At 44.1% G+C, this 72,089-nt stretch overlaps 1 protein-coding gene and 1 pseudogene across 1 annotated transcript; both read left to right on the top strand.

The window, feature by feature from the left end:
* The first annotated feature begins 15,531 nt into the window (after positions 1–15,531).
* Positions 15,532–59,503, top strand: LOC148519701 (protein kinase C delta type-like). The gene is made up of 9 exons (XM_088476195.1): positions 15,532–15,844; positions 31,200–31,297; positions 36,409–36,579; positions 37,349–37,440; positions 39,529–39,591; positions 47,021–47,150; positions 49,245–49,400; positions 50,085–50,213; positions 59,449–59,503. Exons 1-9 carry the CDS (start codon positions 15,532–15,534, stop codon positions 59,491–59,493), a joined length of 1,197 nt encoding a protein of 398 aa, XP_088332321.1. The 3' UTR covers positions 59,494–59,503.
* A 3,285-nt stretch (positions 59,504–62,788) lies between these two features.
* Positions 62,789–65,724, top strand: LOC148519700 (uncharacterized; annotated as a pseudogene).
* Positions 65,725–72,089: the final 6,365 nt, after the last annotated feature.

Genomic DNA, 72,089 nt, shown 5'->3' with positions numbered 1-72,089 from the left:
TTCCATATGGACCCACCAGCCCAACGGGATGCAGTCGGCAAACCGGCGTGCGGCATGCCAACGGTTCAAATACCGGCGCAGAAATCCCGTTAGGTCGGGATTCCGGCGCCAATATCGCGACCATCGGCATTCCGAAGGTAAGTATCGGGGTGTTAGGGGGAGGTTAGCGTTAGCTACCGGGGTTAGGGTTAGTCACTATGGGGAGAGTTAGGGTTAGGCACCAGGGAGGGAGTGTTAGGATTAGGGTGCAGGGAGGGAGTGTTATAATTAGGGTGGGAGGAGGGGGAGGTTAGGTTTAGACACTAGGGGGCAAAGTTAGGTTTAGGCACCAGGGAGGGGATCTTAGTTTAAGGGTGCGGGAAGGGGGAGGTTAGCTTTAGGCACTAGGAAGGGGGGGTTAGTTTTAGGCACTAGGGTTAGTTTTAGGCACCGGGGAGGGAGGGTTAGGGTAGGGGTTAGAAAAATACTTACCTTTCGTTTCTATGGGTGTCGGGATTCTGGCTGTCGGAATGCTGCTGTCGGTATTCTGAACAGCGGCATCCCGACAGCCGGGATTTCACACCCAACCCCAGCCAAACAGTAGCTCAATAAAAATACTCAAATGCAAACTGTGACAAGCTGTGATAAGCTAGTGTGAGCCATCATAAAGATGGCCTTGATGCAACTAGGTCCACAATAGCATAACTCCTCTGCCAGGGGCTGGCTGGCAACCTTTTGCCTTGGGAGCATGTACAAGACAGTGGACCTGATTTACCGATAATCACTCCACTCTGCAAACATTCATTATTGCGTGCAACTATGCTAATACTCTTATGCAGGCCTTCAGTAGTGCCCCAGTAGTGATCCCCCTATGCAGTGCCCCCAGTAGTGGTCCCCCCTGTGCAGTGCCTCTTGTGCCCCCCAGTAGTAAGCCCCTTATATAGTGCCCCCAGCAGTAGTAGTCCCCCTATGCAGTGCCCCCTGTAATGGTACCCCCTATGCAGTGCCCCTTATATAGTGCCCCCAGTAGTAGTTCCCGCCATGCAGTGCCCACAATAGTGGTACCCCTTATGCAGTGCCCTTTAAATAGTGGCCCAGTTGTAGTCTCCCCGTAAGCAGTGCCCCCAGTATTGCCCCTCATATAGAGCCCCCAGTAGTGGTCCCCCCCTTATAGCGCCCCTAGTAGTAGTCCCCCCCTTGTAGTGCCCCTAGTAGTAGCCCCTAGTAGTAATCCCACCTTTGTAGTGCCCCCAGTAGTGGTCCCTCCCAGAGGACACACACGTAATAAAAAAAAAAAAAAACACTTACCTGAATCACCGATCCTGCTCCGCCACTGCCATCCGCTCCTCTGTCCGTCCTCCCAGTCATGACGTCTCTCCCATTACCCACTGCGGGAGCCAGAAGATGGAGCTCATGAGTGAGCTCCAGCCCAGCTCCGGCAGTGGGCGCAGACTCTCATTAGCTGCTAATTAAAGCATACACTGCTGCTGGTGCCGGCAGCAGTGTGTTTGTCACTCACTGTGTAGTGCTGACCGAACTCCGTCCGGTCAGCACTACATGCGCGGTGCAGCTGTGTCATAGAGATACAGACTGCCCGCGGCCCGGGACAGTATATGGCACTGCGGCCCGGGGGCACATGGTAACCTGCCCCTCGGCCCAGCTCGCCTCTGCCCTCTACATAGAACCAATAACAATAGCTTAACCCTTCTGTATAGAACCAATAACAATAGCATAACCCCTGTGCATAGAACGAAAAACAATAGCATAACCCTTCTGCATAGAAGAAATAATAGCATAACCCCTCTGCCTAGAACCAATTAGCAAAACCCATCTGCATAGAACCAATAACAATAATAGCATAACCCCTCTGCATAGAATCAATAACAATAGCATAACCCTTCTGCATAAAACCAATAACAATAGCATAACCCCTCTGCATAGAACCAATAACAATAATAGCATAACCCCTCTGCATAGAATCAATAACAATAGCATAACCCCTCTGCATAGAATCAATAACAATAGCATAACCCCTCTGCATAGAACCAATTAACATAACCCCTCTTCGTAGAACCAATAATAATAGTATAACCCCACTATATAGAAGAACCAATAACAATAGCATAACCCCTCTGCATAGAACCAATAACAATAATAGCATAACCCAGTGGTTCCCAAACTGTGCGCCGTGGCACCCTGGGGTGCCTTGGGAGACATGCAGAGGTGCCTCAGGTTGGTGGTCCAGCACAAAATCAAATTATGTATCGTCGGTGTAATGTAAATATGTGGACAAACAGAAGCTCAAACCTGTCCACCACCACATAACTCGAGCCTAAGTATGACAGGTAAGCACAATTTAATTCTCTTTACTACATTTTTTCTGAATTCTTAATAACAAACTTTTGGCTTAGGGGTGCCATGAAAACAATGCTGATACTCTAGAGCGCTGTGATTCAAAAAAGTTTGGGAACCTCTGGCATAACCCCTCTGCATAGAACCAATACCAATAATAGCATAACCCCTCTGCATAGAACCAATACCAATAATAGCATAACCCCTCTGAATAGAACCAATAACAAAAATAGCATAACCCCTCTGCATAGAACTAATAACAATAATAGCATAACCCCTCTGCTTAAAACCAATAACAATAGCATAACCCCATCTGCATAGAACCAATAACAATAGCATAACCCCTCTGCATAGAACAAATGACAATAATAGCACTGGTTGGAGCATTGCTAAGTACTATAGATATCAAAATATTGTTTCACTTTACTGTCTAATGCTAATGACTTTCTATACAACAGAGGGGGATGAGACAAATCAAGTTTCTTCTTCTTACATGTCCCCCTGAGATGGCTGTTATTTATTACTGTTATAAGCAATTACAGAAAGGTTTATGTCCACCCAATAGTTTTTTTTTTTGCCATAATTGAGATATATTAAATTTATATGTTTTATACAATGCATCTAATTATTACCACTGGTTGAACAATAGCAATAATTATGTTCCTAGTCCTCACCTGTTAAGTCTATGGCATTCAGATCTTTAATATGTATTTATAGAATCTATGCCGAGATTTCACCAAACCATCAGATGCCGAAGCTTTTCTATATTAGGAATTTGCGGCCAATTCTGCTGATAACGCTAAAGTAGAAGAAACCTGAAGATGCTTTGTTTTGGAAAGTAGGACTTTTGATCTACTCTTTATCAATGCTAGTGCTTTACTACTTGCGATTATCCATCAGAAGATTTCATGTCTAAGCTGGCCACACACTAGACCAACTTTCATCCAACCAGCCAACTAGTTGGATGGTTGGATGTAAATTGGTCTAGTGTGTGGCCAGCTTAATACGGTTTGATATTTCTAGCATATTTATTGTATGCTTGACTTATTGTTCTTATTTCCATTAAACTTTTACTTACCCATAACACTATGAATCACAAACAACCACCACAATTTGTTCTCTCAAACACAATGAGGATGATAACATTTTTGCATTTAACTTTTTGCACATGAAGCCGTCCGTTTATCTTAACGTGGTTATCTTCTAATGTCAAATTTTTATCACTTGCTCAAGGGCCTGAGAGCCTATACCAGCTCCTATTGTTTTTCTTGTATTACAAAATATGTTTCCCGGTTGTCTCTTTCTCCTATTGATTCTATTAGTGATGATGTACAGTCAGGTGCATAAATATTGGGACATTGACAGAATTTTCATATTTTGACCTCTATTCACCACAATGGCTTTGAAATGAAACAAACAAGATGTGCTTTAACTGCAGACTTTCAGATTTAATTTGAGAGTAATTACATCCAAATCAGGTGAACGGTGTAGGAATTACAACGGTTTCTATATGTGACTCCCACTTTTTAAGGGGCCAAAAGTAATGGGACTATCAACTCAAAAGCTATTTCATGGACAGGTGTGGGCTATTCCCTCGTTATTTCATTATCAATTAAGCAGGTAAAAGGTCTGGAGTTGATTCTAGGTGTGACATTTGCATTTGCAATCAGTTGCTGTCGACTCTCAATAGGAGATCCACAGAGCTGTCACTATTAGTGAAGCAAGCCATCATTAGGCTGAAAAATCAAAACAAACCCATCAGAGAGATAGCAAAAACATTAGGTGTGGCCAAATCAACTGTTTGGAACATTCTTAAAAAGAAAGAACACACCGGAGAGCTCAGCAACACCAAAAGACCCGGAAGACCACGGAAAACAACTGTGGTGGATGACAGAAGAATTATTTCCCTGGTGAAAAAAAACCCCTTCACAACAGTTGGCCAAATCAAGAACACTCTCCAGGAGGTAGGTGTATATGTGTCAAAGTCAACAATCAAGAGAAGACTTCACAAGAGTGAATATAGAGGGTTCACCACAAGATGTAAACCATTGGTGAGCCACAAAAACAGGAAGACCAGATTAGAGTTTGCCAAACAACATCTAAAAAAGCCATTACAGTTCTGGAACAACATCCTATGGACAGATGAGACAAAGATCAACTTGTACCAGAGTGATGGGAAGAGAAGAGTATGGAGAAGGAAAGGAACTGCTCATGATCCAAAACATACCACCTCATCAGTGAAGCATGGTGGTGGTAGTGTCATGGCCTGGGCATTTATGGCTGCCTATGGAACTGGTTCCCTTGTATTTATTGATGATGTGACTGCTGACAAAAGCAGCAGAATGAATTCTGAAGTGTTTCGGGCAATATTAAATGCTCATATTCAGTCAAATGCTTAAGAACTCATTGGACGGCGCTTCACAGTGCAGATGGACAATGGGACAATGACCCAAAGCATACTGCAAAAGCAACCAAAGAGTTTTTTAAGGCTAAAAAGTGGAATATTATGCAATGGCCAAGTCAATCCCCTGACCTGAATCCGATTGAGCATGCATTTCACTTGATAAAGACAAAACTGAAGGGAAAATGCCCCAAGAACAAGCAGGAACTGAAGACATTTGCAGTAGAGACCTGGCAGAGCATCACCAGGAATGAAACCCAGCGTCTGGTGGTGTCTATGCGTTCCAGACTTCAGGCTGTAATTGCCTGCAAAGGATTTGCAACAAAGTATTAAAAAGTGAAAGTTAGATTTAGGATTGTTTAATTTGTCCCATTACTTTTGGCCCCTTAAAAAGTGGGGGGCACATATAGAAACCGTTGTAATTCCTACACCGTTCACCTGATTTGGATGTAATTACCCTCAAATTAAATCTGAAAGTCTGCAGTTAAAGCACATATTGTTTGTTTCATTTCAAAGCCATTGTGGTGGTGAATAGAGGCCAAAATATGAAAAATCTGCCAATGTCCCAATATTTATGCACCTGACTGTATGTTTTGGTATACCAATGTGATTATTATGCTATTGATTCCTACTTATCTATACACTCCAGAATGTTGCTAGTTAGCATTGTAAGTCGCACAAGAAATAATTACTCTTCAGACTTTGATTGTGTTTCCAAAGCACAAAAAGATATTATTCACCAAAAAGCAGATAGTTACAAGCTGTGATCTAAATACAATTAACGCAAACAAATTATACAATCACAAGGTAGAGTCGTTACATATACATGTGCAGATTCCGGCATTAAAGATGAAGCCTCCGTCAACAGCAAAGAAATTATGACTGCCATCTAGTTTCAGAGAGCTTGCATATATACCTTTACAGAGATAGGCAATACAATAGAACAGGTTGGCATGATTCCATTGGTTCTTCTTCCTGGTTCTTCTGTTACAGTACAGTTCATAGGTCAGTTTGTATGATCACAGTCCAGCCTCCAACAGCTCTTTGTGTCCATTTTCCCGCTGAATAACAAGTCTAAACTGGCTGCATTAGAGAGTGCATTTTAAATCCTAACTCTCTATGATCCATAATTTGCAGACACATGTTGCGATTTCCTCACCAATGGAACCGGAAATCTGCAAATACACAGTAGTTTAGAATTATACCAAACACGGTCTGCTTATCATGTACTAAACCTCAGATATCAAATAACATGTAGTAATGAATAAAACCTTAAATATTAACCTTCATACTAGTGAACTTTTTAAGGAAGTGTGCAGTGTGTAAGTATTGGGATATTAAGAAAAGACGCTAATTAGCGTTGTGTGACTACGTGTTTGTGGAGTACACCGTGGTACGTGTTCTGCAGGGTTGGTCATAGTATATGTTTTAGTAAATGTATGTATTTATATGATGAGGACTTTTAATATTGTTCTATTGTGTGGAAATCGCACGACGCTGAATAATAGTATCGCCGTATGTACTTATGTGTGAGATTCGCTAAAATGGCGCTGAACGGCCATCGCAAAATGGCATCTTGCGGCCATTCACAAAATGGCGTCGTGCAGATTTTAATTTTAGCAGATTCAGTCTCAGCCAATTATCCGGCTTTGACAATGCTATAACGGAACTTTTTCGGCAGTCATGATTGTGTATGTAATTAGCTGCTATACCTGGTTTTTACATCACTTTACCTCAGACTACCTTTAACTTTTACATATGACGCAACTTAAGATTGGTTCCCTGAATGTATGGGGCATACATTCCCCAATTAAGAGAAAGCGGATTTTCACATACTTAAATAAACTAAAGATAGATATAATATGTTTGCAGGAAACACACCTGTTAGAGCTTATAATTTCTAAACTTAATATGCATGGCTGGAAGGTGATGTCCTCAGCTTCATATTCATCTAAGTCTCCCGGAGTAATACTCTTAGCACATCAATGTCTCCAGACACTGGTTAATAGTTCTTATAGTAATCCAGCTGGTCACCTCCTGATTATAGGCCTGCGTATAAATGACACACCTTATAACATATGTAAAGTATATGCTCCTAAATTATATAATAACGCATTATTTTCCAAGGTTTGCTTTCTAAATGATATATACACGCATCTTCCTCTTCAATAATAAGTGCGGACTTTAACTTGGTTTCTTCTTATATCTAAATCTTCAATCCACAGCAAAGAAGGTTTCTCGTCCACCTAAACAGGGTGTACCCTATCTCGGAGTACCCGCTTTTCCTGTCTCAGGCTGGCAGGCCGCAGGTGTGCATGCTGATTGCTGGAGGCGGAGCCCAGAGCCATGAGGTGCGACTCACTACTCCTATCACCACAACGGTCCATGGTGCAGCAGCCCTCCTGCGACCATTACTTAAAGTCCTGAATAAGCCTCTGCTCATGCGCAGAAGATCATTCTGGTTATGTGACTGTCACAAGCCGCCGCACTGCGAACACTGTGCGAGGTGTACACAGGGCAAGTGTTCACTGAATCTCCGCCTACCTCCTGTCCATCATTCTGTGGATCACTCCAGATTGGCTCCTGCATCTATATCCTGCTGGCGTTAATGTTGCTCCGATGCCGGTGATAGAGTTTTCGTGTTTACGGTTCTGGCTTTGTCTCCTGTCTTCCAGTTGATCTCCAGTTTTCTTGCCTCCAATAGTATATTGTTGTTCTGCCGATTGTATCATCCAGGCGGCACAGTCCTGCATATTATTTACCTGTCGGTTGTGTCATCTAGGCAGCATGGTACGCAAGTTTGTCCCTTTGCCGTTTGTGTCATCCAGGCGGCACAGGCCGCACTGCAGCGTCAGCTGCTTGTGTCAACCCGGCGGCACAGGCCGCACTACGGCGTCAGCTATCTATGTCAACTTGGTGGCACTACTGCGTCAGTTACTTGTGTCAACCCGGCGGCACAGGCCGCACTACAGCGTCAGCTGCTTGTGTCAACCCGGCGGCACAGGCCGCACTATGTCGTCAGCTATCTATGTCAACTTGGTGGCACTACTGCGTCAGTTACTTGTGTCAACCCGGCGGCACAGGTCGCACTCCAGCAACATTAATGCGCAGTCCCACGGGCTGCATCCAGCCAAGTTATACCAGCCCTCAAAGCTGCTGCACGGAACAGAGGCCACTTCAAATTCTACAGCCCACTGGCTGCATCTAGCCAAGTTTTCCCAGCCCTCAAGGTTGCCGCACGGCCCAGATGCCACCTATTATTCTACAGCCCACGGGCTGAAAGTTATACCAGCCCTCAAGGCTGCTGCACGGCCCAGAGGCCACTTCATATTCTACAGCCCACTGGCTGCATCCAGCCAAGTTATACCAGCCCTCAAGGCTGCTGCACGGCCCAGAGGCCGCTTCATATTCTCCAGCCCACGGGCTGCATCCAGCCAAGTTATACCAGCCCTCAAGGCTGCTGCACGGCCCAATGGCCACAACCAGCCAAGTGATACCAGCCCTCAAGGCTGTGGCATGGCTCAAATGCCACTTCATCATCTACGATCTAAGGCCTTCAGGCCCAACAAGCCAAGTCTTCCTAAAGCTCTCAAAGCTGTTGTATGGCCGCATCTAGCCTAGAATTCCAGCTCTCAAGGCTGTAGCTGGATTATACTCAAAAGAGTTACGCATGTGCCCTAACAGTTACACCTCCGAGCCGGCCCGGCGTTAACCACTAGCCACTGTCCAGGTGCTCCACCCCCGCAAACTGCCGCCAGCTGTTCCTTCGCTGCCCGCTCACTGTTTGCTGCTGCTGTTTGCTGCTGTTCTATCAGAGCTGTCAGCTGAGCTCCGATCGTGTAAGCAGCACAGTGGTAGTAGCAGCTGCCAGGGTCTATGCCCAGCTGGCAGCAGGTGCCCCGGCCGTGCCTGCACCAAACCTCCACCAGCCCTAGGCAGGCTTGAATGCCTCTAGGCATTCCAAAAGCCCATGGCATTTGGTTAGTTTGTCTATGCCTAGGGCCGTCTCTGTGCTCAGCCCAAAAGGCCTATCTAGCTCCACCTATGGACAAATGTATTTCCACTCAGGGATGTGTCCTGCTGTGGCAGGTGAAAAGTGTAGTACTAAGAGCAGCATGGGCAAGGTACATGGGTATGGAGGGGCAGTAGAATGCTAGTAGCTGATCTTAGTAGTATTTTGGTGTAATAGTGTAAAAGGGGGCACCAGAAGGGTCATTACAGTGCCAGCAATGCATCCTGCAGGGTAAGGTGAACCCTAGCATTGGTGGGAGGAGGGTAAAGGGGGTGCAGGAGGGAGCTAACAGTTAGCCTCAGTATATTAGGCTGTAATAGTGCAACATGGGCACAAGAAGGATAATAGTCACAGGTGCCACCACTGCCTCCTGCTGGGTGAGGTTACCACTGGTATGTGGGGGGAGGGTTAGGTCTAGAATTGGGTACTGCAAAGGACCTCTAACATCACACCCACATGACCCGCTACCAAAGAGGGAGGGGTAATGCTCAGAACGGGGACCTGAAGTGTTCGCTCGCCACTCTTCGGGCACGGTGGCTCGCTATGCTCGCCACAAAAATATATTCCCCCTCTATGCCCACGTGGATGGTAACACTGGAGCAGTCCGGCCCTTCTCCAGAGGTCACGTGGTTGTGACTTCACACAGGTTCATTCTGCAACTTGGAAATAGCAGCAACCATGGGGGCAGGTGGGAGTAGGCTGACTTTCAGTGGTAATTACAGCTGACAGCAAGGACTCCTGCAATATGAGGTGACCCTGGCAATGGGGAGGAGAGGCAGTCACACACATATATACACAAACTGTTTAGGGTCGTATCTATAATGCATACATGCCTACCCTCCCGGTTTTCGCGGGAGGCTCCCAATTTTTCGGGTAACCCCCCGCACCCCCGGAAGGGTAGGCATTTCTCCCGCATTCTGCCCACTTCCTAGTGAAGTGGGCAGAATGAGAATACCCGCGGCGATCGCGGGTCTCCGTGTAGGGGCGGGGCTTAAAACATGATTCTACATGAATCATCTCATTTGGCCCCGCCCCTATGCAAATTCTACCCTATCGCCGCAATTTTACCGCAAGGGGGCAGGGCTTAATGATGCTAATCATCAGGCCCCACCCCCATCACCCCCTTCCTGCTTCTCTTACCCGGGCTTCTCCCGGGAAGAGATCTGAAAAGGTAGGCAACTCTGTTATAATGGTGTGTGTGGTGCACAAACGTCTCCGGGTCTAGCGGGGCCCTGCACCGCATTCCCTGCACCCATGCTTTGTATTACTTACCTCTTCGAAGTCCTGCATCAGGTCTCCCAGCGCTGTTCAAACGACGGAAAATGGCCGCCAAGACTGACGTCTCTGCACTGACACAACAACGGGAGCCTCCCGCGGTTGGCAAGCATGGCCTACACTGAATGACTAATCGTTCAGTGTAGGCACTGCAGGGGATGGGGAATGACGGTACGATTATGATGTTATAGTCGTACTGTCTTTCCTGGGTTGCGTAGTGGATACGCACCTGTAGATAAAAAACCCAAAATAGCTATAGATAAAACATAAAGGTAACACGTGATGGAGGATTGGGGGTTCCATGTATATATAACAGCCTTCTCAGCAGCAATCTGTTTTATATATATCTCAGACTGGTTTTTAAACAAAGACAATTACACTGGTAATGAATTAGATTCCGCACTAACAAAACCCTTTTCTCCAAGTGCTTTACTCCATGCTTCTTGTTCCCTTATTCCTTCCTCTATTCTATCTGATCCCTTATTTGCAGACACTTACAAAGACTGGTTATTTATAAACCGCAAACTGAAAAGACGGCAACATAGTTCCATTTACACCACTTTTTAGGGAAACCTGCTTTTTTGAACGAGCCTTAAGCAATGTTTTGTCTCTGACGTGCAGAGATAGGGGCATCATGGGAATCAAAGATTTATTTGACCCAGGTGGACATATTGAGATCATTTGCTGTATAAAGACCCCCATACATCTGTGACGGATCACCGCGATGTAACGATCCTGCAACCCAGCATTGCACGATTTCTGAAAATCAACATGGTGGATATCACAGATATGCCGATCATGATCAAAAAATTATCGTGAACAGCAAACCGGTGAAATCTAACATGTAGAATTTCTCTGATCCTTCGATGGATCGTGCAACATCGATGGCCGATGGTTGGCATTACCGACCGGCGTATGCGATTCAATCACAGGATCGCGCAATCCGCCGGCAGATGTACAGTATGGGGCCTTTAAATACTAACTTTGGCACATCACACAAACAGTACTGTATGTACTTGCAGATACGTAATGTTATTTCTTCCTCACCACCAACAATGTCAGTAGCACATTTACCTGACCCTATAACAACACTCCTTACTTTCCTTCATCAAAATTCATATCAGACTGCATATCTTTACAAGGAACTTATTACAACAGATCAAGAAAAGCTGTGGATTCTTAGGGGTAAATTTACTAAGATTCGAGATGGTCACGATTTTCAAAGTGATTTATCTTTCTGGTACTCGGGTGATTTAATCCCTTTTTTTTGTAAATTTACCAACCGGCGATTTGAGGCTAAACGAGTTTGCCGATGGTGAAGCAGAGGGAGATATCTCTCCCGAGTAACTCATTTTGCAGGAGATTTTCTCTCTGCAAATCTCTCCCGAGCTAGCAGCCAGCACATATCAGTGAGATATGTGTTTGCTGCTTGTGTGTTAAAAGTTGTAAAAAATAAATAAATGCTTTTAAAATAAATGGCGTGAGGTCCCCCCTAAAACACTAACCAGTTCTGGGTTTGCAAGCCTGCCCTGGTTCTTAATTTACAGGAAAAAAAAATGTGTAGGGTTCCACTGTAAATTATGAACCAGCAACAGGCAGCAGGGACAGAGCTGGTTTTAAATATACAGAGAAAAAAAATTACGTGAGGTACCCCGTATATTTAAAACCAGCTGATGCCACAGCCAGGGGTGCCCTTTCGCCGAACCCCCAGCCACAGCATCAGCCCTGACCGTTAGTCAGCCCAGACCAGGGATCCCTGGGGAGTTGGGGACACCCCCAATAAAGGCGTCACCCTCTCCAGGGCACCCCTGGCCTAGGCTGATAGCCCGGGGCTATCCAACCACCCATTGGGTGGTGGGTGGCGGGTTGATAGTGTTAGTTGATAGTGATAGTGAAAAATTAGATTTTTCATCATTGTCTTTACAGAGGAACTACAGGTCCCAGCAAGCCTCCCCCGCATGCTGGTATTTAGAGAACAACAAGTACCAGCATGCGGGGCATTAAGGGCCCACTGGTATCTGTAGTTCACCTGTAAAGAAATGGTTAATAAAACACACAACACACCGTGAAAATAAAGCTTTATTGCATCCATAAACACTTACACATACTCACCTGTTTCCAGATGTTCATGTCCCTTTGTCAACGTAAAGTATCTGTACGAATTACCTGTAAAAAAAGATCCAATACTCACCTTTATGTCCCTCGATGTTCTCCGCAGAATTCCAATACGTGGGGCGGATACAGTGTAACAACATGCTTCTGCATGGTGTTACACTGTGTTAATGTCTGCCAATGAGTGGCTTCTCCACGTGGGTCCCAGCCAATGAGCGGCCACTAATGTTAGCCGCCGCTGATTGGCCGGTGGCCCGGGACTGAAGTCACGAGCAGACATTAACACAGTGATCCCTATTTTCACCATTTCTAGAAAGAAACATACACAATCACAATGATTTGTGTATGTTTCTGACCATCTCGCAGCTCAGGGGGTTGAGAGTTTGCTCCTATCTCACCCAAGCTCGTCATCCCGATTTTTGGTAAATTTGAGAGATGTATGTTTTTGGTGAAAAGTACTTCCGATTTGGCCCGATGGTGATTTGATTCGAGATTGCTATCTCACCCGAGTTTTACGAGTGAGATGACAGAAATCTCTCTCTAACTCACCTGACTTTGCCTTTAGTAAATTTGCAAGCAGCGAAAAAAAATCAATAAATCACCCGAGATGGTCATCACGACCTATCTCGAATCTTAGTAAATTTACCCCTTACTGCTAATAACTGGGGAAAAGATATCTCTACTTGTTCTTCTCACTCTGACATTTTATGCTATTTTATCTCCATAATGAAATTCTTACATTCTGCAATGCTATAGGAAGTTCATTTTAAAACTATCAATAGGGCCTCCTGTATATCTCTCAACTATGTGGAAACATATGGTATCAGATGAAACTGGTCCATGTCCATAATGCCATTATCATTCTGCTTCTTTTTTCCATCATTTTTGTGAATGCACAATAATACGCAGGTTTTGGAATAAAATAACCAAGTTTATTAACTCACTATTCGAGATATCAGTACAACCTGAGCCCCTAGCCCTCATATGTGACAATTTAAAAAATTGGAACCTAGGTCAAAAGAAAAAAATATATTCTCCCATTACTTACAGCCATTATCACTGTGGGAAAAAAGGCTATTCTCCGGAAATGGATCTCTAAATCTGCTCCTATGCTTACAGATGTAACAGTCTGGTTACTGCAATATTTATATTTTGATCGCAGATCAGTTATGTTTCATATAGAAAAAGATATTTAATGACAAATGGGGGGCATATATTTCTCAACTTTAACCTCAAACACAACAACATATATTTAAGTTATTTGAACATACTGAATGGTATTTACCTCACCAATTATTGGCTTCTGCATAACTCTCTATCAATAAGACGCAGACTTTTCTTACTATGCTACCGTAGATAGTGGGATACACAATGCCAAATATCGTATGTTACCTATAATACGCTTTCAATGTAGAGCGCTGATAGTAGCAAAGTAATTTAAATTTAAATTTAATGATATTAAATAAATAACCCCTGATATAAAATTTATATTTAAATTACTTTGCTACTATCAGCGCTCTCTTTGTTTTCTTTATTTATTTCTATGTACTAGATCAGGAGGTTGTGAGAAGATCTCCTATATAGAGAGCTGCAGATTTAGCACATTTTGTTTTTTTCAGTTGTTATTTTTATTAAGATTAGCGCCAGGTTATTCTGTTTGTTTGTTCTTCTTTCTTGAGGGGGGTTTCCAAATGTTTGATTTTAGATTGAGTGTGGTCAGTCCATGAAGAGGGCATAATTATTACTTATTCATCTCTGCGTCATACAAAGTGTATTGTTTGTCATAATTCCAGCATATACAGGACCAGCGATCACAGTAAGCCATTAAATGCAGCAGTAAGGAACATCCAGCCTGAGCTGAATGGTATTATTTTAGATGTGGGCACCATTCCAGAGCATTGGAGTAAGTCCAGGAGTCTGGGGGAGCAGCAGAAGAACCTAGCACTGCCCTAGACCTATGTGTACATATTGGTCTCGTTATGCACTGGATAGTGTATTATTATACAGTATTAATAATTAAGCCTATAAATGGTCTATAGCAGTGCACCACTAACAGTGCATGTTTTCCAGATCTCCTAGTTGTGGCATAGGTGTATTTATTACTGACTGACACATGTTAAAAGATCCACAGTTGGTGCTAATTTCATTTCATTTGTGATACTGAGAAGAACATGCAGCACTAGTAAAATTCTATAATATTACTATTTCTATTGTGGTCACGGTGTATGTTGGGGAGGGAGGGGTTCAAGGCATCTTGGACCCCCTGTGTTTACCTAATTGACCCTACACTCTCTCTTTTATTTTTATTTATTTCTGTTCTATAAATGTATAACAATAATGATATATATTTATCTAGCAGATTTATGAATGGTACAATTTTTCACTTATTGGAAGATTGGACTATTTTCATGTCTGTCCTTACTATACAATACCATATATCATTGGAATCTGCTATCTGTACATTCTGTTTCTTTTTTTAAAATGTTCAATGAAAAGATGTATGAAAAATAAACAAACAAGAAACAAGCGTTTTTAAAAGATGCACTATGTGACCCAATGGTGCCATGGGGCTGACGGCCTATGGAAAAACTCCCAGTGAGGCCTACGGTCAATCCACCTCTGTACCTGAGCCTGGGAAGAACCAGGATCATAGAGCTACTATAAGTTAGAAATATGTCTCTTGATCCTCCATATATGGCAAATAATTTTAATCCATCAATCACCTGACAAATTGGTCTATTGTCTATGAATTTGGCATGCATCCCCCATGGGGTATATGACTAGTTTTTTACATGAGAGGTGAGACACTTATGAATATCAATAAACATTATCATTCTTGGTACCTCCTTAAGAATAGCCACAACCTCTCCAATACAACTTTCACTGTGTTACTGCAGGTTTTGCTAATTCATTTTTCATTGTTTCATTATCCTGGAAAATTAGTTACAATTTATAATATATGTACATTTTGGCCTATATTCCACTATTGCAAGTTATAAAAATATAAAAATAAAGTAGGAATATGATCATGGGAAGCACTTCCGGTAAGGCATAAATAATGTGCGACTTACACTGACTGCAAAATACTAAAAAAAAAAAAACTTTCCATCCACAAATTTCTCTACCAATCAAACACGTATCCTCATGGATAATATATACATTACAGTGTATTTGAGAGAGCAGCAAGCAGGTGACATCACATGAAACCATGGCCTGACCTCATGCACCTGTAGTCATGGCAACAGAGTTGTTTACTTTCAAAGTTGGGAGCGGCAGTTAGAAGATCCAACTGACGTTGGTGCAGAAGACGGAGCCCAGTGGGGAGAAGCAGGACCCAGCGCAGAAGAAAGAGAAGACAGTAGGAAGTAAGAGTAGCAGAAACAGGAGCAATAAGGAGACCATGGAGCCGGCACAGAGGAAAGAGAAGATGGCAGGAGGGAAAAGGAGCAATAAGCAGACTTTGGAGCCGCCACAGAAGAAAGAGAAGATGGCAGGAGGGAAGAGGAGCAGAAAGAGGAGCAATATGGAGCCAAAAGCGAAGAAGCCATGTCCTGAAGATGGTCAAGAGAAGAGGAGAGTAAAGAAAAGCAGGAAGAGAAAACACAGATCGGGGGAGTCTCTGGCAAAGAAGAGGAAGAGCGCAGCGAGAGAGGCTGAAGAATTTGATGGAGATCAGCCAAGACCAGGTAGAGAGGGGAAGGAGGTTTTATCAGGTAAAACGATTCTTAGTATGGGGCAGTTGTAGAACCGCAGCAGTATCAGAGGCACAAAGTGTAGTTGGAGAGTTGTTATATTCAATTCATTATTTTACATTGACAACACTTTATCTTTAAAATGTTACTATATAATCAATATTTGGTACTTAAGTATTATAGGGACTACTTGTCTAATTGAGGGATTATAGGTGCTTGAGTATTAACTGTCATAAGTATCAGAGTACAATAGGGACTACCTGTGCTTATTATCTTTCTTACGTATGATATAATTGGATAAAATGTTGCATTGTAAGAAACATGTAACATATGAGCTGCCATAATGAAGGTCACTTGTTGCTACATTTCTTTTCTTAATGCTCCAAAACTGTCCCCATAATTGTTGATTTTTATATAATGAAATGATGTAAATGATAACTACTTATTCCTGATTCAGTATCATTTTATTAACAAATATGCATATTAGTTAATAAAACCACCAAGTTTTACTGGTAACAACGTTTCATTAATTTTATAAACGGCTATACTGCTGGTAATGACCGTTTCATACCAGCTACATTGTATATATATTTAAGTTGTGTATCATGTGTAAACATTGTGTATGTGAAATAAGCTGGGTACACACCTTTATGATCAGCGGCTAATGGAATTAATCTCTCCTGATCAGCCGTGCAGGGTGTACCCAGCGTGACCCCGTCAGATGTCTGCAGCCGCGGCCAGTTGGTAAATTTTTGATATTTATAAAAGCCGGCCGCCGGAGCACTGTATTCCGATCTTTCCCCCAGGGTGACCATCAGGGGGGTACTGCTGTACTAATGTACCTGGCCCGCAGACGTCTCAAAGTAGTTTGGTAATAAAATAAGTGGTGCGCTTCGGGCCCCGTCAGTCACTGTAACTACTGGCTAGCATAGCAACTGCGGGACGGGCCCCCTTCTCATAGAAGAGCAAAGCAGAGGAGAACGTGGCTTTAGTCTGTGCTGTGCTGCAGCTGCCAGGTCTGTCCATCCTTCTCCTATCTGCAGATGATCTCCTATCTGCACTGCAGCTGCTGAATTACGTTCCTTGTCCCTCCCCGTGTCCCCGCCCCCTCATGCTCTGCCTGGTCTGTCCGAGTCCCCGTCCCTCCCTGCCCGGGCTAGCTATCCTTCTCCTGGGGGATCTCCCTGCAGAGTCCTGACAGCTTCCGGTGTGTGAGGGAACAGCCACCTACAATGCTGCAATCACAGGTAAGGATGGCTCTGTATCCATGTTAGGTGGGGGTGTACACTTCTATTATATGGGGGGAGGTGAAATGTATCAGGGGGGTTTACACATACTTTCTGGGGGGTGTGGTGGGTTCGGAGGGTAATGTATCAGGTGGGAGAGGTGTGTTTAGGGGTATAGTAATGTATCTGGGGTGTATAGTAATGTATCTGGGGGTGTATAGTAATGTATCTGGGGGCTATAGTAATGTATCTGGGGTGTTTGGTGATGTATCTGGGGGTGTATAGTAATGTTTCTGGGGGGTACAGAAATATATCTGGGGGTGTATAGTGATGTATCTGGGGTGTATAGTAATGTATCTGGGGGGTATAGTAATATTTCTGGGGGGTATAGTAATGTTTCTGGGGGGTACAGCAATGTATCTGGGGGGATATAGTAATGTATCTGGGGGGTATAGTAATGTTTCTGGGGGGGTTTATAGTTGTATCTGGGGGTATAGTAATGTTTCTGGGGGGGTACAGTAATGTATCTGGGGGGTATAGTAATGTATCTGGGGGAGTATAGTGATGTATCGGGTTTATAGTAATGTATCTGGGGGGCATAGTAATGTTTCTGGGGAGTATAGTAATGTTTCTGGGGGTGTATAGCAATGTATCTGGGGCAGGGCCATAACTAAGGTGGTGCGACCTGTGCCCTGGCACAGGGCACCACAGGGCAGAGGGCGCTGTTAGGCCTGTCAATTTTCCTATTTATTATCATTCTCACTTGTAGCTTCCTCATCTTTTACCCCCAGCATCTCCTGCCCTCCCCTATCTCTTCCCTAGCCCTTCCCCATGAGGCCATGGCCTTTTTTCAAGTGCACCATCTTATTTCCCTATTTAAATGCCAATGCTCTCTCTGGCACAAGGCACCAAGAGTCTAGTTACGGCTCTGATCTGGGGGTGTATAGTAATGTATCTGGGGTAAATAGTAATTTATCTGGGGGCTACAGTAATGTATCTGAGGGGTATAGTGATGTATCTGGGGGGTATAGTAATGTTTTTGGGGTGTATAGTGATGTATCTGGGGGGTATAGTAATGTATCTGGGGGTGTATAGTGATGTATCTGTGGGGTATAGTAATGTTTTTGGGGTGTATAGTGATGTATCTGGGGGGTATAGTGATGTATCTGGGGAGTATAGTAATGTATTTGGGGTGTATAGTAATGTATCTGGGGGGTATAGTGATGTATCTGGGGTGTATAGTGATGTATCTGGGGGGTATAATAATGTATCTAGGGATGTATAGTGATGTATCTGGGGTGTATAGTGATGTATCTGGGGGTGTATAGTGATGCATCTGGCAAGGTATAGTAATGTTTTTGGGGTGTATAGTGATGTATCTGTGGAGTATAGTAATGTATCTCGGGGGTATAGTAATGTATTTGGGGTGTATAGTGATGTATCTGGGGGTGTATAGTGATGTATCTGGGGGGTATAGTGATGTATCTGGAATGTACAGTAATGTATCTGGGGGGTATAGTAATGTATTTGGGGGTGTATAATGATGTATCTGGCGGGTATAGTAATGTATCTGGGGGTGTATAGTGATGTATCTGGGGTGTATAGTGATGTATCTGGGGTGTATAGTGATATATCTGGGGTGTATATTGATGTATCTGGGGGATATAGTAATGTATCTGGGGGGTATAGTAATGTATCTGTGGGATATAGTGACGTATCTGGAGGGTATAGTGATGTATCTGGGGTGTATAGTAATGTATCTGGGGTGTAGAGTAATGTATCTGGGGGTGTATAGTGATGTATCTGGGGGTGTATAGTGATGTATCTGGGGATGTATAGTGTTGTATCTGGGGGGGTGTAGTGATGTATCTGGGGGGGAATAGTAATGTATCTGGGGGTGTATAGTGATGTATCTGGGGGTGTATAGTGATGTATCTGGGGTGTATAGTGATGTATATGGGGGATATAGTGATGTATCTGGGGGTGTATATTGATGTATCTGGGGGTATATAGTGATGTATCTGGGGATGTATAGTGATGTATCTGGGGGGGTATAGTGATGTATCTGGCGGGTATAGTAATGTATCTGGGGTTGTATAGTGATGTATCTGGGGTGTATAGTGATGTATCTGGGGTGTATAGTGATATATCTGGGGTGTATATTGATGTATCTGGGGGGGTATAGTGACGTATCTGGAGGGTATAGTGATGTATCTGGGGTGTAGAGTGATGTATCTGGGGTGTAGAGTGATGTATCTGGGGTGTAGAGTGATGTATCTGGGGATGTATAGTGATGTATCTGGGGGTGTATAGTGATGTATCTGGGGATGTATAGTGTTGTATCTGGGGGGGTATAGTGATGTATCTGGGGGGGAATAGTGATGTATCTGGGGTGTATAGTGATGTATCTGGGGGGTATAGTAATATATCTGGAGGGTATAGTGATGTATCTGGGGTGTAGAGTGATGTATCTGGGGGTGTATAGTGATGTATCTGGGGATGTATAGTGTTGTATCTGGGGGGGTATAGTGATGTATCTGGGGGGGAATAGTAATGTATCTGGGGATGTATAGTGTTGTATCTGGGGGGGTATAGTGATGTATCTGGGGGGGAATAGTAATGTATCTGGGGTGTATAGTGATGTAGTGATGTATCTGGGGGTGTATAGTGATGTATCTGGGGTGTATAGTGATGTATCTGGGGGATATAGTGATGTATCTGGGGGTGTATAGTGATGTATCTGGGGGTGTATAGTAATGTATCTGGGGGGTATAGTAATATATCTGGAGGGTATAGTGATGTATCTGGGGGAGTACAGTAATGTATCTGGGGAGAATAGTGATCTATCTGGGGTGTAGAGTAATGTATCTGGGGGGTATAGTGATGTATCTGGGGTGTATAGTAATGTATCTGAGGGGTAGAGTAATGTATCTGTGGTGTATAGTGATGTATCTGGGGGTGTATAGTGATGTATCTGGCAAGGTATAGTAATGTTTTTGGGGTGTATAGTGATGTATCTGTGGAGTATAGTAATGTATCTCGGGGGTATAGTAATGTATTTGGGGTGTATAGTGATGTATCTGGGGGTGTATAGTGATGTATCTGGGGGGTATAGTGATGTATCTGGAATGTACAGTAATGTATCTGGGGGGTATAGTAATGTATTTGGGGGTGTATAATGATGTATCTGGCGGGTACAGTAATGTATCTGGGGGTGTATAGTGATGTATCTGGGGTGTATAGTGATGTATCTGGGGTGTATAGTGATATATCTGGGGTGTATATTGATGTATCTGGGGGGTATAGTAATGTATCTGGGGGGTATAGTAATGTATCTGTGGGATATAGTGACGTATCTGGAGGGTATAGTGATGTATCTGGGGTGTATAGTATTGTATCTGGGGTGTAGAGTAATGTATCTGGGGGTGTATAGTGATGTATCTGGGGGTGTATAGTGATGTATCTGGGGATGTATAGTGTTGTATCTGGGGGGGTATAGTGATTTATCTTGGGGGGAATAGTAATGTATCTGGGGGTGTATAGTGATGTATCTGGGGGTGTATAGTGATGTATCTGGGGTGTATAGTGATGTATATGGGGGGTATAGTGATGTATCTGGGGGGTATAGTGATGTATCTGGGGGTATATAGTGATGTATCTGGGGATATATAGTGATGTATCTTGGGGGGTAATAGTAATGTATCTGGGGTGTATAGTGATGTATCTGGGGGTGTATAGTGATGAATCTGGGGTGTATAGTGATGAATCTGGGGTGTATAGTGATGTATATGGGGGATATAGTGATGTATCTGTGGGTGTATAGTGATGTATCTGGGGTGTATAGTAATGTATCTGAGGGGTAGAGTAATGTATCTGGGGGTGTATAGTGATGTTTCTGGGGTGTATAGTGATGTATCTGGGGGTGTATAGTAATGTATCTGGGGGTGTATAGTAATGTATCTGGGGTGTAGAGTAATGTATCTGGGGGGTATAGTGATGTATCTGGGGTGTAGAGTAATGTATCTGGGGGGGTATAGTAATGTATCTGGGGTGTAGAGTAATGTATCTGGGGTGTAGAGTAATGTATCTGGGGGGGTATAGTAATGTATCTGGGGTGTATAGTGATGTATCTGGGGGTGTATAGTGATGTATCTGGGGTGTAGAGTAATGTATCTGGGGTGTAGAGTGATGTATCTGGGGTGTATAGCAATGTATCTGGGGGGTATAGTGATGTATCTGGGGGTGTATAGTGATGTATCTGTGGATGTATAGTGATGTATCTGGGGTGTATAGTGATGTATCTGGGGGGTATAGTGATGTATCTGGGGGTATAGTGATGTATCTGGGGTGGTATAGTGATGTATCTTGGGGGGTAATAGTAATGTATCTTGGGGGGTAATAGTAATGTATCTGGGGTGTATAGTGATGTATCTGGGGTGTATAGTGATGTATCTGGGGGGTAGAGTTATGTATCTGGGGGGGTAGAGTAATGTATCTGGGGTGTAGAGTGATGTATCTGTGGGTGTATAGTGATGTATCTGGGGGTGTATAGTAATGTATCTGAGGGGTATAGTAATATATCTGGAGGGTAAAGTGATGTATCTGGGGGAGTACAGTAATGTATCTGGGGTGTAGAGTAATGTATCTGGGGTGTAGAGTAATGTATCTGGGGTGTATAGTAATGTATCTGAGGGGTAGAGTAATGTATCTGGGGGTGTATAGTGATGTATCTGGGGGTGTATAGTGATGTATCTGGGGGTGTATAGTAATGTATCTGGGGTGTAGAGTAATGTATCTGGGGGGTATAGTGATGTATCTGGGGTGTAGAGTAATGTATCTGGGGGGGTATAGTAATGTATCTGGGGTGTAGAGTAATGTATCTGGGGGTGTATAGTAATGTATCTGGGGTGTAGAGTAATGTATCTGGGGGGTATAGTGATGTATCTGGGGTGTATAGTGATGTATCTGGGGTGTATAGTAATGTATCTGGGGGGTATAGTGATGTATCTGGGGGTGTATAGTGATGTATCTGGGGTGTATAGTGATGTATCTGGGGATGTATAGTGATGTATCTGGGGAGTATAGTGATGTATCTGGGGGGTATAGTGATGTATCTGGGGGTATAGTGATGTATCTGGGGTGGTATAGTGATGTATCTTGGGGGGTAATAGTGATGTATCTTGGGGGGTAATAGTAATGTATCTGGGGTGTATAGTGATGTATCTGGGGTGTATAGTAATGTATCTGGGGGGTAGAGTAATGTATCTGGGGGGGTATAGTAATGTATCTGGGGATGTATAGTGTTGTATCTGGGGGGGTATAGTGATGTATCTGGGGGGGAATAGTAATGTATCTGGGGTGTATAGTGATGTAGTGATGTATCTGGGGGTGTATAGTGATGTATCTGGGGTGTATAGTGATGTATCTGGGGGATATAGTGATGTATCTGGGGGTGTATAGTGATGTATCTGGGGGTGTATAGTAATGTATCTGGGGGGTATAGTAATATATCTGGAGGGTATAGTGATGTATCTGGGGGAGTACAGTAATGTATCTGGGGAGTATAGTGATCTATCTGGGGTGTAGAGTAATGTATCTGGGGGGTATAGTGATGTATCTGGGGTGTATAGTAATGTATCTGAGGGGTAGAGTAATGTATCTGTGGTGTATAGTGATGTATCTGGGGGTGTATAGTGATGTATCTGGCAAGGTATAGTAATGTTTTTGGGGTGTATAGTGATGTATCTGTGGAGTATAGTAATGTATCTCGGGGGTATAGTAATGTATTTGGGGTGTATAGTGATGTATCTGGGGGTGTATAGTGATGTATCTGGGGGGTATAGTGATGTATCTGGAATGTACAGTAATGTATCTGGGGGGTATAGTAATGTATTTGGGGGTGTATAATGATGTATCTGGCGGGTACAGTAATGTATCTGGGGGTGTATAGTGATGTATCTGGGGTGTATAGTGATGTATCTGGGGTGTATAGTGATATATCTGGGGTGTATATTGATGTATCTGGGGGGTATAGTAATGTATCTGGGGGGTATAGTAATGTATCTGTGGGATATAGTGACGTATCTGGAGGGTATAGTGATGTATCTGGGGTGTATAGTATTGTATCTGGGGTGTAGAGTAATGTATCTGGGGGTGTATAGTGATGTATCTGGGGGTGTATAGTGATGTATCTGGGGATGTATAGTGTTGTATCTGGGGGGGTATAGTGATTTATCTTGGGGGGAATAGTAATGTATCTGGGGGTGTATAGTGATGTATCTGGGGGTGTATAGTGATGTATCTGGGGTGTATAGTGATGTATATGGGGGGTATAGTGATGTATCTGGGGGGTATAGTGATGTATCTGGGGGTATATAGTGATGTATCTGGGGATATATAGTGATGTATCTTGGGGGGTAATAGTAATGTATCTGGGGTGTATAGTGATGTATCTGGGGGTGTATAGTGATGAATCTGGGGTGTATAGTGATGAATCTGGGGTGTATAGTGATGTATATGGGGGATATAGTGATGTATCTGTGGGTGTATAGTGATGTATCTGGGGTGTATAGTAATGTATCTGAGGGGTAGAGTAATGTATCTGGGGGTGTATAGTGATGTTTCTGGGGTGTATAGTGATGTATCTGGGGGTGTATAGTAATGTATCTGGGGGTGTATAGTAATGTATCTGGGGTGTAGAGTAATGTATCTGGGGGGTATAGTGATGTATCTGGGGTGTAGAGTAATGTATCTGGGGGGGTATAGTAATGTATCTGGGGTGTAGAGTAATGTATCTGGGGTGTAGAGTAATGTATCTGGGGGGGTATAGTAATGTATCTGGGGTGTATAGTGATGTATCTGGGGGTGTATAGTGATGTATCTGGGGTGTAGAGTAATGTATCTGGGGTGTAGAGTGATGTATCTGGGGTGTATAGCAATGTATCTGGGGGGTATAGTGATGTATCTGGGGGTGTATAGTGATGTATCTGTGGATGTATAGTGATGTATCTGGGGTGTATAGTGATGTATCTGGGGGGTATAGTGATGTATCTGGGGGTATAGTGATGTATCTGGGGTGGTATAGTGATGTATCTTGGGGGGTAATAGTAATGTATCTTGGGGGGTAATAGTAATGTATCTGGGGTGTATAGTGATGTATCTGGGGTGTATAGTGATGTATCTGGGGGGTAGAGTAATGTATCTGGGGGGGTAGAGTAATGTATCTGGGGTGTAGAGTGATGTATCTGTGGGTGTATAGTGATGTATCTGGGGGTGTATAGTAATGTATCTGAGGGGTATAGTAATATATCTGGAGGGTAAAGTGATGTATCTGGGGGAGTACAGTAATGTATCTGGGGTGTAGAGTAATGTATCTGGGGTGTAGAGTAATGTATCTGGGGTGTATAGTAATGTATCTGAGGGGTAGAGTAATGTATCTGGGGGTGTATAGTGATGTATCTGGGGGTGTATAGTAATGTATCTGGGGTGTAGAGTAATGTATCTGGGGGGTATAGTGATGTATCTGGGGTGTAGAGTAATGTATCTGGGGGGGTATAGTAATGTATCTGGGGTGTAGAGTAATGTATCTGGGGGTGTATAGTAATGTATCTGGGGTGTAGAGTAATGTATCTGGGGGGTATAGTGATGTATCTGGGGTGTATAGTGATGTATCTGGGGTGTATAGTAATGTATCTGGGGGGTATAGTGATGTATCTGGGGGTGTATAGTGATGTATCTGGGGTGTATAGTGATGTATCTGGGGATGTATAGTGATGTATCTGGGGTGTATAGTGATGTATCTGGGGGGTATAGTGATGTATCTGGGGGTATAGTGATGTATCTGGGGTGGTATAGTGATGTATCTTGGGGGGTAATAGTGATGTATCTTGGGGGGTAATAGTAATGTATCTGGGGTGTATAGTGATGTATCTGGGGTGTATAGTAATGTATCTGGGGGGTAGAGTAATGTATCTGGGGGGGTATAGTAATGTATCTGGGGTGTATAGTGATGTATCTGGGGTGTATAGTGATGTATCTGGGGGGTAGAGTAATGTATCTGGGGGGGTATAGTAATGTATCTGGGAGGGTATAGTTATGTATCTGGGGTGTATAGTGATGTATCTGGGGAGTATAGTGATGTATCTGGGGGGTAGAGTAATGTATCTGGGGTGTCGCCACTTGCTCCGCAAAGATAAGGGCTGAGCTGCGCAGCATAAATCAAATCACTGCGCAATCCTATAGCTGGATAAAATCTCACTATGGGCCAAATCCAATTTGAGGCGAAAAACCGTGATGTCATTTTCGCCTGTTAATTATACCCGTATTCAATTACAAAGACTTTTTGCAGGTGCGAAAAATCCTTGTAAAAAAATGGGATTAAGTTTTCACCATGTAATACATGGCGAAGAAAAATGCAGAATTAGGGTTTAGGGGTGCAGGCATAAAAAAAAAATAGCCTACACTCCTGTAATGTGTGTCAAAAAAAATGTTTTTAAAAAAAATCGGACACCCCAAAAAATTAAGTTTAATTTTGGGGTTAAAAAAATAAATAAATATGGGGGACAAAATCCTAAAGTAGCGAAATTTATTCCAGAGGGTTTTTCAAATATGCGGCAGGTGTTTTCTTCATTGCGGGTGATAGAGGCAGGTGCATTTTTGAAGAATTTTTAAAAAGTGACTTTATGGACTTAAAAATATGTTTGCACCCATTTTCATGTACACCAAATTTCATTAAAATAGTTATTTAAAAAAAACAAAACCTAAATGCTATTTTTCACCCCTTCTTCTAAAGCCGCATTTATGCACCTGCCGCGGCTATTAAAACCCCCCATTTCCTTCAGCAGGCAAAAACGGGGGGACCCATAGTGATCCCCCAAGTCAGGACATCTTTAGGGGGGTGCCAGGATGAATTCTCGAAAATTCCCAGGATTTTTTCGATACTTACCTTTCCGCTGGCACCTGTTTTCGCTGATTCCTAATTTAATGCGGGGATAAGCCGCCACACGCCAGATACTTTATCCCTGCATAAAATGGCGATGATGACGAAAAGTCCGACCTCTGACTTTTCGCCATCAAATTGAATAATGGCCTATGACGGGGATTATTGCTGCAATAATACCATATCATGGGTGGGTAAGGGGACCCAGGGAATTGCTTTGCCCAGGGCCCACACTGCTATAAGACAGCCCTGATGCCAATAGCATTATTTCCCAGCATCGCTGCTCCCTGATAGAAAGCAATGACCAGGGAAAATACTTGTAATCAGCGCCACATTTTCCCATTTACTAGTGAATCTCTATATTCTCAGGGAGGGGACCCTCAGATTAGGAATAGGCAGCACAGCATGGTGATTAGGAAGTGCAGTCAGAGACCCTTATTACGTTGTACTGTTTGTGTCCTTATCCTACACTCTGACTTGTAGCGTCCAGAAATATTGCATCACAGTATGGATAAATGACGTGAAAGCAGGGTAACTAAATGATATCTCCAGCACCAGGGGGTGGGTGATGCTTTTAGGCTGGAAGGAGGAAGAGGGGAGGATTTATGGTAACTGAGGGGTCTGTTGGGTGGACTGAGCCAGGTGTCTGCTGGAAGATTAGTATACAGCAGCCGCCGGGAGGCTCCTCTGACACTGTCACATCAGATGCGACTGTGTCAAACAAAGTCCCAACTGGTGTGGTCACGTCTCATGGGACCACGCTAGACAAGTGATTACACTGCCCATGCATATCATTGTTAGCCTGAAGATAAGTGGTCTGTCCTGTACTAAATTTTTGGCATTCTAAAAATATAGGATTTTCCCCCTTACTGAAAGTGAATGCAGGAATGGACATTATGCCATATTGTAGCTTGGCACATGTGTTCTCTGGAAATACAATGTAAAAATATGCCAGGCCAAAATAAATATGCAAATTGGCAATTGGTTCTAAGGGAGTCACCTTACATTCATAAGCACTGTTACATGTAATTACTGCTGGTATGAAGTGATGACCTATGATTAGATTACACAAAATCATCATCATCATCCATTCCTGGAATCAGACCCACCTTAAGTTAAATCACCAGTGGCCGTATACCAACCAACCAACCAAGCATTCATCAGAACAATTAAAGCGTCACGTGTCCGGTATGGATTGCCAGCAGTCGGGATCCCGGAGGTCAGATTCTCAACACCGGAATCCCGACAGGGTTAACATACTGACACCTGTTGGTTGGTATGAAAACCCTTCTCCTCTCCCTACCCTAACCCTCTGTTTGTGGTGCCTAATCCTAACCTTCCCCCTAGTGCCTGAACCTAACCCCTCCTCCCTGCACCTTAAACCTAACCCTCCCCCTAGTGCCTAACCCTCCCCCGAACCCCCCATACTTACCTTCGGGATGCCGATGGTCTGTATTTTCGATTCGGGATCCTGACTGCTGTTGGTATTCCACCGCCAGTATTTAGACCGCGGGCATCCCGTCAGCCGTGAGACTGACTATGGACCTGATTCAGACCTGCTCGCTAAGGCGCAATCGCTCGCCCTGAGCGATTTTCGCCCATCTGCGCTTGCGTATAATTCACAGTGCGTGTGCGCAAGCCATTCGTTGCAATCTGATTTTGGTAGCTCGTAAGCCACTATCAAGTCGCTGCTTTGAGTGACAGATAGTGCTGTTTGTGGGAGGTAACAGGGGAAGGTGCTTGTGAACGGAGGAGTGGATGTGCGAACGCAGGCGTGTCCGCCAAAACGCCGTTTAAAGGGTGTGCATAATTAGCAAAGTAGCGTCATTGTACACGTCACCTGCATGTATTACAGCCAGCGCTGATCGCTGTGCTTGCGGCAGGTTAAGGCAACCCCAAGGGCTGCGAGCAGCTCCGATGGCTCACGATGGTCCCGATTAATCCTTCATTTCCCGGAGATGACGTGTGTTGCAAGTGGCAAGGGGGCATCATTAGACACTTGCGAGGGCAATTTGCCATAGCTCGCTAAAACATAGTGGGCGTTCTTACGCGACGCAGTGCGAGCACTAAATATCCGGCCCCTTTTTGCAAGTGAGCGACCACAACTTGCGAGCGGGTCTGAATGAGCTCCTATATCCCAAGTGTCACATTTCCTTTTCCTTCATAATGAAATTGTATAACACACAATGCCACAACGGACTAAAGGTGCTTACACACGTAGCGATTTTTTGATCGATTTGTCGATAATGACGTCATTATCGTTAAATCGTTCAAAAATATCATTTCGTTTATAACGATGACCGATAATCACAAATGCGCTTATAGTTATTGTTCATCGTCCATTTCAGATTTGTCCAACATGACAATTTTCATTAAGGGAAGAACATTATTCAAAATCGTTCATTACACTTCAAAAAATCGTTCACTTTTTCAAGGGAAAATCTGACAGCAGAGCGTTGGTTACAAAATCGTTACCTGTGTATGCACCTTAAGTATTAACATACAGATGTGTCATCATACACCTAGCCTCAATATGCCATGCGGCGTGAGACGCCAGGTCCTGTGCTACTCTGTGTGCGCCAAGGATTTTCTTAAAAATGTTTTCGCTCAAAAAATGACAAAACATTCCAGGAGACTGCACTGATTTATTTTATATGTGACGCTTATATCTGTGTGCGACTGAATCTGTATAGGAACCACAACAGGCCCTGGCATGGAAGAAAGCCGCGGCCGCTGCACTGTAGCACTTATATACAGACACAGACACACACAGATATACAAGCGTCGCATATCAAATTAGTCTGTGCAGTATCGGGAAGCGGGTTCTCACATCTTTGCGACTATAATGCATTTTCAGGTAAAAAACCTATGAAAGAGACGCACAGCGCAAGCCAAGTAAGACGAGACCTGTCCCGCAGAAAAGGGCAATTTGGCACATCTGAAGCAATAGTGTATGAGGGCACATCTGTATGCTACATGGTGGAATGTCTAATACGCTAATTGACACAATGGAACTGCTGACTTAGAGCAACTAATCACTTGATCAATTACCAGTGCTCTAATATCAATTAACTCCTCAAAATCAGGACCTATAAAGACATCTCCCATTTCCAAAATAACATGGAATGGGCAGAGGCTGGCACACTCAGCATGGGCAGAGAACCTAGTAGACTGAGCATGGGCAGAGAGTCTGGCAGAGACTGGGAATAGGTAGAGAGGCTGGTACAGACGGACAATGGGTAGAAAGGCTGGCACAAGCAGGATGGGTAGAGAGGCTGGCACAAATAGGCAATGGGTAGAGAGGCTGGCACATACAGGATGGGTAGAGAGGCTGACACAGAGAGGGGATGGTAGATAGGCTGGCATAGACAATGGAAAAAAAGAGAAACTGCCACAGACAGAATAGTAGGTAAAGCAAGAAAAGAAATAAAAGACAATGACCAGAAAGATACAGGAAGATATGAGATACTGTACAGGTTGTGTCTCCCATATCCAAAATGCTTGTGGCCAGGGTAATAGGGGGGACCGTTCAGTCATCTTGTGTCTCAAGCTCTTGTGCACTGGGGCCCACCGGGGATTACTAGGGCCGTTATAGCCACACTTAGTAATCACCTGGACGGTATAATGAGCTATATTCCATAATATGGCAATAAGTGGTGACATTATTGTGTCTCTGTGTTACATCACTGTCAGCATAGTTAGGTCTGAGGTGGCTGCTGTGGCTTTATATGAATTGATAGGTGATGAACTGATATGAGACCCATCTACATGTACACACTTAGGAACTGGGAGGTTATAATAGAATACATACAGATGTGTGTACATACGTCTATCCTCTGTGTGCTACAAGTCACATTACATAAAGCGTGACAGCAGTGAGACTCGGTAGCTGTTTTCTTTTTTCGTGTGACTTTTAACCTTCAAATGCATCTTATCCGCACAGCTATGCATACGGGACACACAAGCAGCTTTTACTGTTTACAATGATATGCGGCATCCCTATGTTCTGTGTGACTGGGGGTGTACCTGCATGCAAAATGCTATTTTACTCTATCAGCCCAAATCAACCCTTAGGGGCCTATTCATCAACACTAAAATAACGTTTTTAAGGACATTTTCCCTAAATAACATTATTTTGGTATTCATGTAGCCACTTAGCACAGGAGATATCACAGATATCTCCTTGCTAAGTTCCCCTGCGTTAATTTCCACACTCCCCATACATTAGTACATTAGTATGGGGATGTGGAAATTGTGGTATTCATCAAATTCCGAAAATTATAAATTTTCGGAATTTGATGCAGTTACTATTTGCCACTGTGAGGTGGCGAATAGCAGGTGAAACTTACCTGTATCTGCGTGTGCAGGTCCCCCGACGAGTCCCTCCGGCGCTCTGCTCCGTCCTCAGGCTCCGGAGGCTGGTCGGACATGTGTGCTCCCCAGCAGAGCACAAGAAAGTTTAGACAAAAAAAAAAAAGTTTTTTTTTTTCTAATCTGTCATGTGGTCTGCTGGGAAACCACATGACAGACCAGCAGGACGGAGCCGGAGGCTGCTGCACGGATAGGTAAGTCGGGGGGGGGAGGTGAGCGGAGGGGGGTGGGAGGGGGTCGGGGGGGTACACAAACTTAACGCATCTGTAGGCAGTGCTGCGCATGTGCTGGTTTTACAGATGTAACAGCGCATGCGCAGCACTGTTTCCAGATGCGATAAGGTAGTGTAGGCAGGGAAAATTATCTATTTCTCGAAAAGCTGTCATCGCAAAAATGACAGCTTTTCGGAATAGATAATTATGGAGAGGTGGAATGATGAATTCCACCTATAATTAGGTAGAACTCCAGGCGAGTTCTAAAGCTAATTATCTCCAGAGAATTTTTAGGTTTAATGAACAGGCCCCTCAGTCATTTTAGTAAACTTACCCTCTGGTGCTTCCAAGTAACTATACCGGGTAATGTTACTAAAGGTCCATTTTAATCGATTAAAATTCAATCAACACTGATGTTGTGTTTCAGGGGCTAAATCACACATTTAATAGCACCAATAACACAACATCGATGTTGATTGATTTTTAGCTGTAAAAGAGCCCTATAATGCATTTTATTTAGTGTTCCCAATGATCCCAGGGCAGTAATCATCACCATCACCTTACTGTGTCCTTATTATAGTTTTGTTAAACAATAAATTAATTATCTGTCTCTTATTTTATTCCCCAAGAACCAAGCAGCGTCTCACCAGCCTGCCCCGGTGACGCCTCTTATTCCATCAAGAGATTTAAGATCAGACGTGAGATCGGCCGGGGCAGCTTCGGAGTAGTAAGTTTCATGACGTTACTATAGTATATGTAGTATCTTAATGCAGATGCAAATAGATACATTATTCAGTATATAATAAAATGGGAAACCTGTAACAGTCATTTTCTCCCAATCAGAAACCATCTAAACCTTCTGCAGATATGTGATTTTTAAACCAATGCATTACTAGGTAGATCTAGCTGTACCATACTTACCTGCTCTCCCGGGATGCCTGGGAGACTCCTGAATCTCGGTACAGCAGTAATATCTGTACTATACGCTGCACCATAAAGGACAGCTCCCTATAGGTGACTGTATGACAGCTCTGTACCTACAGTACAGCAGTAATATCTGTACTATACGCTGCACCATAAAGGACAGCTCCCTATAGGTGACTGTAAGCCAGCTCTGTACCTACAGTACAGCAGTAATATCTGTACTATACGCTGCACCATAAAGGACAGCTCCCTATAGGTGACTGTATGACAGCTCTGTACCTACATTACAGCAGTAATATCTGTACTATACGCTGCACCATAAAGGACAGCTCCCTATAGGTGACTGTATGACAGCTCTGTACCTACATTACACTGCCTGTGCACATGTGACTACGGAATCCATATCATCTAGCAGTTTCTTCAGGGAGAATCATTGTAAAAACACTTGTCTGTATATGTCATTGAGGCTGATTCTGAGCAGGACTCAAGTGGTAATGAGGATATCAGCAAACTGTGCCTGCATTATCCACTTATCTGATTCATTTATTTCATCAAATTAGCTCAGAAAATGTTTATTTTTTTTATTTTTATTTAATTAAGTTTAAAAGGTGTTTTTTTTTAAATATATTTAAACTTTTTATATACAACAAATGTACATAGGGGTAGTTTTGCATCCCCCCCAACAACCGTGTCCGTGGGCCTCCATTGTACTTTTACGTCCCACCACCATCAAAATTAGCCCCCCCAGTGTCACAATATCCCCAGCAATAACAACTTCCCCCCTCCTAGTGCTAATAGGGCCCTGTGGCAAAGCCCCACCCTCGCCCCCAGGGACATTCGGTGCCCAATTTAGTTTCGCCCACCTCATGCGTCTCTGTATATATGTAAAAAACTAATTTAGATAACTCCGTCACCCCCAGCCCAAAAAAATATTTTAGTTGCCTGCATAACCCACCCTCCCCTCAGATCAAAAAGATGCCCCGCCCCCCTGACATTTGCAGAGCGCAGTGGAGCATCAGGCAGGGGGGACTGACTATCAGTTCCCCTGCTGCAGATGTCATTTAGGTCCCTCATCAGTCCCTCTGCACATACAGAGATCAGCATACTGGCGCTCCGAGGGGAACTATGGGCCTGATTCAGAGACGGACGCTCTGAAAGAGCAATCGCTCTGAATCAGGGCATTTGTTTTTTTTGGAGCGGCCTCCTGGCTGCTTGTGTGGTAACCTTGACTTTACGTGGTAAGTAAAGAGTTTACCTTGTGTGTTGTGGTTCAATCTTCACTCGACTTACGGAGAGGTGAGAGTAATGGAAGCACATGAAGGGGTGACGAGGCAGCTTGTGGTTTTTATTTTGTGAACACAGGTTTATTAGAGAGTCAGCAGGGCACTTGCATAAATAACACACCTCACTCAATGAGGCAGCCTTTGTATTGCATCAGTGGGAAAAAACATCAATAATGAGATTACACATAAAAACAATGGCATTTGTACGGCACCATACGGATTGGTGTAATAATACTTCGGCAGTATGACCATACAATGTAAGGCAACTTTTACGTTACTATTCACAGTTGAATTCAGTATTGAGCATACATTCTTATCTCAAACGGTTGCACACTACAAGAAAACAATTCAGCAATGATGTCAGTACTAAACTAACAGTTTCAATGTCCAGATGACCTTAAACACAAAACACTGTATTCCTACCCGTCTTCGCTGCTGCAGCTGGTGGAGCTCTTATAGATCAGTTTAAGTTGACCATGGTACTAGTCCCACTTAGTGTAGCATTTGTTAGTATTAAATCTGGGAGGGAAGAATCGCCAATGTGTATATGGAAGTCCTGTACACAGTACAGCAATTCAGTCACTGAATGTTAATTCCACTTTTCTCTCTATAAGCACATTCAATTCTCAGGCAATCAGGTTATTCAATATTCCTAAACAACTGTTACTGTAAAGTGTCCCGCAGTTCTATCCCAGGTTGAAGGGCTATATTATCTCCTTTCAGTAGTGTATTCCAGCTTTCAAGTATCAAGGACAGTCTTGGTGTGATCCGGAAAACATGCAGGGTAAATATTGGTGAGCTTGGTCAGTGAAGCAGATAACTCCTATATACTGAAAGTGAAAGTAACACTGAGGTTCTGCTATTTGCAACAAGGTATGAGAAAGTCCAGTACTACTGAGTGTCAGTGCAGCTCTGCCTGTGGTGCAATCAATCTTCCACTCACCACTCCTGTAGCTACCTCTGGTGCAAGGCTATGTAACTTTTCCACTGCTGGAGCTGTATGTCTATACTGCAGTAAATCGGTGGCCATCTTGTGGTTGGCAGCATGGCAACTCAAAGCAATTGTTGCTGTTGGCCTGCGGCCATCTTGTGGTTGGCAGAAAAAGTTATAAATCACAATAGGACAGCGACTTCTCTTATAAGTAGTATAACTGAAATGAGGGTGCTTTGAAGTTACCCTATGATGGCTGCTGCTGTGGTATGGGGCAGGGGGGATGATTACCCTGTACTGCGTGTTGCCACTGTGGCAGTGTACCTCCATGAGCGGCTCTTGCTGCTGCGCTGGACGCCTTAATGGTGTGCTGCTCTTCGTTGCTGTGGCTCACCTGACCCGGTCTATCTTCTGCGGGTCCCCGGCGTCCACGCTCCCGGCTCGGCTGCTCCACACTCCACTAGAGCTTTGCAGCTTGGCGGTCTCTGCCCGCTGTCCTCGTGCTGCACACCACACTTCTCCTCAGCTCCTGGCACGCCCTCTATATTTCACCCTCTTCTTCGCGGGCACCTGACCACACCCCCCAGCTTGAGAGACAGGACAGGCTCATCCAATCAGCACCAGCTGTCCCCTTGCTTCACACATGCTGGGGAGACATGTATTAACTCCTTCCTTGCCCAAAGTGGTATTAACCCCTCACAGTCCTAGGGGTGTCCGTTTCATGGGTGTCACACTCGCATAGCTGTGGGTAACCACCCACAGCTATTGCGAGTGGCCAGGATGATGGTAGCGATGGTCAAGACCATCGCGACCATCGGGCTTGCGACGAGACCCTTGTGGTAGGGTCTCGTGGCCGCAAGCCCCAGAGAGCTTCTGGCTCTAACAGAGCCGGAAGCTCTCCCACTGACATCACTGGTGATGTCAATGGGGCCACCCACAAACGGCAAGCGTTCGCATGGGTACGCCTCCATTTGTGAAGCCACCCCCCCACCACGCCTACAAAATGGGGCGAGCTGTCGATCAACATCGACAACCGCCCTTATGTAGTGAGCCACGGAGCAAGAGAATTTCTCTCTCGCTCCGAGGCTTGCGAGTGGGTCTGAATCAGGCCCTATGTTCCCTCCTTGCACTTTTACTTTCGACCCCTCATGACCTCCAGTGCACTGTTCACAAGGCATTCTGGGGTGTGATTCTGGCAGTGATGTTGGCAGTCACAGACCACTTGTGCAGAACGTATCCCCCCTGCTGAAGTCGGAGGAGGGCTGGTGTGGTCACATGATAATGCAGCCCTGCCAGATGAAGCACTTCTGGCTCAGTCACATTACATGCGACCACACCAGTTATTGGTTATAGAAAGAAACTGGCAGCTGCGCATACAGCTAATCAGACTAATAACACATAGACGGAGGTCAACATTATGTACAGAATGATCCATGCTCAGACAAACTACACTAACCGTGAGATAGGTGTTTCTGGGCAGTGATATTGTGTATGTACGAATCTGATCGTTCTAGTAGGATCATCATGGGAGTGTCATGGCCATTCCACAAATGACATGGCACAATATTATGTAACCTGGTATTTACAGTGCTGCTGTGTACAATGTACTAGCATCTATGTACTCAGACCCACTGCACCACACAATACACAATCCTAAATTACATCACAGTGCAAACAGTAGCGTAACTTGTGTTTTGTTAGTCAGTCTGATAACAAATTATTACCACTCTGACACATAAAGTAGCATAGAGCTGTACAAATAGTGCAATATACACATTTGGTTTGATAAAACACAGCAAAGTAGAAGGAAGCAGAGATATTTCAGACTTGTATTTGGAAGGTAAGTAGCGGGGCTGGGGGTAGGGTTAGGCACTATGGGGGGAGGGTTAGGCACTATGGGGGAGGGTTAGGCACTATGGGGTGAGGGTTAGGCACTATGGGGGTAGGGTTAGGCACTATGGGGGGAAGGTTAGGCACTATGGGGGAGGGTTAGGCACTATGGGGGGAGGGTTAGGCACTATGGGGGGAGGGTTAGGTTTAGGGTGTGGCGGGGGGGAATAGGTTTAGACACTAGGGGGGAAGGTTAGTTTCAGGCACCGGGGAAGGAGGGTTAGGGTAGGAAGAGGGGGGAGGGTTAGGATACCTAACAATAGGTGTCGGTATCCTAACCCTGTCGGGATGCCGGCGTTGGGATTTCGACCGCCGCAATTAGCTTAAGTGCCTCACCTAAGTAATACAGATGTGCGGGAGGCTTCTCTCCCAGCAATAATTATGCTGTTGAATAGATAGTGCAGCTGTTTCTCACAACAATGTTCCTCCTGCCACTGCCAACACTTATATTCCTTAGAAAGAGCTATGTGGTCAGGGATATCCTGCAGACTGGGCTAGTTATTCGCACTACAGGCATTAGAGTCACTGTTCAACAGATGGAAACAGAGATCTAGGTTGAGAGTCCCTCTTGGTTGGGCGTCTTCCTCATAGGTAACGTTATGAATGTGGGCGGGACTGAAGGCAGCCTATGTAAGCAGCTGATGTCACCACCTGCATCACATTTAGGAGCTCATTTTAGTGTCTAATATATGGAAAGTATTCACAGTGCAAATAGTCCTCATTAATTATATTCATAATATTTCATTATACACTGGAACGGCCATTTGTGCTCCCCACCCTGTAATATATCTATATCTCTGACACATTCAGGTCCTGCTGGCATACGACAGGGTGGCACAGAAGAACGTCGCCATGAAGCTCCTGGAGAAGATCGGGATGTCAGGGAGAGAAGTGGGCAGCGCAGAGATGGAGAGGAGAGCTCTGCAAGCTACATCAGGAAGCCCCTTCCTCATGCACAGCCTCCTGACATTCCAGACCGAGGTATTACCATAATACACATCAGAACAACGTGCAAATAACGCGATGGTCACTCCACTTTCCCTACATCCCCGAACAAGCAATAAATACCGTACACACGATGCAATCTTCCAAACGACAGCACAATATATCATGTCAGAGGATTGTATCCAATTAGTCTTTTCTCCTGCACACACTATGCGATCATTGTATAGATACCTGGTAGTTCAGGTGATGTCGACAGAGGAAAGATTGGACCAATATATCTTATGGTCTTTTGGATGGGTGTACACACTGCACGATTTTCCTTAACATCGTTGAAAATATCTTTAACGTCCCAATGTCCCTTCATCCCAGAACAAACAATACTGAGTGTACAAACTGTGTAATCCTTCAAGCGAAGAACAAATTAATGTGAGGTTTGTATATGATTTATCGTTGCTCCTGTACACACTAGAACAACCAGGCGTCTTCAGAAGCCAAATCGGAACGACATATCCCCTGGTTGCCCGGTTGGTCGTACACACTACACGATGCGCACCACATCGTTCATGATATCCTCTGACTGACCATACAGCACGGCCAACAGCGTACACACTGTGCGATCTGTACAACATATCGTTGCAATATGCCTCAAAACGACATATCATACAGTAATTGTCACTGTGTAATATGGTGGAGAGTATGGTACCTGCTGTAGGCTCTGGGCACCCAGACCAGGTAAATGGAGAATAAATGACTGTGCTAGAGTAAATAGCACATATGTGACTGTTCTGTCTGTGTCCTGGGATAGGAGCATTTAGGTATCATCATGGACTATGCCAGCGGAGGAGACCTACTACAGCTCCTGCAGAAAAGAGGCCGTCTTGAGATGGACGCTGCAAGGTAAGATCCAGCAATGAGCTGACGTGAGCCTCTGTGTAATTATGTGCGAGGGACAATGTGAGACATAGGAGCTTACAGTGTGGGGAATGAGATACATTATGTAATACATGCAGTGGCAGAACAGTTATCATACGCTGCCTTCATTACATTTACCCTACTGACTATACCAGCACTGGCCACCACTGATCACCACATTGTGTGTTCCATAAGGTACAACCACATTACAGATAGAAAAGAAGAAATAGGACAGAAACCACACACAGCCACACATGTACACACACACATGTACACACACACACACAGCCACACATGTACACACACACACATGTACACACACACACCGGCACACATGTACACACACACAGCCACACATATACACACACACAGACACACATGTACACACACACAGCCACACATGTACACACACTCACACATGTACACACACACAGCCACACATGTACACACACACATGTACACACACAGCCACACATGTACACACACTCACACATGTACACACACACAGCCACACATGTACACACACACAGCCACACATGTACACACACACACATGTACACACACACAGCCACACATGTACACACACACACAGCCACACATGTACACACACACACACACACAGCCACACATGTACACACACACAGCCACACATGTACACACACACACACATGTACACACACACAGCCACACATGTACACACACACACATGTACACACACAAAGCCACACATGTACACACACATACACACTTGTACACACACACACATGTACATACACACATGAGCAATAAATGTTATCCCCTCCCCACTTGTTGGTCACTCATCATTTAATCTCTCACTCTCTCCTGCATACACTGTCCTTATTTCCCTTCTCTATAGCTCCCTTACACTCTCCCCATCCCACAATGTGTCTCTCTATCCCCCATATACACAGTATGGGGCTGAGTCAGTCGCACTCTTCTGAGACCGCATTACCATCTTCTGCCGTAGTTGCGTCTGCCACTTTATACTAATGCTAGTATCATCCCTTCCCCTGGTGTACAAGCCTATGTCTGACTGTGATGTACAGTTTGTGTGTATGTAGATTCTTGTCCCATGCTAGGAGCCCATTCTCCATCAGATTATGGCCATCAATGTAAGCATTTAAGCCTCTGAGTGTATGACCAGTTATGTGATACTCCCATCAGACAGTGTATCTCCTACATCTGAATAGCCACCTCCGAGTCACTGCCCAATATATATCAGAGACCGTGTAATAACTACTGCACCTCTTTATGTACACACTGCGGGACCAGATAGGAGGAGAGCCTGGCCATGGGGGAGGAAGTAAGCAGATTGGTGCTATAGTAACTATGCAGTGGCTGTCTGGTACATTCACACCACCTCCTTTATAAGGGTCTTATACCTGTGACTTATGGTCCCATAAATATGGCACAACCTGTACTGCACTGATCCCATTTGCCACCCATGACCCCCCTCCCCCATCTCCTGTTGGTACTGCTACATAAAAAAAAGGATCAGCAGCTGCTCTGATGTGGGGTTGAGTGAAGGGAATGGCTTGCTGTGCCACCCCCAGCAGGTGGCGCCCCTATGCACGTGCCTACTGGGAAATCCACTACACTAAGTATTGGTGCATACACACGGTCAGACTTGCTAGATCAACTATATGCGATTTGAACGATTCTACCAATGATTTCATGAACGATTTCTGACAATATTTAAATGAATGAAATCGTCCAAATCTGACTGCAATCACAGTTGATTTCAGATATCGTTATCTGACATGCGGGCACGCGCATCGTTCATCGATGCATGTCAAACATGTCAACGATATGAATGATATAATGATTTTTGCAATCGTTATTGTTCATATCTTCCAGAAAATCTGACCGTGTGTACACCCCATATGTGTGAGATAGAGAAGAGATGTCAGAGGAAAACCAGACAGATAGCAAATCTATACAGTCCTCACACTTATTATATATTCCATGTACACACTAATTCTGTATGTAAGGAATCCTCATGGAGAACAGGATCTGGGACATTACAATAATGTTACATTTCTATTATTACAGATTCTACGCTGCAGAGATCGTCTCCGGTCTCCAGTACTTCCACATGATGGGCTTCATACATCGGTAACTACCTTTCTCTCCTCATGTCATTGTGTATAGAAGATGTCACTTTGGGATTCCCATGTTCATACCATGATACCCAGAAGTAACTGTTCTTACAATGTTAAATGAATGAAAGTAATTACATCCTTAGAAAAGAAAAAAAGGTGAAAAGCAGCGATCGGCGAAAAGATTTCACCGATTTCAGCTTTTCTCCTGTTTTCAAAGTATCTCCGTATTCAGTTCCCGGGAGTTGTCACCTTGACGAAAACTTCATAGGCAAAAACAGGCGAAAAAGTTTCTCCAGCAAAGGACAGGAGAAACGAAGCACAAAATCCATATTTTGGGGTACAAATGTGGGGACTTGGTTCAGAACCCTGAACACCCTGGACACTCCCCTAATGATTAATTATGCAAAAAAAAAAAGTTACATTATCTTAATTCACCCCCAAAAAAACGTAATTTTTGGGGTGAAAATGTAAAAAGTGTTGGAAAATGGGTAAAAAGCAGTGGGCCTAGTATTTGGGGGGCTATAAGGTAGAGACAGGTGTATAAGGTTGCAGGAAGCTGCAGGAGGTGTATTTTTTTGAGTTTTTAAATCTTCACTTTAGAGACACCAAAACATACTAGTACCCATTTACATGTACCCCAGATTTACCTGCAGTACTTATTTTGCTCAAGAAAACATTGCAATATATCATTTTTTCACACTTATGCAAACATACATATAACAGCCATTTGACTAAATTTTAGATCACTCAATACTTATTAGGGCTATTAATACTCTTCTGTATTGATTTCAAGGGTCAGTGAGGCTTTTTTTGGGGTACAGACTGATTTCTCCAAAATATGCTGTCCTTTTTGCTAGTGTCATTATTAAATACATTCGCTGCTGCTCAGAGTATACTAACGATGATCCGAGGGGCAATACTACAGATTCCACTGCACTGTGGGAGACATCATGACAACTCTCCCCACACAGCATGGAAGCCAAGAGGGCACAGGTTGCGGTGGTGTTACCTTGGGGGAAGAACATGGACAGATCTGCCCCCAGGGCAACCCTCCCTGTGCCATGGCACCATTCAAACTGCCTCCTTATTGCCCTCCCTCCCAACACTGAAGGTGTAAAGATTGGGACAGCGGTGTGACCATGTAATGGAGTGGTGTGGCTGGGTATCAGAAGGGCATGGCCACACTACCATGGTGTGGAGCAGTAGGCTTACCCTTATGTCTCCCTCCAGTAGACCTACCACCCTGTCACTGCCGCATGCACCTTTGGTAGAGCACAGCAGAAGGGAATATAATACCTCCCAACTATCCCACTGACATTGGGCACATGGGAAGTACTGTATGCTATTGGTGTATATGTGGGGCTGATAATGTTTGGCTCCCATTAGCGTGTTGTCTTATACTGAATAACTACACAAGTGCAAAGTACAAAAATGCAAGGAAGGCAATACTCAGTATTAACTACCGAAAGGAGTAATATAATCCATGATCAGTATAATGATATTCTATATGAGCCACAGACAATACAGGGAAGGCAATACTCAGTATTAACTACCGAAAGGAGTAATATGATCCATGGTCAGTATAATGATATTCTATATGAGCCACAGAAAATACAGGGAAGGCAATACTCATTATTAACTACAGAAAGGAGTAATATGATCCATGATCAGTATAATGATATTCTATATGAGCCACATAAAATGCAGGGAAGGCAATACTCATTATTAACTACCAAAAGGAGTAATATGATCCATGATCAGTATAATGATATTCTATATGAGCCAGAGAAAATGCAGGGACGGCAATACTCATTATTAACTACAGAAAGGAGTAATATGATCCATGATCAGTATAATGATATTCTATATGAGCCAGAGAAAATGCAGGGACGGCAATACTCATTATTAACTACAGAAAGGAGTAAAATAATCCATGATCAGTATAATGATATTCTATATGAGCCACAGAAAATACAGGGAAGGCAATACTCATTATTAACTACCGAAAGGAGTAATATGATCCATGATCAGTATAATGATATTCTATATGAGCCAGAGAAAATACAGGGAAGGCAATACTAATTATTAACTACCGAAAGGAGTAATATGATCCATGATCAGTATAATGATATTCTATATGAGCCAGAGAAAATACAGGGAAGGCAATACTCATTATTAACTACCGAAAGGAGTAATATGATCCATGATCAGTATAATGATATTCTATATGAGCCAGAGAAAATGCAGGGAAGGCAATACTCATTATTAACTACCAAAAGGAGTAATATGATCCATGATCAGTATAATGATATTCTATATGAGCCACATAAAATGCAGGGAAGGCAATACTCATTATTAACTACCAAAAGGAGTAATATGATCCATCATCAGTATAATGATATTCTATATGAGCCACATAAAATGCAGGGAAGGCAATACTCATTATTAACTACCGAAAGGAGTAATATGTTCCATGATCAGTATAATGATATTCTATATGAGCCACAGAAAATGCAGGGAAGGCAATACTCATTATTAACTACCGAAAGGAGTAAAATAATCCATGATCAGTATAATGATATTCTATAATAATAGCCACAGAAAATGCAGACTTGTACTACATACAAAAAGTATAGCACCTGGCACCAATTTTAATTAGTACAATTTACTGATTGCCTGCTGCTTTCCAAAATAGCGATTAAAGTGCCCATACATCAGTGACTGATTGTCGCGATCCGGCGATGCGATGGGAAATGCGGAGTTTCCAGGTGGAAATGCCGGCCGGCCACCATCGCTGTTCAGCGTTCCGTCACCGGATCGCTGAAATTTTACATTTTAAATATCCCCGATTAGACAATCACAATAATTTTTTGATCGCAATCAACAAATCAAGAAAATCCAACATGTTGGATTTCTGCGATCCCGGGTTCCAGCATCGCAGGATCGCGGCAATCTGTCTCTAATGTATGGGGCCCTTAACTCAACCCATACAAGTAAAGGTCCCCATACATCAGCAATCTGAAAACCACAATTGAACAATTTGAAGATTTATTGCCCGATTTTAGGATTTCCCAACCTAGCAATCTGCGCCCATACATTACAGATCTTTTTCAGTGATTTGCAGATCGATTGCAGCAAATACAGATCTGCCAATCTTGAAAGGCCCATCATTTTACTAGTAACGGTCTGCAAATCTGCTGATCATGTCCATACACTAGCAATCTGCAGCCCCAATCCATCTGTGAAATCCAACATGTTGGACAATCTGATATAACAATTCCAATCACTTTTTGGTTGCAATCTGCGATCTGTGAAGCTCATACATTGCAGATTTTTATACACAATCGATTGCAAATTGCAGAATTGCCACAATCGATTGCTGATTTATGGGGGCGTTAATTAAGAATACAAATCAAGATGAAGGAAGTGCTAGCAATCAGCATTTATTATCACAAGCGTATTCAACATAAATAACACGCAATATGGAAAATTACACCAGCCGGTATTCATATAATTATCACAATATATATAAACTGGTTTATAAGAAAACACAGCACATAGGGCCTGAACGCAGTTGCCAATACGCACACAATCGGTTGATTAATTTGCATTGCGCATGCATTGCGAGTACGCGAACTAGCAATTATGATGGGAACTGTGCTTGCAGAGGCTACGCAGACCCATGGCAGAGTGAATGGCAGGAAGCGCCGTTTGTGGGTGGTGATGGGGGGGTGGTCGGGCGAACGCAGGCATGCCAGTGCGTTGCAAGGCCATTGAAGGGGCGTGCATAAATGATCTACTTCGTGGCCATACGCAGCCTGAGGCCTCATAGCGTGTGCTGAAGTTAGCAATTCCTGAGTGAGGTCTGACCTGCCCTAACTGTGCGTATGGGTCCGATGTTACTCGATGTTACCGATTATTTTGCTAAGTTGCCCAAGTATATGGATGTGAGTAAGGGGAAGTGGGAGCCCTTATGTCAGGCTGTGATCGCAATGCGATTACAAATAATTGATTTCACAGCTGATATTACGCATGCATAGCCTGCGTATTAACAGAATAGCGATCCTTGCTGAATCAGGCCCATAGTTAGCAGCCCTAGGGATGTCCAAGACCATGTAATGGTCTATTTTGTTAGTGAAGCAACATTAATGGGGGTATCCAATTGCGGGAGGGAAATTTAAAAAACTTGCGGTGCAAGGTTTGTTACGCAGCCGCTGCATTTTGCTTTTCAATTAGGGGACTAAAAATGGGACGCAGTAAATCACAGCATCTATTTTTCTCGCACCTCCAGAGTAAAGCTGGCCACACATCTAAAGATTATCTGTCCAACCAGCCAACTAGTTGATTGGTTGGAATGAAAATCTGGTAAGGTATGAAAGCAAATGACAATCAGCAATTTTCTCCCAAACACCAGAAAATGGACAAAAACTGTTTTTTGAACAAATTGTTTATCTCAAACATTTAACAAACTTGTCCGACGACCATTTTCATCCATTTAGGAGCAAATTGCTGATCATCAGTTACTCCCATACGTTACCAGATTTTCATTCCAACCAATCAACTATTTGGATGGTTGGACAGATAATCTTTAGATGTGTGGCCAGCTTAAATCTGATTTTTCCTAGAATCATTAATTTTAGGAGAAATCAGTGGGACTTGCACTTGGATCCTGGTGGCAGCAACCCCCTGAGGACTTATTAAGCAATTAGAAGTTTCCAATTGGCTTAATTAGTCCTTAATTACTCACCTTCCGAAGCAAAGTCTTCTGCATCCAAGGTCGAGAGCCGGGTCTTCTACAGCAAGGTTAGTATGTGAGTGTGTGTAAGTGTTTGTGAGTGTATGTGTGTATGAGTGTGTGTGTGACTCACGGTGTGTGTGACTGCCCCTCTGTGTAAGTGTAGTGCCCCCTATAGCTGGCGCTGAGAGAACTACATCTTCCAGCAGCCTTTGCGCCTCCCAGCAGCCCCCTCTCCAGTGACAAGATGGAGAGGAGGCCACCGAGAGCTGTGGAGACCACCTGAGACCCCTGGAAAGGTCAGAATAATTTTTTTATGTCATTTTTTTTTTACGCGCTGCAGAGATTTCAGCTCTGAAAACCCAGCAACCACTTTTTTAAAATTGGATACCGTGGGTATCGGGAGTGCGCATACCCGCAGTAATCCAAAATTGGGTGCAAGGTTTATTACCTAGCTAAGTTTCGTGCCCAAATAAATCACCCCCCATGTCTCTAATCACGATCAAGCTGTTTGTTAGTGAAGCAGGCTTAGGCCCGTATTCAATTTGATGGCAAAATGTCCGAGGTCAGACTTTTCGCCATCATCGCAGGTTTTTCATGGATAAAGTATTGGGCACGCGCCCGCTTTATGCCCGTATTCAATTAGGATCCAGCGAAAACGGGACCCGGCGGAAAGGTAAGTATTAAAAAATATAGGGAATTTTCGGGAAATGTTCCTGGCACCCACCTAAAGATGTCCATACATGGGAGTTCACTATGGTTACCCCCGTTTTTGCCTGCAGAAGGTAGTCGGGGTTTTAAAACAGCCGCGGCAGGTGCATAAGAAGGGGTGAAGAATAGCATTTAGCTATTTTTTGGGGGAAAAATAACTATGTCTATCAAATTTGGGGTACATGAAAATGGATGTAAGCATATTTTTAATTCCCTAAACTAATTTTAAAAAATGCTTCAAAAATGCACCTGCCACTACCACCCGCATTCTTGAAAACACCTGCCGCATACATGGAAACCCCTCTGGAATCAATTTCGCTAGTTTAAAACTTTGTCCCCCATTTTTATTCACCCCCAAAATTAAAGTTCATTTTTTGGGGTGTCCTAATTTTTTTGTTCTTACTTTTTTTGACACACATTACTTTTAAGGGACATTCCCAGGGGTGCAGGCTATTTTTTTCAAGCCTGCACCCCTAAACCCTGATTCTGCACTTTTTTTTGCCACCTATTCAGTGGAGAAAACTTATCCCCTTTTTTTTCAAAGACTTTTTGCACCAACGAAAAGTCTTTGAAATTGAATACGGGATAATTGAAACAGGTGGAAATTACGTTTTCGGCGATAAATTATCGCCGATAACTGGTTTTCGCCTCAAACTGAATACGGGCCTTAATGTAAGTTGCTTTACTTGCTGAGTTATTTTATATTTCTTCCTGGCCAGGAAACTTTGGATTAGTATAACTCATCAAGAACTGGTTAGTAATGTATACAATGGTTACTCTACCTGGTCATTCTCATAGGGATTGTGGGCCTGATTCAGAGCCGGGCGCTCGTTCTAAAAAAGGGGCCAGATATTTAAATTGTGCTCACTCTTTGCGGTGTGTTGACGCCTCTATGTCTGAGCGAGCATCCGAAAAATGCACTCGCTATTTTGTAAAGACGCCACTTTGCCGTTCGCATCACACGTCATCTCCGGTATTTATTAAATTAATCGGGAACATCGAAAGGCATCTGAACTGCTCGCAGTGCTTGCAGTAGGATTTACTTACCGCTATCACTGCGAGCAGTTCAGGCTGAAAGACAACCAAGTGACATGGTCGATGACGCTCCTTTACTAATTATGCACTCCCATTAAACGCCCTTTTGACCGTTAGGCACGCCTGCGCTCGGATCTCCACTCCCCCGTTTTCAAACACCTTCCCCTGTTACCACCCACAAACGGTACATTCTGCTAATCAAAGTAGCAGCCCTTCGCTGTCTTACGAGCGCACGATTTCTGACCGCAATGACTGTTTTGCGCATGCGCATTACGACCCATACGCATGTGCAGTTTTGCGAACATCGCTCAGAGCGAACGAGCGGCCGCTTACGAGCGGCTCTGAATCAGGCCCTGTATGCGGTGTCCTGATTCAGCACCTCCTGGCTGCTGGTGTAGACCTAGAATGCAGCCATACCTGGGGGAGCAGGACTCCAAGTGCAGCAAACTTCCAGGGCACATATAGGTACCACTTGGTGTCATTTAGCGGCAATAACACATTTCCCTGCCTCCACAACTTGTCAGCGGCTTCCTCAGCATTCTAGGACTATACCAGCAGCCCAACCACACTACAAGGCGCACACCCATTTCATCAGGGCTGTTATAGAAATCAGGGAACCTGTGTGCAAGATATTTGCATGGGACCCTCCCCCCAGAGAAATAAGGTGCTGGCGCCTGCACAGAAGACAGATGTGCAGTAGGTGGCACTGATGCCAGAGGGATTGCTCCCTTCTGCCCAGATGCACTGCCCATCACAGTCCTTGGTACTGGCCTCATAACATGGACTGCCCTGATCCGGCCAGGTGTAATAGGCATTTATCCTCTAGGTGGCGCATGTTTCCACAGTCACAAATTAGCCTTACTCACTTATGATACTTTGTATTTCTTCATTGAGTACTTGGTATTTGTTTGCTATGACAGATTATGATCCACATTCTAAATGCAAAATATCCCTTTTACAGAGATATAAAACCAGAGAACATACTCATTGATGACGCCGGCCATATTAAAATAGCAGATTTTGGGCTGGCGGTGACCACCTTTCATGGAGCCACGGGCATTGCAGGAACAGCAGGGTACATTGCCCCAGAGGTAAGGCTATAATATTATACAGATGGTACATCACTACCATGCAGCATGTGCAATGATCAAATCGCCCAATCTGATGATTCCCAGTGTGGCCGTAATAGCGTTCCCGCTAGGCGGTTTTAGCGGGGCGCCTGCCAGCCTGCGGGTTGTCTCCACCCGCAGTTCACAGTGTCCTGCGGGTAGTCAAAACGGCGGCACAGCAGTCACCACCGGTGAATGGATGCCAGCTTGGGGGCTGCCTGGCATGTCCGTAAGTGCCGGGCACGCCCCCAGGAGTGACGAAAAGGGGACGCGTCATAAAGACACGCCCCCTTTTCTTTGGTCATGCCCCCTATTTGGGCACGCACAGAAGTGTCCTAGCTCTAGGTCCGGCGCCCTGCCCGCTGCCGGACCTAGAGTGAACACTACGTAATATGATTCAAAACACAGAAACACCCAATTTACAGATGCGGAATGTGTTAAATCCTATTTTATCACTGGGTGATCATCCTCTAACGTAGTAATAATAAAAGATGAAAGATTCTCATAAGAAATGAGCAACCTGCATACTATGCACAGTCACTGCTTAATGATCTAAATTGCATCTAATAAGGATTTCCCTTCATGCCAGCCAATCACAGGCTTTTTCCCATTCCTGGTGGCTTATGGGCCTGATTCAGTGATGGACGGAATTGCAGAGCGCACACAAGCGGCTGTGCAATTCCGTCCATTTCAAATGCAAATAAAGAAAGTGGTGTCAGACACGTCCTTGCTGCATCTGCGTGATCCCAGCGCTGTGACTGAGGTCGCAGCCCTGGTCACCATCGGAACAATCACGACCATCAGTCGCAAATGTTGTCACAGACCGTGGCCTCATCCCTGCCTCAGAATCTGGGCGACACCCCCCAGTTTCCGGGAATGCTGCCAGGGAACGTCCCCGCTCCGCCTCCCAAACGCTGCAGCCTGTCAATCAGACTGAGAACTCGCAGGCAATGGGCTGCAAATGCGCAGTACACCCACCATCTTAGATGTGCGCTAACCATTGGGTTAACATACATCTCTGAATAAGGCCCTATGATTGGCTGGCTGTAAAGCAGAACAAGGTAATAAAAATATATATATTGCCTGTGCATACATGTACTAAAAGAATGACAGAACCCTGACCATGGTAGTAGGTGTGCGCTTATCCCAAGAAGAATTACCACCCTAGTGACTCATACAATACAGAGAGCATCCAAGTGACCACCATATTATTATCCTTTATTTATATGGTGCCACAATGGTTCCGCAGCGTCTTACACAGTACATGAAAAACTTAGCGAAAAAGAAAACAGTGACTTACAGTACTAGACAATACAGGACAAGGACATAGAGCTGGAAGCAGGGGCATTTCTAGTGAGGTGAGGGCCCGAGTGCAGTCTCCATCACGGGCCCCCTCCTCTCTGTTCGGCAGCGCTCTGATCTGTGCCCGGCCAGCGCCGGAGTTATAGACTCTGGGCATTTTCCCTGCACTGCACATGCACAAACAACGGGATGCTATGGGCAATATCTCCACTTCTAATAACTCTCAATTTAGTAAATGTACCCCTATGTCACCAGTGCTCTGCTCCACTGTCTCCTCCCCATCATTGCCTCTGACCGTGTCTAAATGGGTTCCCACCCCGGACTCCTGCTAGCTTCAGTGAGTTGCCCTACCCTGGCCCCTGCTTACTGTCTGTCCCAGTCTGTGGTGTGATAGTAATATTTGGTACTTTCTCTATGTGCTTATGGTACAGTACGGTCTGCTATGGGTGGCTTCATTATGTAATTATCACTGAATCCCATCATTGTGGTGCCATCCTCGCTGTACAATGCCAGGAATTGCAGCACTGCATAGTGAAGGAGGGGCCACAATGTTGAAACTGCTGCACCACACACCCCTCCTCACTTCTTGCTGCCCCCTCCCAGAGGCAGCAGCCAAAATATCAGCAGGTATGATACCTTGTACTTCCATGTAGTATGAAGTACTGTCCCTCTTTGTGTCCTTTATGTGACTATTGTACAGTGCTCACGGCTCAGTTGTGTTCTCCTATTTATAATACCGTCTAACCTAGTGACCTGTTTTCCTCTTACTGACAGATGCTCTCAGGACAGCAGTATGATGCCGGGGTAGATTGGTTCTCCTTTGGGGTGGTACTATTCCAACTGACCACAGGAAAACCCTGGCTCTTCTGCAAGCTCTCTGTGTTGCCGGACTGTCACCTAAGTCCTATTGCAGAAGACATCCTTGAACAGGTCAGTGTGAGTAGATACTTGGGACTCAGCACTACCTACAAGAATATCATGAACAATGTGTCCCTATAATCAGTATGTTATGTTCATACACATTCCATTCTCTAGTACCTGTCTTGTAGTTATTCTTGCTATGAACGATCAGTCATCTATAAATGGAGAACTTATCTGTATTATAGCGTTTCCGCTAGGCTGTTTTAGCAAAGAACGCGCCCTGCCTGATTTTGAAATGCTAAAGTGTGCCCAGCACTTATGGTGGCACCCCGCTGAAACAGATGGACGGCTGCTGTCTAAATTCACGAGCCGCAGTGTCCCATGGGTGGGAAAACTTATGTTGAAACAGTCACCGTCTTTTCACTCTGGGCCCCCTGCAATGATGAAGGGGGGGGGGGCTTTAAGGCCATGCCCCCTTTTGAGAGGCCACGCCCCCTTCACCTATCTAACACTCATATACAAGTGGTGACTGAAGAAAACTCCAAGCCAGATCTATCAGTGCTGCAGGAGTCACTTTACCACTGACATGTTCTATCCTAGATTTAGTGTAAATTAGATGCACATCCTCTGATTAGGGTAAAAGATTAATGCTTTCTTGTTTGAATGAATTATATAGCTACCAAATATGTAGTTATAAGGGAACAAATTATAGCTGAACTGTCATTTCAGATGCATTTTTTTTGCTTTTTTCAGCTCCTGTGTACAGATCCTCAGATCCGTCTGGGAGTAAATGGAGAAATTTGTTATCATCCTTTCTTCACGGGTATGGATTGGTTGGCGTTAGAAGATCTGCGAGTACAGCCTCCATTCATACCCGGCAGAGTAAGTGCATACAAGTGGAAGGTACCATATAGGAATCTCATCATGTTCACCTGCTAATCACAACCCTCATTAGATTATGGGAGTCATGGGAGGGATAGTCTAAAGTACAGGTTCTCAAACTCGACACTGCATGTTTTCCAGGTCTCCTCGCAGAATCACCAGTGAAATAATTAGAATCACAAGTGAAATAATTAGCTTCACCTGTGGATTTTTTTTAAATGTGTTGGTGAGTAACGAATACACCTGTGCACCTGCTAGGTGACCTGGAAAATGTGAACTGTGTGGGGTTCTGAGGACTGAGATTGAGAACCACTGGTATAAATCCTTTCATGGGGAGAGGTGTTGGCATTATGTTGTGTTACCAGACACAGGGCATTTTTTTTTAATTATAGGTTTTTAGTACATTTTCAAATAGACACTGGGCTTTTATCACCACTCGTGTTTGTTCTAATTATAACAAGACAAACATCAGCACGTAAGGGTTAGTCAAAACAAAACCATAAGGTCATCTAAAGGCACACATCCACTAGACCACAGGTTCTCAAACTCGGTCTCCAGGACCCCACACAGTGCATGTTTTCCAGGTCTCCTCATAATCTAATCACAAGTCAAATACTTAGCTCCACCTGTGGATCTTCTAAAATGTGTCAGTGAGTAATGAATACACCTGTGCACCTGCTGGGTGACCTGGAAAATGTGAACTGTGTGGGGTCCTGAGGACCGAGTTTGAGAACCCCTGCACTAGACGACAGGCAAAAGACTGCACGATTACGACATTGTAATCGTGCAGTCGTTTGTCTGTCTGTGATGTGCCTACACTGAACGAGCAGTGAAGTCACATCAATCATCTGCAAACATGCTGAACCTGACGTTATTGTCAGGTTGTACAACATATTTGTACGATGATAGCTTTCTAACTCACCAAAGATTTTCAAACGATTATCTAACAATATTGTTATCGTTCAATCACTCAATTTAATCGTCTAGTGGATGTGTGTCTTAAGAATGACAAAATTCCCTCATAATTGTATCTCGCACTGCCTATTTAATACCCATTTCTGCCACCACTAATGGTGCGTACATACTTGCCGATTTTACTGAGCGATTGCACGATTACGACATAGTAATCGTGCAATCGCTCAGTAATCGTGCACAAGTCGTGCACTTTTATGTGAGAAACGACCAGCGATGCGCACGCCCGCTCGTCGTTTCCAACATTGTCCATCGCCTAAACATGCAGGTGAATCTGCCGATAACTACAGATTGGCATGTTCAGGAATGATGGACCGTGTCTGCACTGAACATCTGAACGTTCAGTGCAGACACTACAGGTGATCAGGAACGACGGTACGATTACGATGTCGTAATCGTACTGTCTTTCCTTGATTGCCCAGTGTGAATGCTCCTTAAGATTTGCCTGGAGAGCTAACTCTTTAGGAAGTCTCATCCCTGACTTATCTCAAAATACAATATCAACCTCATTTCATAAGACTTATTGTAAACCTAATAATCTGCTTAAATGTAGCAGTAAAATAACAAAACCTAATGCACATGCAACTTCTGTAAGGACACAAAGACGACTCACCAGGCTTATTAAACAAGAGGATAAAATATTGACATCCAGATAATTGAAAATAGTTTATTAAATTAGGAAAGAATAAAAACATAAAACTCAAGTACTTTTCTTGTTCTGCTGCCTGGGGGAATGCTAGAAGATGGACTGTACCTCATTAGCGGCTGACCTCCAACACTGACAATTTCCAACAGTAATTTCATGTTTTTTAAATGTTCTCTTCCTTGCCTAAAACCAACCCTCTACTTGTGAAATTATACAGGTGGAGTGTTGGTATACACTTTTAGTATAAATATATATTTATGTATTAGCCGTTATGTATATAGCACACATATTCCACATGGCTTAACAGTATATTTCAGTAATTCACATCAGCTCATGCTCCAATATATGCTCCCTATCAAATGGACACACACACACACACACTAGGGTCAGCAATGACTAGGAATTGAACTCATGACCTCAGTGCTGGGAGACAGTAGTGCTAACCACTATGCCATCCCTGCTGCCCAAGGATGATGTAGTGTGTCCTAAAAATAACAAGTGTTAATATTAGTATAAATAAACAGAATATAAATATATGCACGTAGGCATATGATTGACATATGGAACATGAATAAGTTAGATAAATTATTTGGGTAGATACTGGGTGCCTTGTGAATAAGTTTGGTACCCAAGCATGGCACAAGTCATATGACTGGCATATAAATATGAATATAGAATAGAATATATTCTACTAGCTACATTGATATCAGAGAAACATTTATTATTAAAATTATTGATTTGACGTATGCTGCTCCCTGTATAATACATAATGCACTTGGAGGGATCGCAGCTATTCTTCTCAGGATTCACAGCATCCGGACAGGCAATTAGCCATAGGTGACATGCTGATCTTATCTTGTAGCTGGGTTCCCGGCCTCAGTGTACAGCAATACCTCCAGCACCGCTGAGTACTGCTCAGTGTACAGCAGTGGTGTCAAACTCGGGCCCTCCAGCTGCCGTGGGACTACATATCCCAGCATGCCCTGCCACTGTTTTAGCATGCCGTAATAGCAAAAGTCTGGCAGTGCATGCTGGGATGTGTAGTTTCACTGCAGCTGAAGGGCCCGAGTTTGACACCACTGGTGTACAGCAACATCTCCATCATTGTCTTTTCTCCAGTTCCACTGAGGCCTGCTCAGTGTCCAGCTGACATACCACTAGTCCCAGTCCAGTGTCCAGCACCAGTGGTACCAGCCCGGTGTCCAGCTACAGTTCCACTGCTACCACAGCATCAAGTACCACCGGTTCCAGCCCGGTGTCCAGCTCTCGTCGAATGGTTCTAGCCCAGTATCCAGTTCCACCGGTTCTGGCCCAGTGTTCAGTTCAAGTGTCACCAGTCCAGTCTGGAGTTCAGTCCCACCGGTATCAAACCAATATTCAGTATTCCCAATTCCAGTGTTACCACTTACAGCCAGGTTATTTGTCTAGCTCCTTACCCCCAGAGTCTACTCCAGCAATAAGCATCATTAAAGCACTCGCCAATTTCAACACAGGTTCATCTACAGCCCAGTGGTCCCAGACCCTGTGCCCACAGACATATACCTTGGATTAGAACTGGTCGGATACAAACAGCTGTCACAGGATAAAACAACTTATATCATTGGGAGTAATCAGAAACGTAGTAATGACAATGCATAAGACAGCAATAATGTCACAGCTGTAATTGATTATGCTTCCACTACAGGGAAGACAAAAAAAGTAGACTTATGGTAAAACTTACCTTGGTTAACTCTCTTTCTTCGAAGTCCATAGGGTCTTCACTGGGGTATAGGTGGGACCTGGAGGACCGGACACCAACAGCAAAGCTTTTCAATCCCAGGATGCTCCGATCCTTCCCCCTATACCCTGCCCACAGCCTGAGACCATTTCAGTTTTGTTAACAAGCCCAAGGCAGGAGCAGGATAGGAGAGAAGGAAGACTGGTACAATGATGAATCACACTCTCACACAGAGAATGAAACAAGTGACCAGGAGAAGAAAACCCAAGACCAGAAGACCAAGTGGCTGCCTTGCATAGCTGTTCAGCTGAGGTGTCATGCCGGGCTGCCCACGAGGGACCTGCAGAGCGAGTAGAATGAGTAGAGACTGTAGTCGGGACCGGAAGGCCTGTCTGCGTGTAAGCCTGTGAGATAGTCATGCAAATCTATCTGTTTGTTAGCTGGCCATCCTTTCATGTGGAATCTATATAGGACAAAGAGGGTCCAGTTTCTGGATGGAAGCAGTACGTCCACGTAGATCTTTAGAGCACTGACCACATCCAAAGAGGCCTCACCAGTCGAGAGGTCTGGTAAATTAAAGGCCGGAACCACAATTTCCTCATTCAGGTGGAAGTGAGAACCCACCTTGGGAAGGAAGCCTGGTGTATGTTCGAAGAACAGCCCTGTGCTGATGAAATATCAAAAAGGGGGAGCATCATGAAAGTGCCCCTAGATCCGATACCCTATTGGCAGATGTTATAGCCAGAAGAAACAGAGTCATCTCAGTGAGCCACTTGACATCCACTGATTCCAGGGGTTCAAATGGAGGCTCTTAAAGTGCTTGGAGCACCACTGACAAATCCCATGGAGCCAGAGTAGGGACAAAGGGAGGTTGTATTCGTAGAACACCCTGCATGAAGGGTTAAACACCCGGCATAGGAGCAATTCTGCACTAAAAACCAAAAAGACAAAGCAGAGACATGCACTTTCAGAGATGCTAGGCAGAGGGCTAGATCCAATCCAGCTTGAAAAAAGGCAAGAATTCTAGAAACTAGGGATGTGCAGGCTTGGATAGTTTCGAATTTGCACGCCGAGTTCGGATTTTTCCCTCCAAAAAACGGGACTCAGAAAGAGACAAGTCCAGGAATGATGATGTTTGTCCATGCAAGATGACATTTTGCCTCTTTCTGAGTCCCATTTTTTGGAGACAAAAATCCGAACTCGTGGTGCAAATTCGAACCTATCCGAGCCTGCACATCCCTACTAGAAACCTTAAACACCTGAAGGTCATAGTTTCTGGAGCACACCATTGGAAATATGTATGCCATATTCTGTGGTAAATCCTGGCTGAGGATGGTTTACATGCTTTTAGCATAGTCTGGACCACAGAGCTGGAAAAATCCTTAGCCGTTAGGAGGGATGTCTCAAGAGCCAAGCCATTAAAGACAGACAGGTTAGGTCCAGATGTAGACATGGACCTTGAGACAACAGGTCTACTCATAAAGGAAGCTGAATAGAAACGTCTATGGAGTACCAGTGATGTCTGGGCCAGCCCAGAGCTATTAACATGATTATGTCTCCCTCCTGTCTGAACTTTCGAAGCACTCGAGGAAGCAGGGATAATGGAGGGAAGAGATATGCTAAATGGAAGTTCCATTTCACAGACAATGTTTCTATGAAAGGCGTGTCGTGGTCCTTTGTTCTGGTTCCATAAATTGGAAGTTTGTTGTTGTGTCTGAAGGCCATGAGATCCACCTCCGGAAGACTCCATTTGTCCACTAGAAGCTGAAAGACTTCTGGATATACTGTAGAGACCATTCTCCTGCATGCATGTCTTGACGGCTAAGGAAATCCGTCTCCCAATTGAGAATCCCCGGGATGAACACTGCAAAGATGGCTGGGAGATTGCGTTCAGCTAAGGTGAGAATGCGGGAGACTTTGCTGACTGACTTCAAGAGCCCCCTTGGTGATTGAGGTAGGCCACAGCCGTGGCGTTGTCGGACTATACTTGTACTGGCCTGTTTTTCAGAATATTCGGAGCCAGAGTGAGAGCTCTGTTGATGGCTCGAAGTTCCATGATGTTGATTGGCAACACTTCCTCAACTGGGGACCATGGGCCCTGGAAGGAGTGCTGGCCGTTTACTGCGCCCCACCCTCGGAGGATGCATCTGTGGTGAGGACAGCCCAGTCCGGGATCCAAAAGGGACAACCTTGGTTCAAATGGGAAGTCTTTAGCCACCACGCTAGGGACAGGCGAACCTCTGGGAGGAGGCTCATCATCTGGGATTTCAGCAGAAGGGGTAGCCCCATTCCACCTGCAAAGGATCAGGTGTTGGAGGGGCCTGGAGTGAAATTGGACAAACTCTACCATGTCGAAGGTGGACACTATTTATCCAAGGCCTGCATTGCAGAGTGAATTGACACTCTGCGATTGTGAAGCAGTCTGAGTAGTCCGTCCTGTAGCACTGAAATCGTGTTTGCCGTCAGGAAGATTCTCTGAACTTGAGAGTTCAGGAGGGCTCCCAAATGTACCATCCTTTGAGAGGGTGTCAGGGAAGACTTTTTCCAGTTGATCAGCCAACCGTGCATTTGTAGAAAGGCAATGGTTACCTGCAGATGGCTATGGAGAGTCTCTGGAAAGCTTACCAACAGAAAGCGATCGTCTAAGTATGGGAACAGTTTAATCCCTTCACGATGAAGAAAGGCCACCATAACTGCCATGATCTTGATAAAGACCAGAGGGGATGTTGAGAGGCCAAACGGCAGAGCCTGGAATTGGTAATGTTGCTGCAGTGTAGCAAACCAGAGATATTGTTGATGAGAAGGCGCTGTAGGTACATGTAGGTAAGCGTCCTGAATGTCTAGGGATACCATAAAATCTCCAGGCTTCATAGCTAGGATAATAGAACAGGGGGATTTCTATACGAAACCTGGGCACCCTGATAAACACGTTCAGAGACTTGAGGTGGAGTCAATGAGAACCTTTGGGCTTCTAAACTAAGAAAAGTGTAGAATAATAGCCCTTGCCCCGTTATAAGGAGGGGACCCGAATTATTGCTCCTGAATTCAGTAAGGACTGAATGGCGTTTTGGAGCAGCAGGGCCCTGGTTGAGTCCAATAGAGGTCCTGTGCAAAAGAACTGTTGGGGAAGGAGAGGGCGTATCTGTGGGAGACCACTTATCTTACCCAGGCATCTGACGTAGTTTAATGCCAAACTTGGGTGAATTGAAGAAGGCGGCCTCCCATCCTGTGAGACCCCATGGAGAGGCCCTCCCCGTCAGACTGTAGGCTTGTCCTCAGACTTGGCAGGTGGATGTTTAGTAGCCCAGGCTTGTTTGGCCCTAGACTTGGAAGCCTTGGCTGATGTTTGTTGCCGTGGAAAGGACTGACCCTTGGCTTTGCCTTGAGGGTGAAAGGACCTAAACGATGACAGCAAAGAGCAAAGAGCAGGAACACCATCTTGTTAGTCGCCAAAGTAGTCACAATTTTATCCAATTCTGGAACAAATAGGATGTCTCCTGCATAAGGCAGAGACTCTAGAGCCTGTTTTGATTCTGAATCTGCTTTCCAAGAACATAGCCAAACAATACGGCGGGCCACTACCGAAGTGGCAGATATTCTGGAGGCCAGGAGAGACACATCCATAGCTGCTTCACCTAAGTAGAAGGTTGCATCTCTAAAATGAGATCTGTAGGACAGCTGTTCCCTCAAAGCATCAGGGGGAAAGTCTGTTCTAGGGCCTCTGCCCAATTCTCAATGGTTTTCGCCACCCAGGTCGTAGCCCTAGCAGGACGAGTAATAGCTCCTGTAAGAGAGTATATAGATTTATGACATGCTTCTATACGTCTATCTGTGGTCTCCTTCAAGGAGGTTGCAGTATGAATCAGCAAGGTGGCATTTTTAACTAGACGTGTTACATGAGACTCCACTGTTGGGAAACACCTCATTTAATACAATCAGTAGCTGGAAGCGGGTAAAAGGAACTGGACCATTTTGGAATTTTAAACCTTTTACCGGGCATATTCCAAGCTTCACTCATGTGATCAGATAGCTGGTCAGCATGAGGAAACTCTGGTAAAACAACCTTTTGTCGCATAAAAAGTGCATGTTTTTTCTTAGGAGCAGTTCATCATCTTCTATTTGTAGAACAGTTTTAACAGTTCTCACAAGAGCAGGTATATTTAGATTAGAGGGTGGCTCCTCTTCTCCTGAGACGGAGACAGAGTGAGAGAGTTCTGCATCTTCTGCCTCACCAGATGATGTTCGGAATCAGATAACTGTGTGGATTGGGAAGATATCATAGTACGTTTAGCAGGCTTAGTAGGTAAAGGTTTATCTTTTTGCAGCATTTGCTGAAAAACCATAGAGGTATTAGCCAAACTCTGTACTGAGGTAGACAGTACATCTATCCATGGGAGGGGCAAAGGATTTGCAAGGGGTACCTGCTGTGGCCATTCCATAAGGGGAGCTATCACGGGGACTACTACTTGGTCCACAAGTTTTGCCAGCATTTGTGAAAAGGCAGCCCAGGGTGAGTTGGAGAGACACCGGGGCTCATGGACCTGGGTCTGTGTAACAATTAATACACAGACCATCCTGAATGAAGTCCTCTGTGGCTAAGCCCGCAGAGCAGGACTTACAAGCTATCAGAGTAGTAGGAGCGGCATCAGGCTACTTGTTATTCTTTCCACTGTCGGGCATAGTCACAAGAATACACAGTATGATACAGTGCAATGAACACCTTGCTGTATGTGTAATATGTGCAACCGCACTATATATGGCACAGTGTAGTGTGCAACCGTGTTATATAGTATGTGATTGTCATCACACTTATATAGCAGATGTGAGGTACAATGAACCACCAATACCTTAGTATGTTAGGGTATAGGAGAAAAAAGGGACAGGTATAAACTGACAGTATAGAAAATAAAGATTAGCGCTAGCACAAGTCATATACAAATGCAGAAAAAAACATTACATGTCTGTAATGGGCACTAAAATCAACAACACAGACCACTGTTGCTGGCCCATGGAAGAGGTATACAGGGAGACTGGACCCAGCGTTTTCCGGAGAGCTGCTTGCCTAAAATGGCTACCGCTCGTGTCTGAGGGGAGCGGAGGGTGAGAGAGGAGCAGCTCAGGGAACACCAAGATGGCAGTGGAATGGCGCCATGAGCTGGGGAGGGGCTGCAGGGAGAGCACCTTATCCCCTGGCTGAAGTTGACCACCGGGTTCTTTGGGCTTTATAATATGCCTCTATGCCAGTATAGTTATGCCCCTGTAGTCTAGTGGAGTAGTGGGTGAGCACATTAGCGCCTTCAGTCTGTCTCCTGAGACCAGAGGTAAGACTGCACTAAAACACGGGTCCCTGCGAACGGGGTTCCGCCTTACCTTTACCCTGGATTCCCAGCTGCAGACTGGGTTTCAGGGAGCCTGCTGGCTAGTCCCCCTTGGAGCCCCACCGGGAGTACCTAGCACAGGCTTGGTGTAACGGCGCTGTGGAGGGGTGATAGGGCACCAGCACAGACATCTGGAGGAAAGCCTGGTGCTGCTCGCCCATTTGGTAAAAAAAAAAAAAAAAAATGAAATCATAAAATTAAAGCTTGGGCTGCTTAATGCAGCCCTCTGTTATAATGGTGGTCCAGCTCCTACCGGACATCAACGAAACTGAAGTGCCCTCAGGCTGTGGGCAGGTTATGTGGGGAAGGACTGGAACATCCTGGGATTAAAAAGCTTTGCTGTTGGTGTATGGTCCTCCTGGTCCCACCTACACCCCAGTGTCCCCCTGTGGAGCCCTATGAACCCTGAAGAAATTAGACTTTTTATGCAGCACTAGTTACAGATAGACCTTAGTTATCGTATGTGTCCAGAAGATTTCCCTCACTTCTTTTTTGTGCAATTTGTCTGTCTTTTACCTGCAGCCACCAATGAAGGGACCTCCACCTCCCCAGATGCTGGAGGAATAAATATCAAACACAGGAGTGGGCAGCCCTCCATTCCATTCCATTGATAAGAAGCTGCAATACAAGATCAGCCCGCTTAAGAACATCCAGCTCGACCGTCAGCCCGACTTATGAAATGTGGCAAACATCGCCTATCATCAGTTAACATCCATTCCATTCATAAGAAGCTGCAATACAAGATCAGTCCGATAAGAACATCCGGCCCCACCGTCAGTCCGAGTTATGTAATGTGGCAAACATCGCCTATCATCAGTTAACACACTTATGTTCTCCAAAGCTCTGAAAGTACTGGAGACAGAGATTGAGGCACTCACAGCATCTAATTAACTAAGGTAAGGTCAGTTAATAAACAAATGTAAAAACTCTTCTTTTCCTAGACAAAATATTAATACAAATAGAAAAATACTAAATAATATACTAAGAAAAAAATAGTAAAATAATAAAAATAGAAAATAAGTCTTATTTAAATTTTTGGTTAATATTTTCAGATGTGCATTTTTAATCAACTTAGTTGCATAACTTGTTATATTACAATTTAAATGTTTAAATATTTCAATTAATAATGTAAATATTATATAGTGAGACATATAATGAATAACATCAGAGGAGTGAGACTGGCCGGCTAGTTAGGGGAGGTGGAGGCCGGACCCTTAACCCTTCATTAATATGTCTCATTATATAAATATGCAATAATAAACAATAAAATAAATTCTAAATTTGGACAAAAGAAACTAAATAAATAACATCAAAGGAGTGAGATTGGCCGGCTAGTCAGGGGAGGCCGGACCCTTAATTAAAATGTTTAATCGGACCAATTTGTTGTTAATGTTATATAAATATTCAATAGCAAAATACTATATTGTAAATAAAACAATTTCTATATTTAGATAAAATAAACTTAATAATAAAATAATAAATATAATTATTTTCATTGTACATGTTTTGCAAATATTTTTAGACATGCATATTTTATTTCATTAAGATTTTATAGTAGATATTAAAATAGATTAAATATTAAAATAATGAAAATATTATGTAGAAAGATAAATAATGAAAAACTTTGGAGGAGAGTAAACGTATTAAATAACATCAGTGGAGTGAGATTGGCCGGCTAGTTAGGGGAGGTGGAGGCCGGACCCTTAATTAAAATGTTTAATCTAGACCAATTTGTTGTTAATGTTATATAAATATACACTAGCAGAATACTATATTGTAAATAAAACAATTTCTAGATTTAGGGAAAATAGACTTAATAACAAAAAAATAAATAATAGTATTATTTTAATTTTATATGTTTTGAAAATATCTTTAGACATGCATATTTTATTTAATTAATATTTAATAATAAATATTAAAATACTTTTAAATATTAAAATTGATAATGAAAATATTATGTAGTAAGCTATATAATGAAAAACATCGGAGGAGTGAGACTGGCTGGATAGACAGGGGAGGTGGAGGCCGGACCATTAACTAAAATATTTTATTTAGGCCAATATTTAGGACAAAATAAACTTAATAATAAAATAATAAATACAAATAATAGTATAATTTAAGTATGTTGTGCAAACATATTTTAAGCATGCACATTTTATTTAATGCACGTTATATTAAATATTAACATTAAAATTAATAATGAAAACATAATATGGTAAGACATGTAATGAATAACATCTGAGGAGAGACTGGCCGGCTAATCAGGGGAGGTGGAGGCCGGACTCCATTTAGGCCAATTTGTTATTAAAATAATATCTATATTTAGACAAAATAAACTTTATTTGAGGCACATTAAACCATGAGTGTTTTTAGTGTTGCCAGTGTAATACGGTGTTGGTTAGCGCCCTTCTAAGATTAGGTGGTCTTAGGCAGCCAATGAATACTCATAGGGGGGTGGTCCAGGGGTATTTAAGGGAGAGCTTCATGTAAATCTGTCTAATTCTTCCAGTTTTTTCCAGGACAGAGAAGTGCATTTACAGTTTATTCTACTGATAATATTTAGTTCTTTCATTCAATTCTTTCTTCTACTCTATATTGATTCTCCTCCTCTCCTCACTCTCCCTGTCATTGTTAATATCCCTTTTATTCTCCTTCATCCTTCCTATTTCTCCTGTCTGCCATGCCTCGCCCCCGACACATTTCAGGTCCCCCTGCCCCACTGGCCACATACCTTCTGGATGGGAGCTCTGCAGATGCAGGACGACTCGGCGACACCTGCATCTCCTCCGGTAGCACCTGACTTGTTGTCCTGTTCCCTGGACTCTAGCGAGGCCATGACTGCGCTACGTACGTTGTCATCTTTGGCGGGCGCGCTGACTCCTTTGTTGTCAGCCACGTCGCTCTCTCCTTGTGCTTGTGTAACACTGTCCTCGTCTCCGCCATCTCAAGTGCCTGCACAACCGGCCCCTTTGGCTGCCCAACTCCTTTCTGCTTTGGCATACAGACCCCCATTCTATCGCCTCCTCTGGTTTCTGCTCCACCTGTACCTGTTATATCTCTTGCAGCACCTGTGTCTTTTGGTGTTGCTGTTGTTCCTGCAGGTACCTCTTCCACATCCATGACAGACGTGCCTGTTGCGGCAAACACTGGATTGGCTGCTGTTGCCTGTTCCGGTCCTCCCAGTGAGTTGTTTGCGCCTGCTCGTAAGGGTGGTAAGCGAGCGTATTCTTTGTCCTCGCCATCCAGCTCAGACACTGTTAGCTCGGGGGATAGGGGTAGGAAGCGGTCGAGTAGATGCTGTCGCCATTCCCTCCGTAGGTCTAAGAGGTCACACTCCTCTAGTGAGCATATTTCAGTTTCTCCAGGGGCATCTAAGGGTGGCGGGGTGCACTGTGACAATACGGCTGTGCTTAGAGGGCTGCGGCGGAGGATCCATGACAACATTAATAGGGGAAAATATGTCAATGTTTTTACCCTTACGGCAAAAGCTAGGAAGGTACTCAGGGCGGTAAAACGCCACGGGGGTATGGGGGAAGAGACATATTGCTCGTACTTGAATTGGCAGGCGGGTTTCTTTATATTTGCTGCATCTGGAATCCCGCCCACAGGAACACTTTAATGCCATTAGGTATCTTCACTTGATGCATTCAATGTTCCGTTCTGTAAGTAACTCCTCCTGGAGGACATATGATTAGGAATTCCAACGTAAGCAGTCGGGTTCCTCGATCACTGATTTTGGTTGCAAGGACGTGGAGGTCTGACTGGAGGTGACTCAGCCGGTCCCTGCCCCTTCGGTGCCTCCCCCTAGGCGCCCACAAGCTGCCTTCGAGGGCCCCCCCATCGCTTACTACTGGACGGTGCTATGCCTTCAATGGTTCCAGCTGCACTGCAGGAGCCCGTTGCAGGTTCCGGCATGCTTGCCTTCGATGTGGGGTGCCTTACCCTGCAAAGGATTGCTTCCGTGCCAAGTCTGGTACCGCCCACGGCCATCCAGCTGCCAGTGCCGGATCTAAATAAGGCGACATCCCCTATATGCCTGAGTCGCATGCTGTGCTGGCTGTGGCTTTATCCCCATAGGGAGGTGGCTGAGTTTTAGTTTTGGGGTTTTTCACAACGGTTTTCGTTTACTTCTTTCTGGCCCTGTGTCTCTTGGTTATCCCAAGAATTTGAAGTCTGCGTCGGAGTTACCACAAGTTGTGCTCGCGAAAGTCATGAAGGAGGTAGAACTGGGACTGATGGCTGGTCTTTTCCTGACCCCCCCCTTTGTCGGGCCTGGTTCTCTCACCTGTGGGCATCATCCATAAGAAGGAGTAGAGTAAATTTAGGCTCATTCAGCACCTGTCTTACCTGCATGGATCCTCGGTTAATGACGCTATTCCTTTGGAATTGTGTCACGTGCAGTTAAAGTCCTTCAACCAGGCTTTGGAGCTGGATCAGGCATCTGGCCCTGGGTCCTTGTTGGCTAAGATTGATGTTGAATTGACATTCTGCCTGTTGCCACTACACCCGGATACCTTTAGATTCATGGGTTTTCGCCTGCAGAATGGTTTCTACATAGACAAATGCTTGCCTATGGGCTGTTCCATATCATGCGCCTTTTTTGAGTGTTTCAACACATTCCTCCATTGGTGTGTTATTGCTGGCACAGGAGAGGTCAGGGTGGCCCACTACGTCAATGATTTCCTGTGTATCGGTCCAGCTGATTCCCCTCGCTGCAGTAAGCTACTTTTTTCAATGCAGTCATTGTTTGTGTTTTCAGGGTCCCAGTCACGAGCGAAAAAATGGAGGGTCCAGTGATGCAGCTCTCCTTCCTGGGTATTGAGATCGATACCTTGGCTGGTTGCTGCCGACTCATATTGGATATGTTGCGAGGGTCTATTGTGTTTGCATTAACCGTGGGTATACTCACCCTGCATCAGATGCAGTCCATGCTTGGACTTTTCCACTTTGCCTGCAGGGTCATTCCTATGGGGAGGATCTTTTGCCGGAAATTGGAAAGGTCTATTGCTAGCATCCTTCGCCCTCATTATTTTGTCCGTTTATCAGCTGAGATCAAGCGCGATTTGCTTGTTTGGAATGTGTTCCTTGCCCAGTTCAATGGTGTAAGTATATGGCCTGTCCCACCGCGCAGTAACACTTAGCTGCAACTATTTACAGGCGCGGCTGGCGCGACTGGCTTTGGAGCTTACCTCAACGGTCTGTGGTGTGCTGCACCTTGGCTGTTGACGTGGGCTGCGGAAGGGTTCACTAACAATATGCTGTTGCTTGAGCTGTTCCCCATTGTAGTTGCTCTAGAACTCTGGGGGGACCGCTTGAGGAACGCTAGCATCACATTTTGGTGTGACAACCAGGATGTAGTGCATGCGATCAATCGTCAGAGTTCATAATCTCTTCCGGTTGTTCGTCTGCTAGCGAGACTGGTGCTGCGTTGCCATGCTGCTGAATGTCCATTTTGTTGCCCGTCATGTGCCAGGTGTACAAAATGCGATGGCGGATGCTTTATCACAATTCAACTGGCACCGGTTTAGGGAGTAAGCTCCCCAGGCTGAGTTGTCTGGTGACCTGTGTCCTCACTATGTTTGGCAGATCGTCAGGCTGGCATGGAGGAACTAGCTTTAAGGGCCATTGCCCCCAGGACTTTGCGCTGTTATCAGGTGGGTTGGCTGGAATGGGAGCGTTTCCATGTGTCGGTGGCCCAGGCAGGTAAGAGCTTGCAGCAAGTCATGCTGGCTTTTATTTGTGATCTGTACTCACAAGGGCGCTTGCTGTGATGTAGAGTATAATGCAGGCGTGTCGTTTATTTCTGGGTTATATAACATGCCCGATCCCTCAAGGTCCTTCTTTGTCTCGTTGGCTTTGAGGGGTTGGTCCAGGTCGACCCCTACAGCAGTCGACTCCAGGCATTCCATTGACATTTCCCTGTTGCATCGCTTGTTGGCTGCGGTCCTTGCAGTTTGTTTTTCACAGGTCGAATGCCTGTTATTTCAGTTGAGTTTTGCCATGGCTTTTTACGGAGCGTTTCGGGTCTGTGAATTAGTTGCCCCTTCTAAGAGGGCTGACCCACCACTCACTGTTGCGGATGTGATTGTACATCCAGGTTGGCTACGTTGTTCCCCTTCCCCTGCCCTTCTTTATGTTATGCTTCCATGTCTTGTTGGTATGGTGTGTGTGTGTTTTGCCTGTTTTGTATGTTTTTTCTTTCCATGTTTACCTTTCTTTTTCACATGTTTTCAGGTGGATTTTATGTTAAGCCGATCTGGGTGTTAGGGCATTCCTATATATTCTGGGCTGCTCGATCCCCATTAGCTTATGATACTAGCAGTTTCTCTCAGCTGCATTTAATTAGGTGGTTAGGTTTTCAGGGGATGTGCTGGGACTCTCTTTTATGTAGGTTTGTCTGCTGTGTGGTCTTATGGGTTGCCTAAGGTGATAGTGTTGCATCTGGGTGGGAATGACTTAGGTAAGCGAACTGCTCTAGATTTGCGCTCTGTTATCATCAGGGACTTTCATTTGATTGCGGAAACTTTGCCTTACTGTAAGTCGGTGTGGTCCTTCATTGTCCCTAGGCGTGTGTGGAGGAATGCTGAGTCTGCTGCGTGACTTGATGTGGCTAGAGAGAAAATCAATACTGCAGTGGGTAGGTACATGCTAGAGACTGGTGGTGGTGTGGTAGAGCATGTATTAATACAATTTCACGATATTCACTTGTATCGGGGTGATGGTGTGCACCTTAGTTCTGCAGGTGTGGCTATTTTTCTGGAAGGTATTTTCTGCTGGATACGGTGTTTCTGTGTGTAGGTTTGAGGTATGATGGTGGCGCATCAGTTTAGGCCTCGCTTGGCAGAAAAGAACTGCACTTGGTTAGTTATGTTAGTAGTTATGCTTAGTGGGTGCGCTCTCCTTAAAAGTGGAGTAAGGTGCCAGCCAATTGTCCTCTATGGGAAATGGCTATACCACCCGGAAGGGTGCTAAGAAGAAAGGCGAGTTGACCACCAATGCTTGGCTTTTGTGTGTGTGTTTGTTTGTTTGATCTGTTTGTGGTTATTGTCTTGTGCGTTCTTTTTGTGCCGTCACCAATATTAACTTATAATCAAAATTTTTAGTGTTTGTCAAAAATAAAATTGACAGATTTTAAAACGCCAACACTGTTGTCTGTGTATTTATTTTTAGCAGTTAAGTTGCATTATTTATAAGGTATTATAAGGGTACACGAAAACAACATGTTAGTGAGTTTAGTATTCCCGAAGGCTGACAATTAGGCATGAGGGACATTAAACCACGAGTGTTTTGAGTGTTGCCACAATAAGGTGTTGGTTAGTGCCCTTTTAAGTCAAGATGGTCTTAGGCAGCCAATGAATACTCATGGGGGGATAGCCTAGGGGTATTTAAGGGAGAGCTTCATGTAAATCTGTCTGTTTGTTCCAGGTTTTCCCACCCTCGCTCCCTCTTTGTTGTTTGATTGTATGTTTAAGGTTTGTTGTATGTTGCCAGAAAAGAACAGCACTTGGTAAGTTATGTGAGTAATTATGCTTAGTGGGTGCGCTCTCCTTGAAAGAGTAAGGTGCCACATCCGGAAACCACTTTACCATCTGTATTACATATTTTGAGAGATTATGGAAAGATTTCTGGTTTTACCATTAATCATGATAAATCACAGGGTAAGTTACTAGGCTCCCAGGATCACACACCCCCAACCACCCCCCCCCCCCCCCTTGGTGTGCAGATGATAGGATTAAATGGACTTCCAATTCTATTAAATATCTTGGAATTTTCCTTCCCAAAAATATACATAATTTATATAGTTTGAACATACAAAAGATAATTAAAGAAGCACTAGGGGAATTGGAGAAAAGGCAACATTTAATGTTATCCTACCTGGGACGGGTACATATATTATAAATGAATACATTCCCAAAAAACCTTTACCCTTTTCAGATACTTCCGATTCTGCTGTCTGTAGCGGATACAAAATGAATAAACTTCACATTTAGAAAATGTATCTGGCAGAATAGGAGACCACACATAAGTTAAATCAAACTACAACAGCCTATAGACAATGTGGGGGGATAAATCTTCCAGATATAAAACTATACAGTATAACCAGGCAGGTGTCCCCGATATATCCGAGACTGGATTCACGGTACGGATCATTGCACAATTTCGGATATTGATCAATCCTTCTTACCACAGCAGCACCTCTTATTGTTCTTACACAATCATCAACAGGAAATAACTCCCATAGTATATGCAAAATCCTCTCCTGATGTCTTCTTGGATGGTTTGGCACACCACCAGACACACAATGGGTCTTAATAGCCATCACTCGCTATTTCTTCCATTGATAGCCAACCCCAAATTCCCAAATGGCCAAGCAGCGCAACCTTTCCTTTCCTGGTGTTCTAAAGGTATATCTCAGGTTACAGCATTAGTAGATCACACATCTCATTTAACTCTGCATATAAGTAATGGCAGAAAAATATACCTAGCCCAAATCACACGCTCTAGCTATATATCAGCTCAGCATTATGCTAGCTCGATTGTGAGACATCTCTCTGCAAATGATTGGTACAACCCTCTCAACGTCACACTAACTAGACCATCGTCTGATGGAAAGGCCATATCTACATACTACCAAATATAACATGACCCTCTGGATCTCACAAAAGCAAAGGCAGGTTTATTGATTCTCTATCAGGGGACCTAAAAAATCAATTACATAAATGTTTTCACTCCACAAGTTGGTACGAAACCAGATTGTTATTGGGAGATGCACCAAAAACTATGCAAACAACGGTACTTTAGATTTTATTTGGTTGATGTGCCGGCCACGCCTATTGGCTTTGATTTCGATCTCTGATTTTATTACGTCTCTCTCACTCCTTTTCTGTATTGAGAAGTACTTTTGTTCTTGATTATATACATTATCTACTTTATTTCTCAATTATATAATGTTAATTGTGACACTGTTGAAGAAAACATTTTTGTGTCATTTTCCAATGTTCCTTTCTGAAATAAAAATAAATAAAAATAAAAATAAATAAAATAAAAAAAAAAATAAAAGAAAGAAAGCGTAAGGTGCCAGCCAATTGTCCTGGATGGGAAATGGCTATACCACCCTGAAGGGTGCTGAGCAGAAAGGAGAGTTGATCACCAATGCTTGGCTTGTGTGTGTGTGTGTGTGTGTGTGTGTGTGTGTGTTTGTCTGATCTGTTTGTGGTTATTGTCATGTGCGTTCTTTTTGTGCAGTCACTAATATTAGTTTAGCTTATAGTCAAAAATGCAGGGGGAGACATCCCCCCTCCCACTGGTATTTACAGGCAGCCAGGTATCTCTGTATGCCTGCTGAAATCCCCCAAAGGAAATCATAGCCAGCTGAATGGCTTGTGACACCACAAATGACTATGAGGGGTTAACAGTGTCTGGTTTTATTGCCCCGATATGCTAAATCCCCTTGTCAATGTGATGGAGTAGCCTTTGTCCTAAGGGGTCTATGCCAGACACATGGGCACCGGAATCCTCACCTCTGGAGTGAGGTAAGACATGACCACTAACTTCACCCAATAGGGCTCAGGGGTGACACCTCATGGTGGGAAATGGCAAACTGAGGGTTTTGCAGGGAGTTCTGATCTGAGATCTGAGTGGAGTTCCTAGCCGGAGGGGCAGGATACAGGCAGGGCTGGGCACAGGAGTCGGGAGATCCTGCCATCCACAGACCTGGCTATAAGGAGGAGGTCTGGCAAAAGATATGCAGCCAACGCGTATGCTACCACCGGAGCGGTCCCGAGGTGTGCGGCTGGTGTGCTAGCTGGAGCTAGGTGACTGGCCAGCACGCCCTGCTCTTGGTGAGCAGAGGACAATCAGGCCGGGAACAGTAAGTCAAGGACGGAAAAGCCATTTCCCTGAGAAGTGTGGAGTCACACAGCAGCCTCTCTCGAGCATAGTTTTCCCCAGCCAAGGCGGTTATGCAGGACACAGTAACTGTACACATTTCTACACTAACAGGGGCCTCTGCTGTAGGTACATATGTGTGGGGTCCCCAAAGTGTAGCTAATACTACTGGCATTTCTGTATATATTGTATAATAGTTTGTAGTTGCTGTTTTACATGTAGAATTAGTGTGTATGTAAATAAAGGTAACGTACCTTTGCTATTGCCTCATTTCCTGTGCGATCTAAAGGGACTCTTTAAAGGAACCGGGGTACTGTACAAGGTGGTGAAGGGCGATTAGGTGAAAATAATGCACGCATACACCCGGTATCCTCAGAAGTTGCATTATTTATAAGGAATTATAAGGTTACACGAAAAATACATGTTAGTGAGTTTAGTGAATCTGCCCCAAGATCTCCCTCCACCAACTAGCTCAGACATTAAATCAAAGGCAACCATGTTGAATATATATATACTTCCTTCCCCACAAGTAATGTTTAATATTAAATTCATAGCTTTCACATTTTATAAACACACTTATTTCCCTCCAACCAGCCCCAATATCAAATTAATAACAAATAAAAAAATCTTATTTTCCTAAAATGCACCAACAAAACTGTATAACCCAGCATGTAATAGTGATCCCATATTGCATCAATAGTGTCTACAATATGTTCATGGTACCACCAACCCATTACATTAATAATTACATTTTTTACAAAAAAACTTTGATACCACCAGTAGCCTGACATTACATAAATAGCCCCCCCAGTGTCCACATAAAAGTAACATCTGGACAGTAGAAACAAGTTGACTATTAAAGTGTTTGGAGAACACAGATTTGTCAGTATGGTAACACAGACTCCCTCATTTCCTTCCAATAACCCACCTCAAAGTGTAACCAATTGCGCTACATATAATACCTTAATAGGTAAAGCTACTGCTATTATACTGTAACTATTTTTATCTGCAGTATTTGATACATCACTATGTAATAAGACTATATATATTTACAAGTAACAGTTTTCTTGCATTGTCTTCACTAGAAAGTACAGGGTGATGCTGAAGAGAGGAGCAATGAGATTAGGAACATTATAATGATAAATGTAAACATTTGGTTAGATATTAAAGATTTAGGGCCATATCCTATTAGCCGCAATAACCCGTTTTTCCCCCATTTTATATGTGAGAACTTTTTGTAACTAATGATTATCGTGCAACCCAATTAGCCGCGGTGTCAAGGGGGTGCGACAGAGTCGCTTTAAGAGAGGAGGGGCCTGTGTGCAGGATCCAATCGGGCTCCCTCATCTCCGGCAGTGCAGTAGACTCTGGCATTGTGCATGTGCAGGTCTCCGGGAACATGGCACCCGCGTCGTGGAGAGGTAAATATATGGAGATGTAAGTATTTTAAATTGGGTTTCATTGGGTGCAGGGTCTGCGGTGTGTGGGCCCCCTGGTCCCAAGGGCTCGTGTGCACTGCATACCTTGCACCCATTATAGATATGCACTTGGGGAGTGAATTCTCCATAGCGTTATGATGCAAAATGTTATCACCACCTTCTGAGTAGGGGATAAGTTGTACAAAACCCCTATTTTTGGCTAAAAATGTAGGGACTTAATTCAGAATAACTGGGACACCCTCCTAAATGACTAATTAGAAAAAAAACATGCAACCACTCCGCCCCGCTGCTTCCCCCGGCTTTTGCAGAAGACCCTTTTCCGCACATGTGCATAACGGATCTCCTCTGACACCCCAGAAATGACGCGGCTGTCTATGACCACTGACATCACTTCCGGAATCGTGCCCCAGAATGCCGTGCGAACAGAGCTCTGGGGCGTATGTTCCGGGGATCGCACTGCGAGGAGGGGAACTTCGATCCCCTCCAAGCACTATTTAGATGATCTCTGTAAGTACAGAGAGCAGCTTCAGCAGGGGGGACTTATGATCGGTTCCCCCTGACATACGCTCCGCTTCACTTTGCATATGTGGGTGGGGTGTATATGCCTCTGGGGGATGGGGCTAACTGGGGGGAGGGGGATCTAGCATCAGTGGGGGTGGGAGGCTAATAAAGAGAATTTGACTCTGGAGGGGGGAGTGGGGCTTAAATAAAAAATAAATACTGGTCAGAGGGTAGGAGGAGGAGGTGGGAATAGAAAAATTGTCTTTTTATAGGGTGGGTGTGGTTTAAAAAATAGGGATATTTATTACTACTAATGGGGGTGTGGAGGTATTATTATTAGGATTTATGACACCTGGGGGTCTATTATCTATAGGGGGTGGGCAGTTATTGTATAGTGAAGGCCTATGGACACAAAGGGATGGGGGGTTGCAATACACCCGATAGATATATAGATAGATAGATAGATAGATAGATAGATAGATAGATAGATAGATAGATAGACTTTTATTTAAATATATTGTTAAAAATCATTTTTAAACTTTATTAAATAATAAAAGAAACCGGACCATTTCTGAGTGGTTTTCTGGGAAATTTTTTTAGTTAAGTGGTTAATTTCCATTATTGGGGTGAAAATTAAAAAGTGTTGGAAAATGGGTAGAAGACAGAAGCAGCCAGATGAGTTGTGAAGTGTATAAGAGATACGCTCTCTGCTCAGAGTCAGACAAATTCAGCAATATTGATTGGATGGTGCTTCACACAGTACAGATGGACAATGACCCAAACATGCTGCAAACACAACCCATTTGTTTTTTGAGGCGAAGAAGTGGAATATTCTGCAATAAACGAGTTAATTACCTGATCTCATTTCACTTGCTGGAGTCAAAACTATAGGCAGAAAGACACACAACAAACAATAACTGAAGACAGCTGCAGTAAAGGCCTGGCAAAGCATAACAAAGGGGGAAACCCAGCACGTGCTGCTGTCCGTGGGTTCCAGACTTCAGGCTGTCATTGCCTGCAAAGGTTTCTCAACAAAGTATTAAAAATGAACATTTTATTTAGAATAGTTTTGAGCCCCTGAAAATAAAGCACTGTGTATAAAAATGGTTGCAATTCCTAAACATTTCATACAATATTTTAGTTCAACTCCTTATATTAAATCTGAAAGTCTGCACTTCAATTGCATCTCCATTGTTTTATTTCAAATCCATTGTGGTGGCGTACAGAGCTAAAATTATGTAAATTGTGTCATTGTGCAAATTCATATGGCCCTAACTGTATTGAATGCTCCACTTGACTCATTCGACTAATATCAACACACAACAAAGAATGAAC

Source organism: Taudactylus pleione, unplaced genomic scaffold, assembly GCF_031769625.1.
Source record: "Taudactylus pleione unplaced genomic scaffold, aTauple2 ptg000184l, whole genome shotgun sequence".
NCBI lineage: Eukaryota > Metazoa > Chordata > Amphibia > Anura > Myobatrachidae > Taudactylus > Taudactylus pleione.
The sequence above is the reverse complement of the archived record's forward strand: the minus strand, read 5'-3'. Positions and strand labels throughout refer to the sequence as shown.

Coding starts and splice junctions, on each gene's coding strand:
- LOC148519701 (XM_088476195.1), top strand. CDS start 15,532: ATGGAGCCGGCACAGAGGAAAGAGAAGATGGCAGGAGGGAAAAGGAGC. Junction 47,151..49,244: donor CAGGGTACATTGCCCCAGAG/GTAAGGCTATAA, acceptor TCTTACTGACAG/ATGCTCTCAGGACAGCAGTA. Junction 50,214..59,448: donor CTCCATTCATACCCGGCAGA/GTAAGTGCATAC, acceptor TTTTACCTGCAG/CCACCAATGAAGGGACCTCC.